Genomic DNA, 61,043 nt, shown 5'->3' with positions numbered 1-61,043 from the left:
TCCTCGCCAGGATAACCTTTCTGTGAATGAGCAGACTTCTGGAGTATTGGAAAATCTCCTCGCCGGGATAACCTTTCTATGAATGAGCAGACTTCGGGAGTAGTCCAAAGGTACTCCAAGTTTTAATGCAATTGCTATATATTTTTAAATTATTTTTTGCCATTATGATTTCTTACTGCAACTTCATTTATTTCTTTGTATGAGAAATATATTGATGGATGGATGTCTATCTTTTCTGGTTTTCCTTTTTTTTTTTTCCTGTGTGTGTATACAAGCTTGTATAGTCTTAAATTGAAAACTTGTAAATTTTTTTTCTAAGTCTTGCTTCTTCATTATTAGCTTGAGATGTTTAATGAAAAATAAAATAAAACAAAAGGATTAGGGAGTTATAAGAATATATGAGAATTATCCCTTTTGAATTTTGGGGATTTATTTTTAAAAGTATTAATTAATGTTTAGAAATTTGCTGTGCAGTATGGGAAGAAAATTCCATTAATATTTTGCTAGAGGGATTTAATTGAAGCATAGCACATAGTTTGGTACAAAAGTTACAAGCAATCATATAAAACAGTTGTAGTTGCTCTTTAGGGTCTAATATTTGATTATTCAATTTAAGGACACTGGGGATTTAATATATTGACAGAGGAAGGAGAAGCAATTTCTGTCACCAGTGGGCAGCAAGAATGCTATAAGATTCCCTAAAGAAGATGGAAATAGCAAGGAAAAAGGTGTCATACTTGAAAAGCTCAAGCACTCAAAAGGGGAAGAACATGGCGATAGAGGTTGTGGTTCTGATGAAAAGCTATGATTTCTAGCACTGAAGAGAAGAAATGTATTTGAAGGTTAGTCAGTTTCTTTCAAAATTTAATCATTTCCTCAGGTTTGTTCTGAAATGCCATGCTCACATAGTATTTTGGTGTTGTTAATTGGTGAATGCTTCCAATTGTTTCAATGAATTTTGGAAAATTTGTTCGTATGTAAAGTCTGTTTTAAAATGCTATAGTATTGAATCATTTGAATTTATATCTCTTGTTGTAGTACTTTGCACATTTATGTCGGCAAGTTTGTTGTAACATATAGGGGTAGTTTGCAAATCTGCAAAAGTTGAAATTTCTTGGAAATGCCATGTTTTCTAATTCCTATAACACCTGTTAATGATTTATTCTATTTGCGTTGGCTGGCTTTGGATGAATTCACAGTAATTGTTCTTAAATTTTCAGGGATTTAGTATGAAAACTGTAGTTGCTTATGCCAAGTTACTAGACACTAAATTGATAATTAATACGGAGTATAATATTTTATAGACACAAATGCCTATTCTAAGGATGTGAAATCGATGAGATACGGAGGTTAGATTATTTTGTAAATGTTGCATATAAATGTTTATTATGTGTTTTAGATGGAATTACATTTATATATTATGATAGGTTAATGTTGGTACTGGAATTTCTATTGAGCAGTACAGGATATTATTGAACTAAATTAAATTAAATAGTAAAAATATATAACTATAGGCGTGAAGACGCCTATTGTTATTTTTTTTATTTTTTTTAAAAGAATACGCGTCTTTACTTGGAAAGTAAAGACGCCTATAGTCCACCTTTACGCGGCAACAAGTAAAGACGCGTAAAGTAGTCAGTTTTCAGCGTCTGCACCATACGCGTCTTTACTTTTAAAGACGCATATTGTAAATTAGTAAAGACGCGCATGGCTCTTTTTGTACTAGTGATATGATATAGCAAGGAAAATAGGTTTTGTAAGACATGAGTTACCTCTTAGCCTTAATTAATCCTCCCTTGGCTACTAAGGTTCTTCTCAAGATTTTACTCCGATTGATCTCCCTAAGCTTGGTGATGGGAAATTCCCTGGCTAGGTTTCATGGGTATAGTTTTGTGTGATATAATTATGGGTGGTAAAGGATTTTAATTGCTTTCTAATCCCTTATTTATAGAGTCAAGAATCATAATTAGAGTCTGAATAGTAAATGCCTACTTCCTTTATTCCTATTAGATGTATAGGTCTAGGACTCCCACATATAATCTAAGTAGTAAAAGGTCTACTTTCTTTATTCCTATCGGGTTTGGAGTCTTTAATATGGGCAAGGGTCCACAATCCATGGTGGACCACACTAATTACTTTAGGGACCCTGACAGGATAATAGGGCTGGCACCCGACCCGGCGCTATATTTGACCCGGCACCACGTGGAAACCAACGGGCAGAACCTCAACGGACAGAACTCCAACGGACAGAATTCCAACAGGTGCCTCCTTTACTGCCATTGAAGCCACCATTAATGAGAATAAATTAAAGGCTTAGGCTCCCCATTTATGTCCCATGTTGTTACCGTTAGGACTTTAGTATAAATGGGGCTCTCCTCAGCTAGCAAAGGGGACACTGTATTTTCTATACTGAAACTAAGACAATACAACTATTGTTACAATCCGTTATTCTAATATTATTATTACCGGTAACATATTTACCGTCATTGGTGCTTTCATTGAGAGCCTGAGTCCCACACTCAAGTAGGCGACGACACACACAACTCATTCCTCTTTTAACAGCAAGCTTGAAAGAATGGTGTCCCACAGCTCCCACGGTTCCCGCAACGTGAACAATGGATATGCCTCAGGTGACCTCCGAGACCAACTCACCGACAATCGCGGAGGGGACCTTCGAGAACAGCTCAACAACGGGAGGCCCGAGGACCTTCGAGACCAACTCAACAATGGAGGGGCAAACCAAGCCGTGAACCTCCAGGCGACCGCCGATGTCATTCAGCAAGCAGTGACGGCGGCGCTAAATCAGGTGGCGGTGGGACTGCAAGGCCAAGTGCCCCCGCCGCGGCCCTAGGAAATAGGGGTAAAGACCCAAAGAAGTGGACCGGCCAGACGACAACTAGGCCCTTCCCAATCTGCACCAGAACGATTGGGACAGAGGACGCCCGTGCGGCAAAGATTAGGATCACGGGCCGAGGGGTCCTCTACCAGAGGCCCTCGCCAACACGAAAACAGAGAAGCAGAGAGATCACCCACAGAGGAGGTGGGCGAGTCTCGGGAGCCGACCCCACGCCGACGCGTTGATGAGTCGGCCATACATCGACACTTGGAGGAGCGACGTGCTGATGAGCGGGTTCCACATCGACACTTGGATGGACGGAACGTCGAGGAACAAGCTCCGCGTCGACACTCAGATGGACGGCACGTCAATGAACTAGCTCTACGCCGACACATGGAGGAGCGGCAGCCGAGTCGGCCCTGGTCGAGAGGATGCAGAGAAGAATCGAGGAGTTAGCAAGAAGGGTGGAGGCACGGGAGCAGTCGCCGGAACCCGAGGTACGGATGGCAGCACCATTCTCCCCGAGCATCATGGACGTACCTTTGCCGAGGGACTTTAGGTTGCCCGCCATCAAGGAGTACACGGGGGCTACTGACCCACGTGTCCACATGACGAGGTACAAGGCTGTTATGGTAATGATCAGGGCAGGGGACGCCATCATGTGCCGAGCGTTCTTGTCCATCCTGGATGGAGCGGCCAAAGATTGGTTCAACACCATCCCGGATGGGTCGATCCAAAACTTTGGGGAGTTGTCCAAGAGCTTCCTGACATACTTCTCCGGCAGCATACAGCGTAAGAAACCCTTCTCTCACCTCTGTGTAGTGAAGCAAGATAGAGGCGAGAGCCTTAAAGACTTCCTGATCAAATGGAAAAAGGAAGTCAATAATGTCTACGACTTCGACTCCAAGGCGGCGATCCCGATATTTATCCATGCCTTAAGATCAGGGTATTTCCACAAGCAGCTGAACACCCACCACCCCCGTTATTACGAAGATCTGATGAGGACGGCTAGCTGCTATGCCGAAGTAGAGGACGTCGACAGGAAGAAGAAGGATGAAGAGGATGGTAGGAAAGGTGGGAAGCCTGGGAAAGCTGGTCCGCCCAGACAGGCACCACTTTCGAACTACTCGACCGCAGGGAAAGGCCGAGACCACGAACGACCTCGCCTGGTCCCCTTGCGTAATTTAACTTCTCTTACCCATCCCGTAAGTGTCATTCTAAAGCAAGCTGAGGAGATAGGAATGGTAGAATTCCTCGAGGAGTGCATGATGGTGTCCCCAAAGGCAGACCAAACAAAGTATTGCAGGTTTCATAGGCAAGCCGGCCACGATACGGATGAGTGTCACGTTTTGAAGAGACAAATAGAAGAACTCATCCAGCAGGGCTACTTCCGACATTTCGTTAAGCGATCCAAGCAGCAGCAACAGCCGCAACACAATCTACCAAAAAATGTCTGGAGGAATGAGGATGGCACCGAGTCGTCCACCTTGAACGCCAAAAAAAGAGAACACGACCAAATATCTTAGCAGAATGATAGCGAGAAAGAAACCGAGGTGGCGCCCAGACGACAAAAGAAGCACACCATACACTTTATCTGTGGTGGACCCGCAGGGGACGACACGCCCGCAGAAAGAAAGAAGTGGAGTCGGCAGCTATACATGGGAGAAGTGGTGAGTCTTCCCAGAGAAAAGAAACAGAGACAGGAGGCCATCGCCTTCTCTGATGATGACCTCCCAGAGGGCCCGTTACCCCATCGTGACACCTTGGTGATTAAGATGGACGTCAACGATGTCATGGTCCTCCGCATCTTAGTCGACACGGGAAGCTCAGTCAATGTGATGTATTACGATGCCTTCACCAAGTTAGGGATACCTAGGAACCAGCTCAAAGAAGTACGTACCCCGCTCTCTGGATTTACGGGTGATTCAGTGGAGACGGAGGGGTCAGTGGTCTTACCAGTGGAGATAGGCATGAGCCCTAACATTCGCAAACTTGACGTGAAATTCATCGTGGTAAGACTCACTTATGCGCACAACATCATATTGGGGAGGCCGGCACTGGAGGACCTCAAGGCCATAGTGTCGGTGGAACACTTGTGTATGAAGTTCCCTACTCCGAATGGGATAGGAGTCGTCAGAGGAGACCAGCGAGCAGCCCGCAGTTGTTACGTAAAAGCATGCAAAAAGATTGGTAGAAAGGATCTACAAGACCACACCATCTGCAAGGATGATCGATCGGGTATGGAGCTTAGAACATTTAGTTAGATATTATCAGTAATACGTTGTAGTCGTAGCCCGCCCAGACCTGTAAACAGTATTTAGTAATCTTGGTCCGCCCAGGTTACTTCACTCAAAGTCATAATATTTTGTAATCATGGTCTGCCCAGGTTACTTTGCTCAAATAAAAGGTTCTCAATACCACCTTCGATCAACCACGGTCGTCACTACACTCTAAAGGAGATTTAAAAAAAAATAAAAAAATAAAAAAAAATAAAAGGTCGAGGTGCTGCGCCTCGGCCACAAAAAAAAAAAAAAAAAAAGGTCGAGGCACATGCCTCGGCCAAATAGCTGAGGTGACGCCTCAGCCACAAGACGAGGCACACGCCTGGCCCCGATGGCTGAGGCAATGCCTCAGCAACGCCTCAGCCATTTGGCCGAGGCACAGCGCCTCAGCCGGATGGCCGAGTCACACGCCTCGGCCCGTCAGCCAGGCCGAGGCGCTGCGCCTCGGCCGTAAAAAAAAAAAAAAAAAAAAAAAAAAGAACATGTATATATATACATATATATTAATAAAAAAAATGGTAAAGATAAACCGCAGAAACTGACAGAGGGTGACAAGAGCTGATAGAGAGGTGCTCAAACTGCTCAGGCAGAAAATGATTTGGAAAGCACAAATCATGAGGGATTTGGAAAACAAAATCACATATCCTAAATCACTCAGGATTCTGCACAGGATCAAGATAGATTCAGCCTTACTCCCAAGTCAACTCAAACACATTCGTTGACTCAAGAGTAGGTGGGACTGTTGACAGGATAATAGGGCTGGCACCCGACCCGGATCATAAGTGGGCATCCGACCCGGCGCTATATTTGACCTGGCACCACGTGGAAACCAACGGGCAGAACCTCAACGGACAGAACTCCAACGGACAGAATTCCAACAGGTGCTTCCTTTACTGCCATTGAAGCCACCATTGAAGTCACCATTGAAGCCACCATTGATGAGAATGAATTAAAGGCTTAGGCTCCCCATTTATGTCCCATGTTGTTACCGTTAGGACTTTAGTATAAATGGGGCTCTCCTCAGCTAGCAAAGGGGACACTGTATTTTCTATACTGAAACTAAGGCAATACAACTATTGTTACAATCCGTTATTCTAATATTATTATTACCGGTAACATATTTACCGTCAGACCCTATCCAAATTAAATCCTTTTTAATTATTATTAACGAGATTAATTCAATAATTAATCCCGGGTTTGAATGCCGTAACACAGGGTGTTACACTCTCCCCCTCTTACAAGAATCTTCGTCCTCGAAGCTTGGACGAACACGTTTAGACAAGACAAGTAATTCGGAAAACAAGTTGCATGGTAAGACTCAAAGTATGTGTTGACAACCCACGGTTGCTCTTCATGGGTCTAATACTGTGCCAAACCAATCAAACTCGTCCCCGAGCTAGATAGCTTACGCAACCTTACTCAAAATAGAGCACAAGGCTAAAAGAATCTAGCCACCGGGTTAGATCACACTTACGATTCTTATTAAGTACGAGCTAGGGTCAACCAGACTAAGAGAAATTCTAAGGCTTGCAACCGATTACCCTGGTTCGAGGAACAAGGATTGCGTCTTTCAACGTAGCGACATGTTCCTCATATTGAACAACCTGGTCTCAGTGGTCACTCAAACCCGATCCGTTACTTCCAAGGCATACTTTGCGGTTCTTCACATACTTCACGGTTTAAACCTCAGGTGGTCCTCATGGCAAAGGATCGCCAAGACATAGTTTTTGGCAAGCTCGAATCAAATTTCTGAGTGAGGATTTAGGTCTACTCCTATGATCCCAATGAGTCTTGTACTGAACCTCATGCTCATGATGGTTCCATGTCCTTCAGGCAAAATCCACTGTTGCCAGCTCCAAATTATGAGTAGGATGTTCTCCCTCATAACTCTTGGGCTTATCTTGACGTAAGGGTGTCTATCTTAAGACCTATATTTAACACACAACCCACACCTTTCTTTGAAGCACACTTGACGATCTCGAGAAATTTGGCCTTGGATGGAGAGATCCAAAACAGGAATGGTAGTAAAAGGGAAGGTTAGAATGAAAGGCTTAGGTTCTCCACTTGAAGACAACGTTAATTAGAGACGGGGCAACGTTAATTCAGGAATAGGGTCAAAAGTTTTCAAAGCCGCAACTTAAGAAGTGAGGTTGCTACCTTGTATGGAATCATTAAAATGGGGAATCAAGAATGAGGTTTGAAAGGTAGAAAGGGTTTTGTAATAAGACGGTGTTCGATTGTCAAAGGGAAGGAAAGGAATCTGGCTAGGATGGGGTTAAGGATTCTCGATCTTAAGTGACTACTCTGGTTCGATGCTTTGATCACAATGTATCGACAAACTGATGATCCCTTTTCTTTGGTGTTGGCACCGCTTGACTTTAAGATCCTTGTCAGGCCTTGTTTCCCAAGTTAAAGTCTTATCCTTCTTTTCTATCTTGAGGGAATCTCCTGCGATGATTCAACACATACTTCTCTAATGCACCCAAGGTCTTGACCGAATTTGGTCAACAAAGCCAATCTTCTAGGTCACACTTCCAAATTCTTCCCAAAGTCTCTTGGGAGTCAATAAACTTCGGGTTGACTTTCTCTCCTTATTGAATTTCATCTCTTCTTTAGTGAATTAAATTCTTAGCAAGACTTCATGTCCTCCCTGGAGTTCGGCTTGCTGTATCTTTTTGTGTTACTTTTAACGGTGAAGGCGCCTTTGCATGCTCCTCTTCGTCTTGAAGTGCAATTGGTTACCTAATCTTGTTGCAGAATGACTCAATGACTTTACAAGTCATCTTACTTCCTTGTTGGTCGTTAAACCCCTTGAGGCCTTGGCACCAATATGCTCTTTACTCTTTCCTTAGCACCACAAACTTCAGCACTCTTGATTTTACGCAAAAGCTATGCAAGGCACTATGCATCCTACACTTCATATCTTTTCCGGAAGAACTACAATTGTCAATTAGAATAAGACTTATATCAATAAACTCTTGTAAATACTAATGGATCATTATAGGCACTACTAATTAAAGTTGTTTTCCCAATGCCGGCCATCCCAAAAATTGAGACCACTTTTAGCATCATAGACCACTTCGACATGACTTCGTCCATTATCAGTGCACGATCACGATCACGACGACGGCCGGCCATAACATTGTTGGGTTCCGAAGCCGAAGCATGTTTTAACCAAGGAATCATCAGTGCTCCTTCACATTCATTCACCACTTCAGTTTCCTTGCTTTTTTCCAGCAACCCCGCTGCGTTTTCTGCTGCTTCTCGCAAGGTTTGATGGAGTTTCTATGCAGATTTTTGTTGATCCTCTCCGTTGTTGGTCAGAAGAAAGTTGCTTAGTTGTATTTCGATGCGGTCTTCGGCATCCAGAGCAAAGTCTCTGATCTCTATCTCCAAACCTCTGATTGCAGTGCCACCCCGTGCCCCGGATTTCTCCTGCACAAAAGCTTGCAAAGATGAAAGCTTTTCATACAAAGATTCCATTGATATAAACCCTTCATCATCAAGAGGAACCCTGCTTGGATTATTTGGTTGCAGAAACTCAAGCTTAATTGTTGCCATCAGAGAAGTCAAAGCAACACAAGCCATCTCGATAGATCAAATCTCTCTTAGCTTTCAATTCTAAGTATTCAGATAACAAGTTTTTCTCTCAATCAATGAGCTGAGTGGATATGTGTACCAAAAAGAAAATGAGTGGATGTGCCAATAACCCATTACACTATCTTTTATATATTCTACTAGTATAACCCTGGGCAAGGGCAGAGGCTGGCCTCTTGCCCAGGCCAACCACCCTATCCTATTATCTTTTATATATTCTACTAGTATTTTGTAGGCGTGATGAGCGAAAATTTATGCCCAATATTAAAACATTAATAAATACAAATAATTAAAAATTATAATTTGAATTATATATACACAAATAATATATGTATTTTGTACACACACATATATAATTTATCATTCATAGAAATTTAATTAAAATATAATTAATTATTAAATTAATATATAATGATTTTAATAAAATGATAATTAAGAAATATTTAAAGATATGATAGATATAGGTGTATGGTAATAAGGGTGTGGAACCGTGTCCACCTTGCAAGGTGGACACGATTTTCAAAATTATTCATAATTATGAATATATAATTCAAAAATTATGAATATATATAATTCTATAATTATGAACATAGAGTTGTGAACATAATTATGAACATATAGTTCTGTAATTATGAATGTAGAGAATCAATAATTGTGAATATGAATTCAAAAATTATGAATATATAGCTTCATAATTATAAACATATAGTTCAGTAATTATGAACATAAAGTTCTGTAATTGTCAATATAGAGTTCAATAATTATGAATAAAAAGTTAAAAAAAATTATGAATATATAGTTTTATAATTATGAACATATAGTTCAGTAATTATGAACATAGAATTGTGTTCACCTTACAAGATGGATACGGTTCCACAGCATAACGATTGCACCAGAGTGGCCAATAATTGCGCAAATTATGCTGTGCAACCGAATGCACCTTGCAAGGTGCATACGGTTGCAAAACGGCGCCGTTTTGGTTTAAAAAAAAAACGCGCGTCCTATTTAAAGAAGAAATCAGGTTCGATTCCCGGCAATAGCATTTTTATATATCCAGAAATTCATAACTATATATCCAGAAATTCATAACTATATATCCACAGTGAATGAATGAAGTAAAAATCCACAATGAATGAATGAATGAAGTAAAAGTCCACAATGAATGAATGAATGAATGAATGAAGTAAAAATCCACAATGAATGAACTAAATATCCACAATGAATGGACTAAATATCCACAATGATTGAACTAAATATTCACAATGAATGAACTAAATATCCATAAATTCATAACTACATATCCATAAATTCATAACTATATATCCACAGTGAATGAATGAAGTAAATATCTACAATGAATTAACTAAATATCCACAATGAATGAACTAAATATCCATAAATTCATAACTATATATCCACAAATTTATAACTATATATCCAGAAATTCATAACTATATATCCACAATAATGCTATTGCCGAGAATCGAACCTGAATTTTTTTTTAAAGTGGGACGCACGTTTTTAGTCAAAACGATGTCGTTTTGCATCGTATGCACCATGCGCATGGTACATTCGGTTGCACAATATAACTATTGCAATAATTGAGTTATCGGAATCTTATCCTTCGCGGGATCGTGGCCCAATCGTTTTCTATTTCCGCTTTATTTGTTTGGTCACTGCTTAATCATTCTACATTTGTTTTTTAGTATTATTTTTCTCATTTTATGTATTAGATTCTGTGTATATATATATATATATATATATATATATATATATATATATGCTTCGTTCAGACGCGAAATATGAATGAATTCTGTCCTTCTTGCACCTACTTTCACCTATAAGTGCATGTAATTTTGCCTTGTTAACATTCACTTCCCGCAAACATTCATGCGCCTGGGTGCACCTACTTATAACTATAAGTGCAACTATTTATAACTATAGGTGCAACTACTTATAACTATAGGTGAATCTACTTTCACCTATAAGTGCATGTAATTTTGCCTTGTTAACATTCACTTCCCGCAAACATTCATGCACCTGGGTGCACCTACTTATAACTATAAGTGCAACTATTTATAACTATAGGTGCAACTACTTATAAATATATGTGCACCTACTTTCACCTATAAGTGCATGTAATTTTGCTTTATTAACATTCATTGATATGAGTTCAGCGGGTAGTAATACCTCTGAAAACCACCCGCAAACATTCATGCACCTAGGTGCAACTACTTATAACTATTTGTGCAACTACTTAGAACTATAGGTGCAACTGCTTATACTTGTACATTTTACATGCACTTGTAATATATTTTACTTGCACAACATCAATACTAAGTGCACCTATAGTTATAATCAGTTGCACCTATAGTTCTAAGTAGTTGCACAGATAGTTATAAGTAGTTGCACCTAGGTGCATGAATGTTTGCGGGTGGTTTTCAGGGGTATTACTACCCGCTGAACTCAGATCAATGAATGTTAACAAACCAAAATTACATGCACTTATAGGTGAAAGTAGGTGCACATATTGTTATAAGTAGTTGCACCTATAGTTATAAATAGTTGCACCTATAGTTATAAGTAGGTGCACTCAGGTACATGAATGTTTGCGGGAAGTGAATGTTAACAAGGCAAAATTACATGCACTTATAGGTGAAAGTAGGTTCACTTATAGTTATAAGTAGTTGCACCTATAATTATAAATAGTTGCACCTATAGTTATAAGTAGGTGCACCCAGGTGCATGAATGTTTGCGGGAAGTGAATGTTAACAAGGCAAAATTACATGCACTTATAGGTGAAAGTAGGTGCACATGTAAGTGATTTTACTTGCACTTCGATGTTCAATTATTTATGAAAATGCTACCGCGTTTTTTTTATAAAAAAAAATCAGTGTTTCTCATTCATTAGATCTGGACACGTGGACGGATAGAATCCATTCCTATTTCGCGCCTGAGCGAAGCATTCGCATGTGAGTGCGATATATATATATATATATATATATATATATATATATATATATATATATATATATATATATATATATATATATATATATATATATATATATATATATACACACACACACACACTGGATCCAATACATAAAGGGCCAAATTCAACACTATGTGGCTAGGGAGACTGTTGGGTGAGGGCTTGAAGGGCCAAGTCCAACACGGCCTCACGAAAATGTGCCAGTAAAGTGCTCGATCCTAACAACACATCTTTAGTCCCAAATCTTGTTCATCTCTAAGTAATTTGCTTTCTGAGACATATGTACAGACAAAAGGCAATATTGGATTTTTCACTCCAATAAAAGTATGAGTTAAATGTTGCATAAAGATTGAGAGAAACAGAAGAACACCACAAAACTTATTATCTAAACTTTGCACATGAAGCAAAAACTCTAGGGAGGGAGGGGTCAGTTCAACTGGTTGATGTTCATCCTCCTCTCTTCTATCAATGTATTCTTCTTCTTTTTGATATGTTCTATATCATTGGCGATGTGCCAATGTGTAACTACATTGTATATATTATGTACAATTGGCATATAAATCCGTAAAAAGCCTTATGGGAACATTATTAGATGCCCTATCCAACTCTCCCATACAACACACAAAAGAATGTGACAAAAAAAAAAAAAAAAAAAAAAAAAAACTCTAGACACTGTATTAGGCTAGTATGTTGAGAATGGATGCATACCATCTTATTAGATCTTTGGAAAATACTAGGATGCTCCATTGCATTCTAGATTGTGGTATTTGCGACCAGATCTTCATGGCCTCATTGTAAAAACTCGGGTCGTAATGACTGTAATTCAACGGAAAACTGACTTTAAAAAAATCTACACGTATGAAATTTTGGACGAAAAGTCATGGTGGTTGAGCCCCGAAATTTGGTCACCAATGTGAGTTAATTGTAATCCCGATTCAATATCCTTATGCAATGCACATAGCACATCTTCGCTAGCGCATACACAAGCGACTGGGAGGAATATCTCAAATTCTCCAGTCTAATGGTGAATTTCATTCTATTTACAAGCTAAGGAAGATCAAGTTGAAGATAGTGACTTTTCTTTTAAGGGTACTTTTCAGTTGGGAATATATGTTATCATGTAATGTGTTGACATTGCACTTTTTGCTTAATTGTGAAAATATTTTAAATGTTTGTATAGAATGGAGTCTTATTTATGCGAGTTATTCATCACATCTGCTAGTAGATTTGTTCTTTTGGGAGGATGTGTCATAATTGACTTAAATAGTTCTTTCGATTACAATGAATATCAGAAGATAAGACATCAACAAAATGGTCTCAACACTTGAATTCCAAGGTCTATGTTGATAGATTTGTTGAATGACATGCCGATAAGATTTATTGTTTATATCTGCTAAAAATATCAGTAAAGCGATCCATCAGTATTTGTTGGAACCAATTATGATAAGATTTGCATTGATATGTCAAATGTTTTTTTTTTAACAAAGATGAATTCTGATACTCAATGATCATGGCATGACCCAGAGATCCAACGGAACAAAGGAAATGAACAAAAGTGCATTTTGGAGTGAAGATCAGGACTCAACGTGACAAATTCTATTATGTTTTCCTCTAATCTTTCGGGTGACATCTCGGTATTTTAATAATATCCTGATGTAAGAATAGAATGACCAATTCAAGCTATTCAACCGAAATTGAAAAGTTATTTGAAAGAGCTACAATTTTTATGAAGACCACAAAGTCTAATTCAGATGTCTACAAGGTTAAAAATGACTTAGAAATTAGAATTACTACGCAGAGTAAAATCGTCACGACTTTGACGTACATTGTGAGTTTTGGAACTTGCAACTTCACGATTGAAGCCATGGCATGAGGTTGATTGTGAGCGGACATTCTAGAATGAATAAAATATATTGTTTTTGGCGCATTCTGGGAGTATAAATAGTGCTTGATGGTTATTTTTAAAGGATTACCCATTTCTTTTTCCACTCTCTCCAAGATATTCTTAGGGAGAAACTCAAACCACATTACCTTCTAAGGTTGTCTTCACCCATGCAATCTTCTCTCACTTTCAAAATGTCATATCACTAAATTTACAATTCTCTCTTATCTTTCAAAAGTGGTCTCACCTCCGCATTACTTTAATAAAAAAATTATTTTTTATCAATAAAGTATTAATAATAATTAAAATAATAAAAAAGAAAAATGTTTCAAACAATGGTGTTGCAAGTCTGACACAAAACTTGCAATATTTGCAAGTCTGACAGTGTCAGGCTGTCAGCCTTGCAACACATCAAAAAAAATAATAATAATAATAATGATTTACAATTGGCCAAATTTCACGGATGCAGATAGCCTAATAGATTCAGGATTTAATGAAGATTTTCTGAGATTTCTATATTGTAATTCTGTTGTAGATAATGAACCAAATCGATTTAATATCCCGTAATAATATTAATATATATACACACGAAATATATATAATATTATTGGATATATGTCCGAAATATATATATATATATATATATATATATATATATATATACACACACAAATATATATAAATCAGATCTCACGATTATATATATATATATATATATATATACGGAAAAAGATATACATATATCTATATCAACCGAAATGGAATTTGTAATCCTCCAAATTACAATTTCAATCAACAAGAAATCAACAAGAAAGTAGAAAGGATTTTTGCTTAGAGCATAATCCAAAACAAGAAAGAAGAGGAAGAAAGGAAGAAGGTTTGTACGAGTTAGGCGAAGTGTATTTTTCCTTAAAACCTTATTTGTCACCTCCCAAAAGTGCTAGGAGCGTTAGGCCGAAACCATGATGCCATGCCATGTTTCGGCCTTCTGTTACTTCGGCCCAAGGCCGAACCAGGGAAAAAATGATACCGGAAGTTGGCATAACTTAGCCCGCAAGACATGTTTACTCTACTGGTTGTATGGTAGAACGCGATATCTTTGAACCGACTGCCGTTTGTGTAGACGATGACATATCTCACACAGGAACCTCCCAACCATGCTCTGTTCTCATGAGTGTGCCCGTTTTGGTCGTGGGTCACCGTCCTGGTTCTGCAAGAGTTTGTGAAGAATTGAGCCCTATTCAATTCTCCTTCGAAGCGACCCTCACTTCTCTCTCACATAGGTGATTCTTTTCCGAGTATCCCACATACTCACACATGTCAACCGACATTCGAATCATTAAAGCATCAACATGCTAGCCTCGTGCGGGAGTCACTGTTTTAGCGAAGAGTGGAAGGGAGTCTGAGACCCCCACAATGACACGCTCCATTCCATAATTTAGTTGTCCCATTGAACCTAGGTGCCAACTAGGTTGGGTATCCACTATAGAACTTTTAGTCCAAGGGCTTTACATTTCAAGTTTGACTTCTTATGAGAATGTCTCTAGACCTTCTAGCGGAATCACTAATAGACAACCTAAACTGGTTTACTTCTTTGATTTATTTCCTGATTAGGGATATAAACTCCTCTTTGTTTGAACTGATTAGCTATGACATACATGCAATCTAGGCTGGGTTATCTCCTTATGGTCTTTTGCCTATTAGGTTTACAAGGAATCTTCACACAAAGTGCACTTTCGAATTGTGGCTAGGATCATAAGGCAGCTTTCACTATATATTTGTTAAGTTTTTAGTAGCTTGGCACTTCAAAAACTATATACTAAACACATCCTTCAATTTTACTTGTTTATGGGCCGGGGTAGGTCAACAAAGAGATATGGTCCGAACAAGAAGAGGTTTGAGCACTTGGCTTTCTTGAACCTGGCACCAAATTAAAAGTGGTCTGTTTGATATGGTCATTTCTGAGTAAGCTTCTTATGATCTATAGCTGTAGTGTTTCAGGCTGATACACCAACTTAATAGGTTGAGTAGTTCAGTGTGATTTCAATATTTCATGAAGCGATAAAGGTTTGGTCTAATGGAAACGGCGGCACTCTCTGGTTCAATCCCCAACCCTGAGGGCCCCTTACGCCCCGACACGTAGAACAGGTGGGAGGAGATAAATCACGGTAACTCAGTGACTCAGCAAATAGGGCAAAATGTCGTGCACAACTCAATTCTTAAAATGCCCAACAAAAGCTGCAGACATGGCATATCTTTCCAATTTCCCTCTTATAGCTTAAGATCTGTTGGCCATAACTTTATCTTTCTAACCATTAGTCGATTTGGTCCCTTGACCAACACAACCATTACAACAAGAAACTGTGAAGAGGAAGTACACATGATTTTTATAAACCACTAATGCATTTCAAAGCATTTCTTGCATCTAATTACTCATGAATTGTGAAGATTAGAATCAAATATTTGGTTTAATGTCAACTGATTTATGTTCTGAAACGGTTGTTACAGTCAAAACTCAAAAGTTCAAATTTGAGAGATGGACCCAAACTGCAATCCTTGTGTTATGTTAAAGTTTGCTTTTCTGCTTTCAATGATGAGATCTCAACTTTGGGCCCTTGTTGGAGAACCATTAGCATGTACATATACCATAATACTCCCTTCTGACTCAAGACGTGAGAATGGGAATGAGGGTCAATTCAGTCTTTTCACTTAAGTGACTGCCACTATACTCCACACTTTAATTTGCAAAGAGTTCCCTCCCCTACTTTCTGCATTCTGCCATTGATCACACTTTGCCCTCTGACCAACTTAAATAACAGAGAGAGTTTCTCAGACCCCTTAGCTTCTTCCCCACAACACTTACCCCATTCCAGATCTCCAGTAGGTGCTGTCAAGGAAGCTTCTGAATTCAAGGCCACAGAAAAACTACAAAACAGTGTAAGAAACTCTATCTCCACTCTTCTCCTATTCTATTATCCAAGAACATGTCGTTTTATAATTCTTTCGTTGTTTATGGGCATGCATATGTGCATCTGGTTGGGCAAAAGCCGGTAAAGGACCAAGTCCAACACTATGTAGCTAAAGTAAGTGTTGGGAGGAGGCCTGAAGGGCCAAGTCCAACACTATGTAGCTAAAGCGCTCGATCCTAACAACACATCTTTAGTCCAAATCTTGTTCAGCTCTAAGTAATTTGCTTTCTGAGACATATATATACACACAAAAGGCAATATTGGATTTTCCACTCCAATAAAAGTATGAGATAAATGTTACATAAAGATGAGAGAAACAGAAGAACACCACAAAACTTATTATCTAAACTCTGCACACGAAGCAAAAACGCTAGGGAAGGGGGGTCAGTTCAACTGGTTGATGTTGATCCTCCTCTCTTCTATCAATGTATTCTTCTTCTTTTTGATATGTTCTATATCAATGGCGATGTGCCAATCTGTAACTACATTCTATATATTCTGTACAATTGGCAAATAAATACTGTAAAAAAGCCTTATGGGAACATTATTGGATGCCCTATCCAACTCTCCCATACAACACACAAAAGAATGTGACACAACAAAAAAAAAAAAAAAAGAAAAACACAACACTCTAGACACTGTATTAGGCTGGTAAGTTGAGAAAGGATGCAGACCATCTTATCAGATCTTCGGAAAATACTAGGATGCTCCTTAGCATTCTAGATTGTGGTCTTTGGGACCAGATCTTCATGGCCTCTTTGTAAAAACTCAGGTCATAATGACTGCAATCCAACGGAAAACTGGCTTAAAATATAATCTACACATGCCTGTAATTTTTGGACGAAAAGTCATGGTGGTTGAGCCCCGCAGAATATGCATGAGATTGGTTGGTAAGTTTTGTCATAAACTATGGAGGAGGGCCCTCTTGCACGATGGAGGATGAGAAGGATTGATGCTTGGATTCAGAGACGTAGATTCCATTCCAAGTGTTTTTAGTAGGAATTGTCTCTCCTGAAAACGAATGAAAAAAAAGGTGTCAGCATTGAATCGAGTTTTTAGGTCAGATAGTGAAACAATGAAGGGTGTTACTTACACTTTCTGAAAATTTCGGGCTGGGAATAGCTGCTGCTAGTGATCTGAACATCGGGGTTACTTGAATAGGGGAACAGCATTCTTCATTTGAATAATCACATATAGTCTCATTAACGGGATTAACTTTGTCACAAGCTGGGAACGTATCAACTGGAACCATACAAATTTTATAAGCTTGAAGTATTAATCCGATTAAAAATGCCTTGCATAAAGTACAAGTCTTTCACACCTTGAGAATTCGAGGCATTGCCAGAAATTCCTTTTGCAAATTCATCATCAATGTGGGTTGATTGTAATCCCGATTCAATATCCTGATGCAAAGCACATAGCTCAGCTTCGCTCTTTTCTCTATTATCACCAACCCCGTGGGCTAGTAATGTTGATCCAGTGCTATACTCCGAGCTGCCTGCAGACTCTTCAGATAAAGCAGGTTGCCTGCACAAATCATATATTAGGCACTTCCGTTATTGTGGACAAACATTCCCGAGTAACATATTTAGCTTGCATGTGACAATACCTCCAAGATGGTTGACTGCATTCATTAATGTTTTTTAATTCATTTGCAGATTGCTTAAAATTCTCGAGCTGAATCTCCATCTCAGAAATTTGGCATTTCGTCACATCACCATCTTTTGTATGATTGAGAAAATATTCAAGTACCTGAAAAGATTCCTTTCGTATCAGAAGATCCACTGATTGAGCCGCCATCATGTGAACAAACAACAACATAATATTGATACAATCATAATCAACTTTGAAGGGCCTTTAAGTTGTTGCAATCAGAAATTTTTTGGGTTATCGAGAAAGAAACTATGTATGCACTGCAATGTTGATAATGTCATTTTAGAAAGGTGGATAACACTGAATTCCTCCATACAAGAACGCTCGTTTTTCCTGACCTTGCAAGCATTTTCAAGACTCTGGTTTGTGTTTTCGGAATTGACTTTGAGTGCCAGTGAGCTCAGTAGTTCCGCTTGTTGCATCAATGCAAGTATCTTCGGATCATCCTTCGGATCATCCTTCTTAAGAAATGTTCCTTCGGTTTCATTGCTAGAGCCTGCTTGATCCAAAACCGGTGTTAATTATAAAAGATAAAGAACTTATAAAATAGTTGATAATCTAAATGACTTTTCTGATTTATATAACCATTGCTTCAGATTATTTACCATTGGCGTGTGAATCTTTGGTGTCCTCATCATTTTGATGACTCGATACATTGCTCCCGGGACTGTAGAGATTTTGACCTATTACTGCAAATGGAGACCTTAGCATCTGATTCGTTGCATCACAACTCACTAGTGATTTTTCCCCGTTGCTAAAACTTTCAGGGGGGTCTGGAATGTGACTCCTCCTAAACGCCAAAAACCAAACGTTATTTACTCGAGTGTAATCATATAGAGTTGAAGCACACTAAACGGATTTTACCTATTAATGGATGAATTACTGTTTTCTTTTGCTAATGCCTCGCTCTTCGCTCTCTTTTTGCAGAGCCGCAGAGGGTCGTGAACCGATTCTTGACAGCATTATCAGTTCTTCACGAACAGACAAGCTTGGATTTAAAGCGCCATTAAAACCATCGCAATTTCTGTCCATCTGTTGCCAAATATCCTCTGTGCCTGCAGACAATAGGGGACTGCAAACTAATAAAAACAAAGGAAAAGAAATGACATATATAATTAATACTCCGTAATAAATAAATGTTAAGAATTTGTAGTTAGTTGGTAACCAAGAATTTTTGTGATTGGATGAATTCTAGCATGCATGCATCCATACATTAGCTTGTCATCGTCATTCATCATCTGAAGCTATAAACTCTTCTGTTTGTGTACACTCTGATTCATCATCATCATATTCAGATCCCACGATTTTGATCTATATATATGAAAAACAGAATGCAAAGAATAAATTGAAGAAACTGAAATGAGATATTAATGAAGCCAAGGATGACAAGGCTAAACACATGTAAAGAAAATTATATTGAATAGAAAAATATATATAAATTGAAGTAAGAATGAATCATGTATGTTACGTTATACTACGCAGCTTAATTCTAACCTCAAAATTTTCATTTCCAAGACTAAGAAATGAGATCAGAGCGAGGGAGAAAATTGCAATAGATTTTCTGCGTTATATTGAATAGAAAAATAAATGCATAACTAATATAAGAATGAAATGAGATCAGAATTCGAAATAGCAGCAGTAAGCTAGCATTGAATAGAAAAATAAATGGAAATGTAAGAATGAATCATATATGTTGTACTGTACTAGCTAGTATAGGTAGTTTCTAACCTCTAAACTTTCCATTCCAATCTTGCGTTGACATTCTTGAATCCACTTTGCAGAATCGCAAACGGACCGACAACACCACTGAACCTCAATTGACTCCAAGGTAACAATAAATTTCATAACCTCGGGGATTTGTTCCAAACAATAACAAAATCTTAAGACTAGATGCTTAAGACTTGGGAAGGATTCATCACTGACGACTATCCATTGCTTGAGCATTTTATCTTCAAGAAGCAAAAATTTTAATCGCAAAAATCCTTCTTCTACTTTCCATACTTTTCCACGAAAGGCATTTTCCAATTTGAGAACCTCAAGCTGAGGCAACATTTCAATTACCTTTAAATCCTTCTCTGAAAGGTAAGTACCGTTCAACCTCAACTTCTTTAGTTGTAAAGGATACATAGATGGCTTTGGAATGTTTACAATGTAATCAAACGAAAATGAAATAATTGATAGTCTCTCAAGACGTTCGAAATATTCAAAATTATCAAAACGAATAGGATTGCTGCAAACTAGAAAGATTTTCAATTTTTCAATATTTGGAAACCTGCAATGTCCTCTTGGCCCTTCTCTATAATGAGTTGATGTGCACACCCAAGATAATGTTCGAATATTATCTTTATCCATGCATGGAGGATCAATCACATAAGATTTGTCAAGTTCAAGATGTTGTAATTTTGGTGACTCCCAAATTGTTGAAGGCAAATGAATACTAGGTGTTCCAAGTTGGGATTCTTTACTAGAAACAACAAGTGTCTGCAAGTTTCGATTGGTTGACACTATATACTCAAGACCCTCAAACCATCCAGATACAGATAGGTATCTCAAAAAAACTAAATCATATAAGCGCGTTGGCACTCTTTGAAGAAATGAAGATGGAACATAAGCCAAAACTCTTAGAAACTTGAAAGATACATATATTTCATCAGCATCTTCTTGAAAGAAGAAAATGGAACGAGGGTTGTTTGTTCTTAACAACACATAATAGTCAAATTTATGTGTGTATAAGCTTAACCAGCGGCATGAATTTGCAAACATGCCAAATGACCCTCGTGGAAGTTGTTGAGTATTTAAAGCACAAAAAATGCCCTCTTTCTGAGCTTCACTTACACAAAAGCTATGTAAGGCACTATGCATCCTACAATTCTTATTTTTTCTATAAAAACTCCAATTGTCAATTAGAATAAGACTTCTATCAATGAACTCTTGCAAATACTCATAGGCTTGATTTTCTAACTCCTTGCCCTCCAATGGATTAACAAATCCTTCAGCAATCCATAGCCTAATAAGTTGTTTCACTTTGATTGCACTGCGTTTTGGGAAGACTCCAAAATATAGAAAACAAACTTTTAAGTGTTGTGGCAATTGTTTGTAAGTGTGGGTCAGTGCCCTCCTATCTAAAACTCCAAGCAACTCTATTTCCTTTTCAACCTTCTTCCATTCTTGTCTTATGTTGTCACACTTAGATAGACGTTTTGCAACTACAAGAATTGAGTGTGGCAATCCTTCGCATATCTTTACAACTTGGCTCCTAATTTCTTGAAATTTAGTTGGTTCCATATGGTTTTTCAATTTCAGAAAAGGGTTATTACAAAATAAAGCCCAACTTTCTTCTGAATTTAGCAAAGTCATGTTATGAACATAGCTAAGGTAACCATATGTACCCCCCGTGAAATGCGTAGTTGTTATCACTATGCAACTTCCATTTGTATCATTAGGTAAACAACGCCGGATATCATACAAAGCTTGATTGTTCCATAAGTTATCCAAAACAATTAGATATCTCATACCTTTCAAGCATTTGTATACCTGCTTAGCTACTGCTAGATCATCATCATCATCATCTGCCTCTGGTAGTAGTGTCCAAAGAAGGGTGTGTAGCAGTTGGCTAATTCCCTTTTCATTGTATCCCCCACCCACAGGCATAGAAACCCATCTTCGTACATCGAAATGGGATGCAACTAATGGATCATTATAGACACTAGTAATTAAAGTTGTTTTCCCAATGCCGGCCATCCCAACAATTGAGACCACTTCTAGTTCACTCGAGGGCCACATGATGAGTCTGTCCCTTATCAGCTTATGATCACGGCGACGACCGACCATAACGACATTGCTGGGCTCCGAAGCCGAAGCGTGTTTTAACCAAGGAATCAGTGGTCCTTCACTTTCATTCACCACTTCTTCTTCTTCTTCATCAGTTTCCAATTCCTTGCTTTTTTCCAGCAACTCCACTGCGTTTTCTGCTGCTTCTCCCAAGGTTTGATGGAGTTGTTGATAAGCTTTTTGTTGATCCTCTCCGTTTTTGGCCAGAAGAAAGTTGCTTAGTTGTATTTCAATGCGATCTTCGGCATCCAGTGCAAAGTCTCTGATTTGTATCTCCAGTTCTCTGATTGCAGTGCCACCCTGTGCCCCGGATTTCTCCTTCACAAAACCTTGCAAAGATGAAACCTTTTCATACAAAGATTCCATTGATATAAACCCTTCAGCATCAAGAGGAACCCTGCTTGGATTTGGTTGCAGAAACTCTAGCTCAATTGTTGCCATCAGAGAAGTCAATGCAACACAAGCCATCTCGATAGATCTCTCTTTCAAATTATTCAGATCTGCTAGCTTGTTTAGTTTTCTCAATGAATGAGTATTGAGTGGGTGTAGCCACAACCCTCCAAACATTGCATAAAAAGAAGATGAAGGTGGTCTGATCTGCTTGTTAAAAAAATGTTTTAATTTCTCGCTCATCTGTAAAACTTTGTCTCTATCAATGGTGCACATTCAATTGTCTCCACCACCTAGCTTGCATAATATTAATCACCATTGCCGGACTGTTAGAAAAAAGTCTGTTAATATTATCAACCACCAACAACAATTGTTGATAATTTTGATCGGATAGATTAATTATCGAACGATTATCTAATTGAGTCCTCCGACTGTTATAATCAACCTCTAAATAGAAAAAGGTCACTATAATCAATAGCTGAATTGAGTAAACCTTTTATAGTGGAGGACTAAATTCTGTATTAATAAAGGAGATCGAAATTATCAAATTATCCTATCATAGGATTCAATTAGGCAAAATCATTAAAGTCAAGAATTCAATTGTCCGGATCAGATTAAGAACGAATAGTTATGCTGTGCATCTGTATGCACCATGCATGGTGCATACAGATGCAAAAACGACGTCGTTTTATTAAAAACGCGCGTCTCCCCTTTTAAAAAAAATTCAGGTTCGATTCCTAGTAACAACATTATTTTGTTCATTCATTATGGAATTTTAGTTCATGGATTATGGAATTATAGTTCATCGATTATGGAATTATAGTTCATCGATTCTGGAATTATAGTTCATCGATTCTGAAATTTTAGTTCATAGATTCTGGAATTTTAGTTCATTCATTCTGAAAATTTTAGTTCATAGATTAGATTATGGAATTATAGTTCATCAATTATGGAATTATAGTTCATCGATTATGGAATTATAGTTCATCGATTATGGAATTATAGTTCATCGATTATGGAATTATAGTTTCGAACCTAATTTTTTTTTTTAAGGGGAGACGCGCATTTTTATAAAACGACGTCGTTTTTGCATCCGTATGCACCATGCTTGGTGCATACGGATGCACAGCATAATTTGCCATTGAGAACTTACCGCCTTCACAAAAGCATAAACTACAAGAATATTCACTGGCCCCCAAACGTGCTTTACTACCATATTCCCAATAGTAGTAATGATATCTAGCTAGTCAATCGTTCATAATGATACCAAACATAAGAAAAATTGTAGATAACTGTATGAATATTATGACAAAGATTTAAATAGAATGTTTAATTTAATTTAGACCATACTAAAGAAAATTGAAGCATGTGCTCCATCTCAACTACAAGTCTAAGATGGTAATTAGATTTCTTTTTTTTTTTTTGAATGCTGGTAATTAGATTTCATATTTATGTTTATATATTATATGCTGAACATATAAGAAGTCATTAAGGCACTGACCTAAGAGGCTAAGACTAGCTGAATGGGGGACCAACGAAACTTTATATATGCAATTTGTTTTTTTTAAATTTTCATGGTGCTTTTATTAGAAAAATGCTGCAATAATGTCAGGTGGGCATAGATCCCAATACAAAATAGTAGGTTGCTGGAACGCAGCAGATGCTAACGCATGAGCTAAATAATTATCTGTTCTAGGAATGAAATTAAAAGAACAAGAATTAAACGAAGCTGCAGTGGACTTACAGCTATCAAGGGCATAACCAACATACGAACGAACTGAAGATGAGGGTGCAATAAGATATCGTTGCAACGATAGGCAATCTGTGTATAGATGTACTGATGTCTCACCCCGGTTTTTAAGCCATGATAACGCTTCTTTGCACGCAAGCGCCTCTGCCATGAGTGGTGAAAAACAAGTTGGAAGGGGGGCACTGAATGCTGCCACGTATCTGCCATCTGCATCGAGTAAGATTGCCCCCACCGTTGCCACACCGGAGTCGTGGAGGTAGCCGGCATCCATGTGGCATGTCCTGCCCAGTTGTGCCGCCGTGTTGTGGGGTTGTGCCACCGTGTGAGTATGCTGTTGCGGCTGTGTTACGGGCTGGGGCGGCAGCCGTGCGTTGCGCCAAGCTTCAATGGTTGCCGTGACCGTGGCGAGGAGTTTCGTGGGCCGTGGCATAACGGCATCCCATACCGCTCCATTCCGTGCTCTCCAAATATGATATAAGATTGCTGTTGCATATAACATTCTATTAGAGTCTAGAATATTTAGGAGCTCAGAGAACCAAATATGAAAAACATTCGTCACAATATTAGAGATTGGAAGGCTAGATCGTTCCCAAATGGCTTTCGCAAAATCACACAACACCAAGGCATGCATAGTATCTTCTTGAACATTTCCACACATAGCACAAATTGGGTCCACTTCCACTCTCTTTATAATCAAATTTGTAGTGGTCGGGAGGATATCAGTAATTGCTCTCCATAGAAAGGTTTTCCATTTGGGTGGGATTTTTAGGCTCCATAGGGCGAGCCATTTATCAAAAGATCCATTGTTTGGCTCATAATTTCCCACAATGCGTCTGTACCATTCTTGACCGAATAGATCCCTTTTGGGTCCCCATGCCAATACCATGAATCGTCATATTCTGGGGAAATAGGTATTTTCTTTATATTCTCCACAGCTATAGGTTGGAACAAATCAGTAAGAATTGAGTGATCCCACGTACCAGTATCCTGATCAATCAACCCCACAACTTTCGCATCTGCTAATTGCACAGGCATGTCCGTTTGTATTATAGGTTCCTGTTCATCCTGTATCCATGGATGTGCCCATATTGATGTGTCGTTACCATTCTCAATCCTGCGCCTGACACCACTACAAATCAGGCTCTTTGCTGCCATAATACTTCGCCAGCAAAAACTAGGATTATTTCCCATTTCTGCCTCATAAAACGAATTCCTGGGTAATACCTGGCTTTATAAACAGCTGCCACCAAAGATTCTGGCTTGGTAAGTAGGCGCCATGCTTGTTTCCCTAGCATGGCTAAATTGAACGCCCGCAGGTCTTTAAAGCCCAGTCCGCCATGTTTTTTTGGGATACACAATTTGTCCCATGCTTTCCAATGTATTCCTTGACTATTGTCAGTTCCCCACCAATAGCGGTTCATAACTCTCTCAATTGCCGTACACATAGTTGCAGGTAATAAAAAAACACTCATTGAAAAAGTAGGCATAGATTGTGCTACACTTTTCAACAAGATTTCTTTACCAGCCTGTGATAGCAGCTTCTTATTCCATGACCCAATCCTGTGTCTGATTTTGTCCTCAATATATGCAAAGGCTGCTTTTTTATTCCTCCCTACAAATGATGGGAGTCCCAAATATTTTCCAAAATTAGGAGCCTGAACCACACCCAAAATTTGTGCCACCTCATTCCTATCAATTTCGTCAGTATTCTTGCTATAGCATATATTTGACTTGTGATAGTTAACCACCTGTCCAGATAAATTCTCATATATAGATAAACAATTTTTAATTTCACTGGCTTCCTGGCCATTGGCTTTGAAAATGAGCAGACTATCATCAGCAAAAAACAAATGAGATATTGGGGGGCACCCCTTGCAACTCTGCAACCATGAATAGAACCCCTAGCCTGTGCCTGTTGTAATAACAAAGAGAGCCCTTCTGCACATATAATAAAAAGATAAGGAGACAAAGGATCCCCTGTCTTAATCCACGAGTAGGCATAATTGTGTCCCTACGCGAACCATTAATCAAAAAATTATAGGACACCGAGGTTACACATAACATAATCAACTCCACCCATCTATTGTCAAATCCCAGCGCTACAAGCATGTTGTGTAGGAAAGACCATTCCACTCTGTCATAAGCCTTGGCCATATCTAGCTTGAGAGCACCCCACCCCACCTTTCCACACTGCTTCCGGTTCAAGTAATGACCTATCTCCGCAGCTATTAATATATTATCTGTAATGAGCCTATCGGGTATAAAAGCACTCTGCGAAACCGATATCAATTCATCCATTATGGGTTTCATTCTGTTTGCTATTACTTTCGCCATTATCCTATACACCACATTGCTGAGGGCTATGGGCCTGAGATCAGTGACTAATTCAGGAGCACTCTTCTTTGGGATCAAAACCACATCTGTATCATTCAATCCAGGCGGGAATTCCCGAGACTGCAGACATCCAACTACAAAACTCGAGACATCCCCCCCCCCCCCCTCTCACTACATCCCAAAATTGTTGATAAAACCCCGGATTCATTCCATCCGGTCCCGGTGCCTTATCCGGGAACATTGCAAATAGCGCTGTTTTCACTTCCTCGCATTCAAAAGGTCTAAGCAGCCAGTCATTATGCTCTTGAGTTACTCGTGGGTTCACCCCCTCAAAAAAATTCACATCTTCTCCCGGATGTTCAGTGCAGAAAATATGGTCAAAATAGCTCATAATAATCCCCTTCATATCATCTCCTTCCACCCAATCCCCAATATCATTCTTTAATCTAGACAAAGTATTTTTCTTTTTACGGTGAGAGGCATACCTGTGGAAAAATTTAGTGTTGGCATCTGCTCCTCTGAGCCAGTGTTGTTTGGCTCTCTGTCTCCAGTACGCATCTTCCTGAGTCTCAAGGCGGGTTAGTAGGCTTTCTATCCTTTGGAACTCAGCTAAAGAAACCGGGTCAGTGTTCCCCCTTATACGTTGCTGCTCCTCTCGTAGGGACACAATCTGCTCCCCATACTTGTGATATTGATCGCCACCCCACTTTGACAAACGAGCACCACAGAACTCAATACAGTCCTGCAGCCCTCTCATTCTCGCTTCCCCCCAAGCCTGCTCCACCACACCTCTACACCCCTCATCGTGCAACCATGCCATCTCAAACCGGAAGCCCCTCCTAGTAGTTCCACCCCTCCCAACGGAGTCATGGATCCCTAGAAATAGAGCCGTATGATCCGATTTTCTAGTGATAAGATTTGTCACCCTGGCTCCCACCACTGTACTACGCCAGCTCTCAGTGACAAGCACTTTGTCTAGTCTTTCCTCGATCCAGTTGGGCGTTCCCTTACTCTTTTCTCAGGTAAACTGATACCCATTCATTGGCATTTGGGCTAAACCACAGTCCTCCAGTGCCTCCCCAAAACCACGTAATAGACTATTCGGATGCGGGCGTCCTCCTCTTTTCTCATGCTGATAGAGTAAGTCATTAAAATCCCCCACAACAATCCACGGGAGATGTGACTTACCCGACAGGGATCTCAGTAAATCCCACGACTCCACACGCCTATCACGCTGCGAGAAGCCATAGTAACATGTCATACGCCAATCTGGGAAACCAGCCATAGTAACTACTATATCAACATAATTCTTCGAGTAACTCAATAACCTTGCCGTATTGTTTTTCCGCCACAACAAAGCTAGCCCACCACTCGTACCTCTGCTATCAACATAGAACAAACCTTCAAAACCAAGTTTCACACGAATACGCTCAGCATGTGCTCTCTCCACCATTGTTTCCATCAAGAAAATAAAATCGGGCTTCTTACGGGACGCAAGGTCCACAACTTCACGAACTGTCCGTGGATTACCCAAGCCACAACAGTTCCAGCTTAATGTACTCATTGGATCGGGCGGGCCTGGGAAGCTAGACCCGCCATAAACAAGTTTTTTGAACCACTATCTTCCCCCATATCATTCGGCCTACTATCCTCATCAACATCACCATTCGTGGCCGCACGATGTCGTTTTAACGAGGCTTCCACACCCTCCTCCGGCTCACACTGCGCCCCCATCATCCGAACATCTCCCTGGGAGTCATCCGACGACGCGGAACCTTCCACCACCGTAGGCAGTCGATTCGGTCGTGGTGGTACCGGCGGGAGTAGCCAGGCAGCGCCTACTTGCCTCAGTCCCCTGGTTTGGCACGCCCTCATCCAATCGCCATACGAATAATGCTCCCGGTTGATTCCTAAAACCCTGGCCTTCGCACAAAATTTTTCAAGATGTCCCAATATGCCACAATAGAAGCAGAAATTATGTAGGCGTTCATACTTCAAATTAACCCAACCCCATGTCCTATCACGCCGTATGAGTTTCATACGCCGCTTTAACGGCTAGTCAACCGGAACTGCGACCCATACCCGGTAGAAAGTCTTGACCGGTCCCCCAACACGGCGGTCATCACAACGAATAAACGTTCCCACGAAGTTCCTGACTTGTTCAAGCACCACATTAGATGTATAACCCAACGGCAAATCATACACTTGTATCCACATATCCAGAGTATCCAATTTAACCTCCCCCGGGAGATAACCATCAGGGACGCGGCGGCACACCAACGTATGATTATCGAAGGACCACGGCCCCTCCTCCAATACTCGCACCATATCAGTTTCGTGATAAAAAGCAAATAAGAACAAATTCGAGTGCAATTCTGTTACCCGCATTCCAAACACCGGCTGCCATACCGATGCTAAAACCTGCCGCATATACTCCACTTTGATCAGTTTCTTGGTAAAAAAACGGCCAACTACCGAATAAACCACCCCCCCCCCCATCTCCCGGCGCCGGCTCATACGCACCGCCCGCATCAACCCCATCCTCCTCGTCTTCCAGAACCATGTCTCCCCAGCGCTCTGCAATCGCCTGTACGCCATCATCTTGTTGTTGTCGCTCCATCGAAGCCATGCAGGTGCACTGTGTCGACGTCGCATGGCTAGCTGCCGTACGGAAACAAGCTGTCGGAGAATAAAAAACGCCGGAAACCCTAAAGGGAGAAAGAGAATAAAAACCCTAATAGGGAGAGAAAAAAAGAAGAATATATGCAATTTGTTTAATATTACATATATAATAGAATCACTGTGTGAATCACTTGAAAGGCTAATGAATAGAATGTGTGTTCTAAAGAAGTATGAGTTAGATGTTACATAAAGATGAGAGAAACAAAAGAACACTACAAAACTTATTATCTAAACTTTGCACATGAAGCAAAAACGCTAGGGAGGGGGGTCAGTTCAACTGGTTGATATTGATCCTCCTCTCTTCTATCAATGTATCCTTCTTCTTTTTGATATGTTCAATATCATTGGCGATGTGCCAATCTATAACTACATTGTATATATTCTGTACAATTGGCATATAAATACCGTAAAAAGCCTTATGGGGACATTATTGGATGCCCTATCCAACTCTCCCATACATGATACAGCACACAGAAGAATGTGACACAACACAAAAAATCACAACACTACTCTAGACACTGTATTAGGCTAGTAAGTTGAGAAAGGATGCAGACCATCTTATCAGATCTTCGGAAAATACTAGGATGCTCCATTGCATTCTAGATTGTGGTCTTTGGGACCAGATCTTCATGGCCTGCCTCTTTGTAAAAACTCAGGTCATAATGATTGCAATCCAACGGAAAACTGGCTTAAAAAAAATCTACACATGGCCAAAATTTTTGGACGAAAAGTCATGGTGATTGAGCTCCGCATGAGATTGATTGGTAAGTTTTGTCATAAACTATGGAGGGCCCTCTTGCACGATGGAGGATGAGAAGGATTCGGAGACGTAGATTCCTTTCCAAGCGTTTTTAGTAGGAATTGTCTCTCCTAAAAACGAACGAAAAAACAGTGTCAGCATTTAATGGAGTTCAGGTCAGATAGTGAAACAATGAAGGGTACGGTGTTACTTACACTCAATGTTGCAAAATATGTTAGGCGTCCCTTAGGGCTGTAGTTGATGGTCTAAATGACTTAAAGACTTATATAACCTAATGAACACCCAAACATTGCTTCAGATTACTTACCATTGGCATGCGAATCTTTGGTGTCCTCATTTTGATGACTCGATACATTGCTGTACATATTTTGACATATTACTGCAAATGGAGACCTTAGCATCTGATTCGTTGCATCACAACTCACGAGTGGTTTTCCCCGTTGCTAAAACTTTCAGGGGGATCTGGAATTTGACTCTTCCTAAACGCCAAAAACCAAACGTTATTTACTGGAGCATGACCATATAGAGTTGAAGCACACTAAACGAATTTTGACCTTTGCTTCTTAAGGAGCACTGCAGATTCTGAAATGCTAAGATGGCAACGGGGCGGGGTGGGGGCGAGGAGTATAGTCCCCGTCCCCGTCCCCATCTCCGGCAGGGATTTGAAAAAAAATTCTCCGTCCCCGTCCCTGTGGGGTATTTGGCGGGGACGGGGACAATTCATAGTCAAAGTGTTATACTAGTATAATTTTTTAAAAAAAAAATGAAAAATCATAAATCCTAATGAGCTTATTTTATAAAATATAATTCTTCAATAATTAACATTCAACTATTTTTTTAAAAACATACGAGTTAATGAAGTTCAAATTCGAATCCAAGAGATTCCTTATCTTTGGTGGTAATTTCAAATTTAGTCCCAGACTATCGTTTTTGTCATTTAACATCACAAAATATTATCTTTTGGACACTTTTAGTCATTTTCATGATGTTTCCTATTTTTAGTATGTGCGCAACGTGTTCCAAATTTAGATTAGTTTTATAGTAGTCATCAACTTCAGCTCTTCAACTCTTCCTCGTATTTGATGATTCAACTTGAGATATTTTCCCCAAAATCCTCTTGGAAGCAGAACATATATAAGGAGAGAAAAATCAAATTATATTAGATCAAATACATAACATAAAATTCAAGTTTTCAATTGATAATGAAACGCTATAATCTTCTTCATATAAAATTTGTTTAAATAGAAGATTACATGCATACAGAAAATAGGTAGGGGACTGTACTACAAAGTAATAAAAACATAAATGCAATGAGAAAGGACATATAACATGCATAAAGATGGCAAATTATTGTGTGAATCATGTATATCAAGTACACTTTTAATATACTAAAAGTACAACTTTTATAGCATAACGTATAAAAAAACTTAAAGGAAAAAACAGACATAAATCAAGGATATAACATTCATTCACACTTGTTTTTAGATACTATCATAACTCAAATAATGTACTTTCAAAAAACTATACTTTACGTATAAAAATAATGTACTTTTAGGCTCTGTTTGGCAAGGCTAAGCTAGGAGCTTATAGCTTATTTTAAACTATTAATAAGCTATAAGCTCTGTTTGGTAATGTTTACAAAATAAGCTCCTAGCTTAAAATAAGAGCTTATTTTGGAACGCTACTTTAGGTAGCGTTTCAAAATAAACTACTACCTTCCTAACTTTTTTTCCATCTTTACCCTTATTATTTTAAAGTAATGACATATTTTAACCTTATGAATTAAAACCATTTCTCTTCTCCTTATCCCAACTTTCACATCAAACCCTTCATCAAAAATTCTAAATATATAGTTCTAATTATAAACATAGAGTTGTGAACATAATTATGAGCATATAGTTCTGTAATTATTAATATAGAGATTCAATAATTGTGAATATAAATTTCAAAAATTATGAATATATAATTTTATAATTATGAACATATAGTTCAGTATTTATAAACATAGAGTTCTGTAATTGTGAATATAGAGTTTAATAATTATGAATATGAGGTTTTAAAATTATGAATATATAACTTTATAATTATGAACATATATATAGTTCAGTAATTATTAACATAGAACTGTTCCACAACATAACGATTGTACTCTTTGTTCGACTTAATAACTTATATGTCCCTTTATTTTTATTTTTATTATGTTTTGTACATGATTTTTATGTTGTTAAAAAACGTTCAATCATCCTACCAAAAAAAAAAAAAAAAAAAAAAAAACATTCTATCAACCACAAGTAAAAAGTTGATTAAAAATTTATTATATAAATATAATATATATCATAAGACCTTTATACCTGAAAATTTGAATTAGTGATAAGGTTTGTGTGAGATAGTATTTTCACACCGAATATCGTCTCGATGAGTGAATTAAAAAGGTGTCAAACAGTATGTTGGTTAATCACAAAACATATATAGTGTTTGGAGTCTAACTCTGACAATTGGTTTGAGAATTGAACCCACCACCCCCCCCCCCCCCCCCCCCCCCCGAAAAAAAAAAAAGAAAAAAAAAAGAAATAGCAAGTGATGAACAAAGCAAGTAAAAATAATAGGTAAAAGGCCGGAGGGATTTGGACTAGGCGAACTCTTGCATAAATGCTATAGAGTAGAGTGTCTTAGGATTAGGGATTATGTAATGACTTAGCAATGATAAATGAAGATGTTACAAGGTGCAAATCTTATTGAACTACCAATTAGATTGAACATCATTATCGTGGCAATTCAATCCTAATTAGAGCAATTTACGAACACATAACATTCAAGGTCCAATTATGAACACATACACGACGTTGTTACATGTTGCAGCTAACAAATTATGTACTTTCAATCTAGTTATATGTGCATAATCTATTAACTAAATGCACATAATATGTTAAACTACATGTATATAATCTAGACCAAGGTCCACAATGCATATAGTGGACCTGGTCCGATTCATTATGTAATTTGTAATTTTTTTGTATGCAACAAATGCAAGCTCCAAATTTGTTTAGTTTTCATTTATTTAGTTCAAAGTAAGTATTTGAAATAATTTTATACATACTGAATTAATTTTGAAATCTCTAATATAAAGTTTTACACTTGTATCACTTTTGGCAAATATTTAAAATATTTTCACATGCAAAAAGCTAGTGAAATATCTGATCTACCAAGAAAGAATAATTGGTAATTAACATAAAATTCATCAAGACTTCATACAAAATCTTTTTAGATAAAAGATTACAGAAAAGAAAATATGGAACTGCAAAGTAGTAAAGGCATGCAATTGGAAAGAAAATTAAAATAAATAATATTAAGAATAATTGTTAATAACCAAATTAAATTTAATGCAAACCTATAACTTGATGGTTGGCTCTTGTATGTGTTCTTGGCCTGGATTTGAAGCTTGGCTAGCTTGATGACAATAATTTAGGGGAAATCTGATCTTAAGCAATATTTTGATCTATACATTATATGCAATCAAGCCAAGCTTTGTGCTTCAGGTCCCTTGATTTTGACCTATATGAATAAAATAATGCAAAATGAAGAAAACGAAATCAGATCAGAAGGAGAAAATAATAGCAACTTTTGTGAATATATAAGGTTAGAAGTGAAGACAAAATAATTGAAAAATCAAGAAGGAATCATAATTTCTAACCTCAAAATTTATGTCTGAAATAAAGTGTCGAAATTCCTGAATATTCAATGCCCTAACAACAACAAAAGGACCACACTCCTCTAATTCAATTGACTTCAAGGTGATAATATGATACATCATGCTAGGGATATTTTCCAAACAACAACAAAATCTTAAAACTAAGCGTTCAAGACATTGGAACGAATATTTATTAATCATCCATTTTTTGAGCTTTTTATCTTCAAGAAGCAAGAATCTTAATTGATTGAATCTTCGGCCTTCTGCTAATTCCCATACTTCCCCATGAAAAGCATTTTTCAACTTCAACACCTCAAATCGGGGCAACATGCCAATTATCATTAAATCCTTCTCAGAAAGGCAAGTACCATTCAAAGACAACTTTTTTAGTCGTGAAGGAAACATAGAAGGTTTTGGAAGGGTTACAATGCAACCAAATGAAACTGAAATTGTTAACCTCTCAAGCCGCACCAAACAGTTTAAATCATCCAAAATAATAGGGCTGCCGCAAAATCCAAAATTTTTCAACCTTTTAATGTTTGGAAACTTGCGATACACTTCCGTTCTACAATGAGTTGGACACACCCAAGATAATGTTTGCATATTATCTTTAACCATGCTTGGAGGATCAATCACATATGAATTGTCAAGTTTAAGATGTTGTAACTGTGGTGACTCCCAAATTGTAGAAGGCAAATGAAGAGTAGGTCCTCTTGGTTGGGATTCATTACTACGGGAAACAACAAGTGTCTGCAAGTTTCTATTAGCTGACACAATATAATCTAGACCCTTAAACCATTCTTTTACGGATAGGTATCTCAAAAAAATTAAGTCTTGTAATTGTGTTGGCACTCTTTGGAAAAATGAAGATGGAGCAGAAGCCAAAACTCTTAACAACTTGAAAGGTACAGATATTTCATCATCTTTTTGAAAGAAGAAAATGGAGCGAGGGGTGTTTATTCTAAACAACACATAATAGTCAAAACTATGTTTGTATAAACTTAACCAGCGGCATGAATTTGCAAACATGTTAAATGACCCTTGTGGATATTGCTGAGTATTTACCGCACAAAAAATGTTATTCTTCTGAGCTTCTCTTACACAAAAGCTATGCAAGGCACTATGCATCTTACAACTCTTAAGTTTCCCATCAGAACTCCATTTTTCAATTAAGACAAGACTTCTATCAATAAGCTCCCGTAAGTACTCATAAGCTTGACTTTCAAGACCTTCATTTCCAAATGGATTTAAAATTCCCTCGGCGATCCATAACCTAACAAGCTGTTTGACACGGATTACATTACCTTTTGGGAACACACCAAAATAGAGAAAGCAGACTTTCAAATGTTGTGGCAATTGATTGTACCTAATAGTAAGTGCCCAACTATCTAAAAATCCTAACAACTCTAGTTCCTTCTCAACCTTCTTCCATTCTTGTTGTATGTTGTTGCCTTTAGACAAACGTTGTGCCACTGTAACAATTGACAATGGTAATCCTTCACATTTCTCCAAAATGTGGCTCCTAATTTTTTCAAATTTAGGTGCCATATGTTTTTCAATAAAAGGATTACTACAAAATAAATCCCAACTTTCCTTTGAATCTAGCAAAGCCATGTTATGGATACAATCAAGTGAAGTGTAGGAACCCTGATCAAAGTGCGTAGTGGTTAGCACTATACGACTTCCATTACTATCATTTGGAAAATATCCTTGGATATCTTCCCAAACTCGATTGTTCCATAGGTTATCCAAAACAATAAAATATCTCTTACCTTTCAAGCATTTGGATACCTGCTTAGCTAGTAGATCATCATCATCAACAGGAGGAGTTCTTCTCATTTTAGTTTCATTCGGCTCTGCTGCTAGTGTCGAAAGAAGGTCGTGTAGCGCTTGCCTCATGTTGTATTCCCCAGACATAGTAATCCAAGCTCGTACATCAAAGTGCGATGCAACTGATGAATCTTCATAGACGCTTGCAGCTAAAGTTGTCTTTCCAATACCATTCATCCCCACAATTAGGATTACTCTTCGTTGATCGCTATAGAGGAGTTGGTTCTTCACCAGTAAGTAATCATGGCGACGACCCACCATTCTGCCCTCCAGCTTTGGAGGCTGCCGCCGCAAGGATCCATCCGACAACCAAGGAATCAGTGATTGACATTCATTGGCCTCATCATCATCAGATTCGTTGCTGATTTTCAGCAAGTCAGCTGCGTTTTCTGCTGCTTCTAGCAAGGTTTGATGGAGTTGTTGTGCAGCTGTTTCTTGATCATCTCCGTTCTTGGCCAGAATGAAGTTGCTGAGTTGTATTTCGATGTGATCTTCGGCATCCAGTGCGAAGTCTCTGATCTTGATTTCCAACTCTTGGATCGCAGCACCACTACCCATGGATTTCTGCTGCAGAAAAGCTTGCAAAGATAAAAGCTTTTCAAAGAATTTCATTGGTAATTCATCATCTAGGGATACCCTCGGAATGGATTGCAGAAAATCGAGCTCAATTGTCGCCATGAGAGAAGTCAAAGCAACACAACCCATCTCTCTCTCTCTCTCTAAATTACTCTGAAGTTTTCTCAACCAAACCCAGGAAAGGGTCGTTATTGTTAGCGTTCGGCAGGGCCCATTTTTAAATATTTGTGGATATGTTCTTGTAAATAAATGGGGTCCTACTAAAAACATAATCTTTAAAATGAATATCATAATTTTTTCTAATAATAATAATGTGGTAAAATGTTACTGTAAGTAAAGAAAAAGTCAAAAGACATTATAAAATAAATTACAATTATAATAATAATAATAATAGTGTGTGCAAACTCCCAATGCAAAAATATTAAAAAATAGAGAGATGTTCAAAGCTATAGCAAGACGCAAGGCTTAACCTTAGCCTTTTAAGTTTAATTGAAAATTTTTAGATTTTATTTCTATACTTAATCGTTATACCCTGCACCATGGTGCACGTAGCACTGTGCGTCCCGCGCCTTCCAAAACGACGTCGTTTTGGTAAGTTATGTAGGGAGTTGATGTGATTATGCGTATTTGTTTATACAATTATGTGTAATATACAATTATGTACATTTTTTATACAATTATGTACATCCAAAATGTGTATTATGTTAAAAGTTTATGTATATTATGTATTATGTTAGATTATATGTATTATCTTTTAAAAAAAAAGGTATGTGTATTTTGTTATACAATTATGTACATTCATGTATACAATTATGTGTATTCTAGTATAAAATTATATACATTTTTGAACATGAGATTTTTTTAAAAGAAAATTAACCGCCAACACATGGTAGCGAAATTTCAAAAAATAAAAAATAAATATCTGAAACGACGTCGTTTTGCATCAGGGCGCAAAATGCAATGCGCGCCTTGGTGCGGGATATTAATCCATACTAGCTAGGTAAAATTAAATATTGGACCTCTAAAATTTAGGACCCCTATAAAATTTTGGACCTTGTACGGTAGCCCAGCTTGCACAGCCCAAAATCCGGCCCTAGCGTTCAGTTCACGTCAAGCATCCATTGACATAGTCCAATGATTTAATAAGCAATATTTGGAAGAAGATGGTAGCTTAAGCTCACAAATCCAATGAAATCTCTCCACTTTTTAAATTTGACTTCGAAGTGTCTATAGTTCTTCTTGATTTAAAAGGATGGAGTCACATATGGACAGCCAAAGTTAGTTTATTTCGTTGTGATCTTTTCTTGACTAGGATTACAAACTCCTCATAGGAACTGTCAATTGGTCTTCTTGGTTTGAACCGATTAGCTATGACATATGGGCAATCTAGGATGAGTTACCTCCTTATGGTCCTTTGCTGGTTAGGGTCACAAGGCAGTTTTGGCTATTAGTTAAGTTTTTAGTAGCTTGGCACTTCAAATACTATATATAGAACACATCCGATCCTTCAATTTTACTTGTTTATGGGGTAGGTCAACAAAGAGAAATGGTCCAAACAAGAAGAGGTTTGAGCACTTGGCTTTCTTGAACCTGGCACCAAAAGTGGTCTGTTTGATATGGTCATTTCTGAGTAATCTTCTTATGATCTATAGTTGCAGTGTCTTCTTATCTGAGTGCAACCCTGATCTATAGATGGTGCAAAAGAAGATCAGAGGAAGTCCACATGATTTTTATATACCAATAATGCATTTCAAACCATTTCTTGCATCTAATTACTCATGAACTACTGTGAAGATTAGAATCAAATATGTATTTGGTTTAAGGTCAACTGATATGTTCTGAAACTGTTGTTACAGTCAAAACTCAAAACTCAAAAGTTCAAATTTGAGAGATGGACCCAAACTGTAATCCTTGTGTTATGTTAAAGTTTTGCTTTAAATGATGGGATTCTCAACTAACATGTAGATATACCATAATACCCCCTTCTGACTCAAGACTTGAGAATGGGAATGAGGGACAATTTAGTCTTTTCACTAAGTGACTGCCACTATACTCCACACTTTAATTTGCAAAGAGTTCCCTCCCTCCCCTACTTTATGCATTCTGCCATTGATCATACTTTTTGCCCTCTGACCAACTTAAATAACAGAGAGAGTTCCTCACAACACTTACCCCATTGCAGATCTCCAGTAGGTGCTGTGCTGTCAAGGAAGTTTCTGAATTCATGGCCACAGATAAGCTACAAAACAGTGTAAGAAACTCTATCTCAACTCTTCTCCTATTCTATGTATCCAAGATCGAGTCGTTTTCTATTCTTTCGTGGTTTTTGGGCATGCATATGTGCATTTGGTTGGGCAGAAGTCGGTAAAGGACCAAGTCCAGCACTATGTGGCTAGGGAGAGTGTTGGCCAAAGGCCTAAATGGCCAAGTCTAACACTCTGCCTCATGAAAATTTGCCAGTAAAGCGTTCGATCCTAACAACACATCTTTAGTCCAAATCTTGTTCAGCTCTAAGTAATTTGCTTTTTGAGACATATATACACACAAAAGGCAATATTGGATTTTCCACTCCAATAAGTATGAGTTAAATGTTACATAAAGATGAGAGAAACAGAAGAACACCACAAAACTTATTATCTAAACTCTGCACACGAAGCAAAAACGCTAGAGAGCGGGGGTCAGTTCAACTGGTTGATGTTGATCCTCCTCTCTTCTATCAATGTATTCTTCTTCTTTTTGATATGTTCTATATCAATGGCGATGTGCCAATCTGTAACTACATTCTATATATTCTGTACAATTGGCAAATAAATACCGTAAAAAAGCCTTATGGGAACATTATTGGATGCCCTATCCAACTCTCCCATACAACACACAAAAGAATGTGACACAACCAAAAAAAAACACAACACTCTAGACACTGTATTAGGCTGGTAAGTTCAGAAAGGATGCAGACCATCTTATCAGATCTTCTGAAAATACTAGGATGCTCCATTGCATTCTAGATTGTGGTCTTTGGGACCAGATCTTCATGGCCTCTTTGTAAAAACTCAGGTCATAATGACTGCAATCCAACGGAAAACTGGCTTAAAAAATAATCTACACATGCCTGAAATTTTTAGACGAAAAGTCATGGTGGTTGAGCCCCACAGAATATGCATGAGATTGGTTGGTAAGTTTTGTCATAAACTATGGAGGAGGGCCCTCTTGCACGATGGAGGATGAGAAGGATTGATGCTTGGATTCGGAGACGTAGATTCCATTCCAAGCGTTTTTAGTAGGAATTGTCTCTCCTGAAAACGAATGAAAAAAAAAAAAAAAAAAAAAAAGTGTCAGCATTGAATCGAGTTTTAGGTCAGATAGTGAAACAATGAAGGTTGTTACTTACACTTTCTGAAAATTTCGGGCTGGGAATAGCTGCTGCTAGTGATCTGAACATCGGGGTTACTTGAATAGGGGAACAGCATTCTTCATTTGAATAATCACATATAGTCTCATTAACGGGATTAACTTTGTCACAAGCTGGGAACGTATCAACTGGAAACATACAAATTTTATAAGCTTGAAGTATTAATCCGATTTAAAATGCCTTGCATAAAGTACAAGTCTTTCACACCTTGAGAATTCGAGGCATTGCCAGAAATTCCTTTTGCAAATTCATCATCAATGTGGGTTGATTGTAATCCCGATTCAATATCCTGATGCAAAGCACATAGCTCAGCTTCGCTCTTTTCTCTATTATCACCAACCCCGTGGGCTAGTAATGTTGATCCAGTGCTATACTCCGAGCTGCCTGCAGACTCTTCAGATAAAGCAGGTTGCCTGCACAAACCATATATTAGGCACTTCCGTTATTGTGGACAAACATTCCCGAGTAACATATTTAGCTTGCATGTGACAATACCTCCAAGATGGTTGACTGCATTCATTAATGCTTTTTAATTCATTTGCAGATTGCTTAAAATTCTCGAGCTGAATCTCCATCTCAGAAATTTGGCATTTCGTCACATCACCATCTTTTGTATGATTGAGAAAATCTTCAAGTACCTGAAAAGATTCCTTTCGTATCAGAAGATCCACTGATTGAGCCACCATCATGTGAACAAACAACAACATATATACAACATAATATTGATACAATCATAATCAACTTTGAAGGGCCTTTAAGTTGTTGCAATCAGAAATTTTTTGGGTTATCGAGAAAGAAACTATGTATGCACTGCAATGTTGATAATGTCATTTTAGAAAGGTGGATAACACTGAATTCCTCCATACAAGAACGCTAGTTTTTTCCTGACCTTGCAAGCGTTTTCAAGACTCTGGTTTGTGTTTTCGGAATTGACTTTGAGTGCCAGCGAGCTCAGTAGTTCCGCTTGTTGCATCAATGCAAGTATCTTCGGATCATCCTTCTTAAGAAATGTTCCTTCGGTTTCATTGCTAGAGCCTGCTTGATCCAAAACCGGTGTTAATTATAAAAGATAAAGAACTTATAAAATAGTTGATAATCTAAATGACTTTTCTGACTTATATAACCATTGCTTCAGATTATTTACCATTGGCGTGCGAATCTTTGGTGTCCTCATCATTTTGATGACTCGATACATTGCTCCCGGGACTGTAGAGATTTTGACCTATTACTGCAAATGGAGACCTTAGCATCTGATTTGTCGCATCACAACTCACGAGTGATTTTTCCCCGTTGCTAAAACTTTCAGGGGGGTCTGGAATGTGACTCCTCCTAAACCCCAAAAACCAAACGTTATTTACTGGAGATTGATCATATAGAGTTGAAGCACACTAAACGAATTTTACCTTTGCTTCTTAAGGGGCACTGCAGATTCTGAAATGCTATCACTACTGTTGAGCCAACTTGGAAAGACAACCCTCCTATTAACGGATGAATTACTGTTTTCTTTTGCTAATGCCTCGTTCTTCGCTCTCTTTTTGCAGAGGGTCGTGAACCGATTCTTCACAGCATTATCAGTTCTGCACAAACAGACAAGCTTGGATTTAAAGCACCATTAAAAGCATCTAACTCAATGACAAAACAGAGAATCCATTACATTTCATTACCTGCCTGAAACCACCTTCGCGATTTCTGTCCATCTGTTACCAAATATCCTCTGTGCCTGCAGACAATGCTTATTTATAAGATCACCAAAACGATAACAGATTGGTATGGAAACTCCACACCATCAGAAAGGTGACAACAGGGCATATCGTTCATATGCAAGACCAAGAAAGCATGAAAAACTAATGTACGAGAAACAGAAAAACTAGCTCAAGTTCAAACATAAAACTAAATACACAACATAAATCTCGGGCTAAACCTTTTTTTATTTTCGGGTGCTAACTCAAAATCTGGGGAGTTCAAAAGATGATGCTATTCAGTATCGATTTTTACCTCACATAAGAGCATATCTTCTTCAGGAGACCATCCCCCCCTTTTGAAATCGGAGTTCAGATATGTAAACCATCTGGAGAAACATTGTCACAACATCCATCCAAATGAGACTACACTCAATATTGGGATAAAATGGAGAAAAAAAAAACAAAAACAAAAATAAAAACAGAAGAATCAAACCATAAATAAAGCTAGGACAAACCTTCTTCTGCATTGCCTGGTGGTTTTATCCTTAAACTTTGATGCAATGATAGTCCAACTACATAAAAACAGTATCAAACAAAACCTTAATTTCACCATCCCATCATTATCCATTACAAAAGCTACTTATCAATCCAAAAAAGTAATCAAACATCTAAAGACTCTCACTTGTCAGTTCCATGGACTCTAATCTGCTCTCTCAGTATATCATCTTCCTGCAACCACAAATCAAACAGAACCAAACTTTTCAAGAACAAGCAAAAACAGAAAACCAGAACAGTAAACCCAATGAAATGAAGCAGTAAAACAGCAGACCTCCTGAGACCAAGAAACAATGTGTCTCTCTTTGGGTTTTGTGGATTCACTGCTATTAGTACTGCTTGATTTCTTCTTCATATTCTGATGCATTGTTTATCCTCCCCCGCTCCAGCATGCTATATAAAAAACATAAAAGAGACCCTTTTTAAGGAAGAATATATATATATATATATAAGAAAAGAGAAAAGAGGGCACAAAAAAGGGGAAGCTGTTTCACCCTCTTTTCCACACTTTACAAACACTGCTTATCTTTCCCCGCAACGGAACAGCTTACAATCCCATTAAGCCATTAAACCCACTGTGCTGTTGAGCTTTTTACCCCCCAAAAAATACCCAATTAAGCCTTGGCCTCGGATTCGGACCTTTCCACCCCCAAGAACAGAGAGAATCCAACCCAACCCGTATTCGGATGATCAAGAAGAGAATTCGGTGTCGAAAGTCGAAACTACTCACCTCGGGAATCGAGAAATACTCCGTATTACTACGAAATGAGATTCAAGATTTGGTTTTTTTTTTTTTTTTTTTCCCCTTCTTCTTCTTCAAAAAGATTCAGTCTTTGAAGATGATTGGGTAAAATTAATTAATGGGTTACACGTCGGGGGTGAGAACTGAGAAGAGTTAAAATAATCAACGGATTCTTGCTTGCGAGCGCGGGCATGGAGGCTAGTTTGAATTATAACGCTGAAACCCACGAGACTTGTCAAAATGATGGCGTACAAGCCTATCTCTAGTCTCTAGATTCACTGTTCTTGAAATTCCCCTTTCAAATTATTTTAGTTAATGCAATACAACGTATATCGCTAATAAAAAAATTCTATAATGGTGCATGATACATTGACATCTTAGAAAAAATAGTGATGGCATTAAATAATTATCTCATTTAAAGTAGATCGCGTCTTGATCTTTCTCGTGTAAAAGTTAAATTCAGTTGATTGAGTCTCGCAATAGTAAGATTATTGGATGTGTGCCTAGACTTTTTTGAGTAAAAATTTAAGACGGGCCAACTTTGAATTAGTCCTGCAATAATGAGATTATCATGTGCACCGAGACCTTTATTGAGTAAGAGTTAAACTCCGTCGGTCAAGTTCAAATTAAAGTCACAGTATCTTTCTCGTGTAATAGTTAAACTCAGTTGATCGAGATTGAATTTCTTTTATAGTAGTAGGATTATCGGATGTGTGTTTAGACCTTTCTCAGGTCAAGTTAAACTCGGGCCAAGTTCGAGTTAGGCGCAATAATAGTGGGATTATCAGATGTGCGACTGAATCTTTATTGAGTAAGAGTTAAACTATGTGGATCAAGTTCAAATTAAAGTCATAATATTGGGATTATCATATATACGTCTAGACTCTAGACCTTTCCCAAGTAAAAGTTAAACTCGCGCCAAATTCGAATTAGTCTCATAATAATGAATTTTTTTAACGTCTGTCTAGATCTTTCTCGAGTAAGAGTCAAACTCTGACCCAAAGTTTATTTCAATTAAACTCATAGTAGTCAAATTATCAAATGTGCACCTAACCTTTCTAAGTAAGAGTTAAACATTGTAAGACGTGTTTAAATTAGTCTCAAAATAGTGAAATTATCATATGTGCATCAACCTTTTCCTAAATAAGAGTCAAATTAAACTCTACAAATTGGATTCAAATTACTCTTACACTTGTAAAATTATTGAAGGTTATATTAAAAAATCGTCTAATTAGTAATTACATAATGAGTAAATCAAGAAATATCACGTCATACCAAAATTATTGGATTTGAAATACCTCAATGATTTATAAATTAAATCTGATAAAATTAGGTTGGTGTTGGGTCGTTTGAATTTAAAATGGAAATAATAAGGATTTTAAAAAAAATATGTACAAAACCTTTTTTGTATGAATGTTTGTGGTGGTTTATGATTGTCTGAAGGTTGTCGTGTCTATTCTCATTCAATTTTTGTGAATGGGAGTACTTGAGGTGTTGGGGCATGTTCCTGACTCATGACCCAACTACATTCACCTTACACTGTCACATACCTAGGTTTTAATTTTGAATTTAATTTTAGTATTTTCAAAAAAAAAAATAGCTATCATCTCGTTGGCATGGACAACTCAATTAATCACATAGATAAGGTTTGAGAACAATGACTTAAGATTGAGTCTCACCAGTCACAGTGTGGATCTCATTATCCTGATCTCTCTCTCTCTCTCTCTCTCTCTCTCTCTCTTTTTATCAAATATGTTTTTGTTTTTGATAAATGACTCAGGATTGACGAGGAAAACACCCATCATTATCTTAGAGTGTGCACGGGATTAATTTATCCTCATGCTAAGATCGTCCAGGCTGGTAACAAATTATTCACTGCAATGTGATGACTAATATTGAGTAGATGGATATGAAATATAATTTTGATTTGGAAGTTGAAGATTTGGTTTAGATTTTTGGTGGGGTAGAAATGTGCAAGTATACCAACATAGTCAAAATTTTGAACTTTCTTTTCTTTGTTTGTATAGATTCAAATTTTTACCATGTTCACATAATATGAATTAAATAAATGTCTAAATTGTAGTTGAAAACAAATAGTGTATAAGCATCCACTTGTAGCTCGCAAAATTTAAGATTTCTAATCATAGAGAAGAAATTAAAAAAAAAATATTACAATTTGTGATTGAAAACCAGGTTTTTAATTAACTTTTTTTACTACTGTAAAGATCTTGAAAAATCCTGTGAATATTACTTACTAGATACCAATTAAAGTGATCAATAACTTCGAGCACCACCAACACATATCTTTAAAAAATTTGGATGATAAGATTGCTAAACAAATAGTCAGATTTCTTTTTACCTGTGTTTAAAAATAAAAATAAAAAAATTAGCAATGGTTGTTGGAAGATTTCTAATATTTTGACAAGCCAATGATCGAAAAAATTAAATAACTCAAAAATTTTTGTCCACTTTTCTAGTTACCATAAAAAAAGTAGTTGAAAATAAATAATTTTTCATCAATGAGTTTATTCAACGATGTTATGCGTGCTTGTTTAGAATAAATGTTAGGCGCTAAATATACCTTTTGTATTCCATACTATTTATTTAATTATCTTTTGATTTAGGAGAAAATTTGCAATTGTTATTAGACAATTTATTTACCCGTCTAAAATACAATAAAAAATAAAAATAAAAAACACCGAAAAAAAACAATGTCAGGCGTTAACTATGGGTACCTTGTATGCTACATTGGACTAATGCAATACCAACTTACACTTTTAAGTTTTAAGTACATACTAACTAACGAATCAACTTTAACAACCTATTGAACTAACATCAACCAAACACTCTGACACACAGACCATACTCTTATGTATGTCCAAATTGAATCTATCATTCCAAAAAAAAAAAAAAAAAAAAAAACAACAATTTGTTTCATACAAATAATGTAAAAAGGAGATTTGAAGCCCCAAAGATGTGGTGGAGAGTAACTGAAGCATGATTTTTACATCAGAATGTCACAAGTTTGATACTTATCAACATATTTTTTGTCGACGCGAATTTATTACACATGATCTTTTTAGTGTGATTTGGTAAATTATTTCATGGATCATAGACTATCTTGCATTATGAACTATGATTCAAAATAACCTTCAGATTATGTACTTGCAATGTTAATCGTTTATGTACTTATAAATAAATTGAAGGCACATGGCATGTTAACTACAGATACATAAAATGGTAATTACAGGCACATAATATATTAAATATTTTATATGTGTTTGTAGTTAATATGTTATGTGTCTTCAATTTATTTGTAGGTACATAAATGGTTAACTGCATGTACAGCATATATCAATTGCAGATATATTATTTTTGGATTAGGGTCCACAATGCTAGATAGCCCCTCCTAGTCTATGGTATAACAATTGATGCGGTTTACCTCTATCTCAAATGTGATTTGTGGACTAATACATAGAAATGAGCTTTACCTAATGTACACATTATTTGAACAGTAGTGACGAGTTTCTCTTTTGTGTGTGTGTGCGTGTGCGTGTGTGTATATATATATTTGAGATTTTGAAAATTTGGTAAGGTCAACATTTGTGTCTATCAGCTCTATAGCCGCACCGCGTAAGTAGATAAGGGAAATTGGACCTACAAGATGTTAATTTAACAATGAGATTAGCCTTTTTGGATCTTTAGTGGATATTAAATAATGATTAATTACTTTTTATATGACTCCAAATAACATTATAATATGAGCATTTGTTTTTTTCTAGATAGTATAATAATATAATGGGTGGTTTGATTTGGCAATTAGCTATCAATAGAGAGATGGTAGTTAAAATATAGTTGATTATGTTAATGGATAGTTGATAGTTGATAAGTGATTGTATTAACTGTTTTAACTCGTTGATAGTATTAAAAATTTGATAAATTATATCTTTATTATTGCATTTTTTTAAATTTTTTTTAGTTCAGAATTTATGAGGTTTAGCCTCTTGATTATTGATAATGTCTCACTTTAAATCATCAAACTATTGAAAATGTGTCTTTTATTCCACACATATCATAGGACTAAAAGTTGCACATTTTCAATAATCAAATGATCAAATTAGGTCAATTTAAATTGAGAATAAAAAAGATTTTAAAAAAAAGTCAATAATTGATGGATTGAAATTAGAATTAACTATATATTCTGATGATTGTTTTTGTTCGAAATAATGAAAAAAACTTTTAATGAATATTATAATAAAGAAAAATGACACTTTTTGTCCCTAAATTATAAGGAAATAACATTTTTGATTCCTAAATTATATTATTATCACTTTTCATCATTTGATTGTATGCAAAATAATTAAATTTTTTGGTTCATCAATTATCTATGAAATGATTTTTTTAAACCCAACTGTAATAGAATTAATGGACAAAAAAAGTCACTTCGCAAACAATTAAAGGACGGAAAGTGAAAACCTGTATGATGGAGAAAAAAAAAAAAAAAAAAAAGTTATTTTCTTATAATTCATAGATGAAAATGTCATTTTCTTTAAGTTAATTTCATTTTTAGTCCTATATTTATATGTGACAGTTTACTTTTAGTCTTTTTTTTTTATTAGAACATCCTCATTTAGTTCTAGTATTATTGTGACATTTTCATTTTTAATCCTGTTTCAATAAAATCATTGAAAAATCGTTAAATACAAAGACATTTCGATCTTTTTTATACAACATAGGTTGAACCGCTATATTTTTTGTGTTTATTTTTTTGAAAAAAATTCATAATTAAAGATCGAAATGTCCTTGTATTTAACGATATTTAAACTTTTTTGTTGATAAAGGACCAAAAATATTCATGCCACAATAATATCAGGACCAAAAGTGAATGTTCTAATAAAAAAAATACTTAAAGTAGATTGTCACCTATAAATCTGATCTATGACCCAAATATGAAATTAACTCTTTTCTTTATAATCAATTAATACATGAACATTTTTTTTTTAATGCTACTGACTCTATCACATTGTAGTATCTGTTCAAACATACGTTCTCAACCTATTAAAACACAAAGAGTCAACAACGCTTCTACTGATGTTTGATCTCATGACCTCCCGTATGAAAAAGATCATATTATATGTACGATAATAATAACTTAGAATATCTCATTTGAAATTGATAAGCTACTCGATAGGTATCGACTCCTAACCTCAAGTCAAGAAATCTCAAGCATACACAAAACCAACATGAGCAAATAAAAATGTAAAGTATATCATCATCATCATCATTATTATTATTATTATTATTATTATTATTATTATTATTATTATTATTATTATTATTATTATTATTATTATTATTATTATTTAGCATCCCCACATACCTTAGTAAAATGTCTCCATTTCCTAGCTCTAAGACTTGTTCAAACCAATACAATTTTTTTGTCAACACTAAACATAATCGAACGTTAAAATTAAAGGGGATTTGATAGGCATTGTGTGCAAAGAATTTTCAAAGTTAATTAATGAAATACTCTTTGATTTATGAAAAATTTCACTGCCACTCTTGGAATATGCACTTTAGGGGGCGTTTGGTTCACGGAATCTTGGATTACCCCAGGTAATAGGATTACCTCCGGGAAGGTAATGTGAGATTTTGGGAATGTAAGATTACCTTGTGTGTTTGGTTTGGATGGTGTAATATAATATTACCTTGTTTGGTTCAGGGTTATATTTTAGATTATATGGATCAATTTACAATAATGCCCTCAATAATATATATATATATATATATATATATATATATATATATATATATATATATATATATTATGTGTGTATTTATTTATATCTATGAGTTTCAAAGCTTAAATATTAAAAAAACTAAATATATAAATATACACATATGTATATTTGATTATATAAACATATATTATTATTATTATTATTATTATTATTATTATTATTATTATTATTATTATTATTATATAAGGATTAGTTAACAAGGGCAAAGTTGAAATAATTCAAGGTAATCTAAGTTTACCTAAAAAAATGGGGGTAATCACATTACCTTGAAACATTACCGCCACATCAGCTTTGAGGTAATATAACATTACCTGGTAATCTCATAACTTGAACCAAACAAGGTAATATAACATTACCAGACTCAGATTACCTAGGTAATCTAAGATGACCTGAACCAAACGCCCCCTTAAGGGCATCCTCAATAGATGAGGATTTTTCTTCAGATTTTTGTGGGCCCCAACATCCACTTTATCATTCACTATCTTACACAATCACAACAACTTTTCTTTCCATTAGTTTTAAGTTTTTTCACAACTTTTCGTGGACCCACCATTTTATTTTATATATTTTATTTATTTATTATTATTATTAAAATTATAATTATAAATTTAATAACAGTATTATTAATAATTATAAATTAAAACAAAAAAGTTAAAAAGTTAAGATAAAATTTTAAAAAATAAAATAAAATAAAAAAGCTCGCCGTTGCAAATGCAACGGCAAGCATAATTTTAAAATAGAAAAATAAAACAAAGAAATTCTGACAGTTTCCACGCGTCTCACTCCCCTTCCTTTTCTTTTTAAAAGACCGACAAAATTTCTATAACTTGCAGGAGAAAAATATGGCTAAAATCCCCAATACCCATTTGTCAAAAACTTAACATTGAAGATTTTATTATTCCAAAAGTTTAGCAAAATCCCCCTATTGGGGTTGCCCTAAGTGAAATTCGTTTTGTAATTCTAGTCAATAAAAAACTACCAGTAAGTGGCATTGAGTCAAACTTGAAAAGTTACAAACCTAACTGATCAACCAACATGGCTGATGTTATCCTAAATTAATGAAATAATTTATCAATTATTTAAATTAATTATTAAAGTGACACATACCTAACATTTGGCAAGTCCCCATCCAAATTTAGTGTAACCATTTCTAGATATTCAATTTGAAACGAGTGTTTGTAGTGGATGCATGGGCCCATCGTTATGTTAAGAATGTCTAAGTTTATACAAGCAATACAAGCTAAATTATTGTGACATTTAATATATATGTCGAAATTAATATTTGTGTTGACAAACTGGTTATGCATTATAAATATTTCCTTTGTGATGTAGAGGGAAATCCACAATTATTATTTAAAAGTATGCACAGGATAAGTCTCACTAGAAAGACCATGTGCGACAGGCTCAACCAAGAAAGTGATGACAAGAATTGAACTCGTGATCTTCAAGTACGAAAATCATATATGCTTTATCCACTTGGTCAATCTTTTCATGGCTACATTATAATATTTAGAGTTTGGACTATAGTCTTGATGTCTTTGACACCCTATCAAGTGGAATTAGTACCATATTTTTGTCATGTCTTTCGATGTGAACAAGTTGAATTCATTGTAGTTCTTTTGTTCATTGTGAACAAGTTGAATTCTCGTAGTTCTTTTGTTTCATTTGTTTTAATAAAAAAAAAAAATCAATATCTTGAAATAGTTATTAACTTTATGCTATGTAAATAAGTTTTTATGCTTAATTTTGAAATAAAATGCTTAATTCATTAAATCAGAAGAAAGAGGATCCACAAGACACAGGGGCGGTACATCAAACCATTCCTCGCAACCTGACACAGAAACGGCTCCCCTCGCAATAGTGTGGGCAGAACGATTCGCAGATCGCTTTACACAGGAGAAATCAACACCATGTATACTGGATGCTAATTCCTTTACATCATCAATAACCAAACCAAAAGCAGAAAAATAAGAGTCTGAAATTAAAGCATAATAAACTAACTGAGAATCAGTCTCAACATCTACATCTCTCATTCCTGTTCCCTTCATCCATGTTAGAGCTTCACGGATACAAATGGCCTCAGCTTCTCTCACCGTGTACTTCCCCATTAGGCGGACTGCTTTCGCACCCAAAAAGACCCCCCCATCATCACAATATATCATAGAGGTCATATATCATAGCGTGAGACATCACAATATATGCAACAAAACATAACCTTAATAGCCTTGAAATGTGTGGTCGAGTGTATGGTTCTTGTACTTGAAGATCAGGTCACGAATTTCATTATCGCCAACACTCTATCAATTAAGTCCTTTGTACACGTCCTCGGATAGTGACTACTTATAATCCGACTATCCAAGCAATTTAATTATTCAATTATTAATTTTTTTAATCAATAAAATAAAATGACCAATTGAGCATCTAGCCATCTACCTCAAGTCCCTTTCTATCTATTTCATATATGCGAAACTCCCGCCAAGAAGGAAGCCATGGAATAAAGTTGTAACACAAACCTACAAAACTATCTCATTCATTCATCAAATCCTACGCAACATGATCATGTCATATATCTCAACATGTATACCATATGTAACATTTGTACAACAATGGATTGTACAAAAAGTTGTTTTTCATATACATCAATCTTTCTAAATATACGTGAAAAAAGACAATGTAACAATTATATAATGAAAGAAAAAAATAAACATGATATGTAAACGGGAATTATTATATAATGGACTTATCAAATTAAAACGTGTGATATTATAGGGTACTATATCATTTTAAATTATTTTTTCATGTCAAAAGACCAAACTATTTTAAAAAAATCAAGTGAAAGAAAGAAGAATCACAAAAAAACTAGAATTTTATTCTTCAAGACTCCGTTCCTGAAACATTAAAAAGAAGATGTCATATGCTTTTTGATTGGTATTCCAGAATAACCCGTCTCCATACTTAAAAGTCATGTACAAACTTTGGTTAAAATTGATTGACTGATTGAATTAAAAGAATTTGATTAATCAATTAGTGATTAAACTTTTTATTCGGTTAATAGTTTTACATTTTTAAAAACTTTAGTTATTTGTTATTTTGGTTCAGAAATGTGTGCGTATATATATATATATATATATATATATATATATATATATATATATATATATATATATATATATAACCCATGAATGCGTTCAGAAATACAACATTGTTGGTTGCATTCCTACCGTGAATAGAACTTCTATAAAAATTGAAAAGATTTGTCATCAATTATAATATAATGGAATAAGTTTTAAATTGGCCATTGAACGTAACCTGAAAGTGCAATTAGGTCACTGAACAAAAAAAAAAAAAAGAAGTACAATTAAGTCATTGAACATCCCAAATGTATGCAATTTTACCTGATAACAGGTTGTCATAAATTTTAACAGGTTGCTTGGTTACGTGGAAGGTGAGTTGGCATTTTAAATAATTTTTAATACTCCAGTAATAACTTTAAAATAAAAATAAAAAATAATTTTAAAAATAGGCCATCCCCTTCCCCCCTCCTTCGTCTCCGCCGGACACGGGGGAGGGGGAGATGGGGGTGGCCGCCAGCCACCCCGAAGTTTTGTATTTTTTTTTAAATTTTATTTTTATTTTTATTTTAAAATTTATTATTAAAAATTATTTAACTCACCTTCCACGTAAGCAGACAACCTGTTGAAATTGATTGTAACCTGCTATCAAGTGAAATTGCATATATTTGGAGTGTTCAGTAGCTTAATTGCACTTTTTTTTTCTTTTCGTTCAGTGGTCTAATTGCACTTTAGGTTACGTTTAGTAGTCAATTTAAACCTTATTCTTCTTTCTTTTCTTTTTTTGAAAGTAAACAGTGCATATATTAATCAAGCAGAGCAGAAACAAAACCCGGGGGCACAGCCTCCCAAGCCAAAGATTCAGCGTGTAAAAAGGCCGCAGAAACCAACGAATGTGCTAAACGATTGGCCGAAATGAGGAATATAAGTAAAAGAGCAAGAAACAAAAGAATTCAATAAATCCCTACAATCAGAAATAGCTAAACCATTATAAGAACGAATAACGGTCGTTGACGAAGAAAGAATCTGACACAGGTTCGAACAATCTGAGCGAAGTGCAATAGCCGTAACCTCCCGCTCCCTCTGCCAAGAAAGAGCCTCCTTACATGACAATGATTCAGCCATAAACGGACTCGAACAAAAGGGAAGAAGCCCTTTTTTGCCACAATGAAACCCCCTGCGGCATTGAAATGATCCCGTACGTAGCTTTCCCGGAGGCAGTAAAAAAACCCGCATCAAAGGCGCATACGAGCGACGATCCCAGGACCTGGCCTTAGGGGTGACCGCGGTTCTAGTTCTGGTTCCGCAAATGGCCAAACCGGAACCAGAACCTTAGCTTATATTAAGGTTCTGGTTCCGGTTCCGGTTTCAACCGGCATTTTTTTTTTTTTTAGTTTGTAAGTGTCTACCTAAGCTTTATTTTTTTTACGGTTTGGAACCGGAACCGGCGGTTCCGGTTCTTTTATTACACAAACCTTAACCGGAACCGGAACCATACGAATGGTTCGGTTCTGGTTTCAGTTGCACAGTGCACAGTTCCGATTTGAACCGAACCGTGGTCACCCCTACCTGGCCTCCTGCTGTGGATGAACTTTTGCGCCTGACTACGCCGTGTTCGCCAGTTGCCATGCCTCCAGCGACGCACGAGCTGCCGACCACACCCGGCTGGGATGCACCAGCTTTGCCTCCCAAATCGCCAAATTTCGCTGCATCTACAACGCATGCATGACTTCCACCATGCGAATGATATGATCCTCCTCCACCGTTTGCAACACAGCTTCCAACCATCCACCAAAGTCATATCCCGTCACAAGCTGCACCAACAAAGTTGACGCTGCCATACACGTTGGGAATACTCACACAACATAAGAGTATGCATGATAGTTTCATTGTGAAAACCACACATAGGGCATGCAAGAGGGGCCTCTACCCTTCTACTATTTAAGTTAGATGTTGTGGGAATCACATTACTCACAACCCTCCACACAAAAGATTTCCACTTAGGAGGGACCTTTAATCTCCAAATATTCTATTCCAAGAAGAAAACCCGGTAGGATGAGGGGCTAAGTCTCCCATAATGTCGTCGCGTGGTAGCCTCTCTTAACTGTATAAGTTCCCTTTGAATCCCCATGCCAATACCACAAGTTCTCATAGGCTGGGCTCACTGGAATACGAATTATGCGTTCAATATCACATTACAAAAACAGTTCATTAAGCAATGGCAAATCCCAAGATAAAGACACAGGATCAATCAAACCAAAAACCATAAAGTTATCCAAATAAGGAGGCATTTTCGTTTGAATTTTAGGGTCTGAGTCACCCAATAACCATGGGTCACCTCAAACCGTTGTAGATGCACCGTTTTCAATTCTGCATCTAATTCCACGACAAATTAGGCCATGAGAAGCCATAATACTCCTCCAACAAAAGTTAAGACAATTGCACATTGTAACGTTTAAAAAGTCCTGTTTAATTGCTATACAACCTTGCCAATTAAATCCACCTTAAATAAAAGGGGAAAAAATGGTAAACCATGACCATTAATTTTTCTTAGATGGACGACTATGATTTGATTACGAACATACTTTCTCAACCTAATGAAGCACAAAGAGTCAACAACACTTCTACTGAGGCTTGATCTCATGACCTTCTATATGGGAGAGGTCACTACATGACATTTGAGTACAAGGTGCTTGGCGTGATATCCTTCTATCATCCAAAAGTTTTTGACAATCAAATAACATAGGGCATACCACACTCCAACTACAACCCACATTCTATACCTTTACATAATTACATCCACAATATTCTATATCTTTTAAATTTGTAATACATAAATGTTATTATATATATTTTTCCAAAATGAAAAAATATATTAGCCAATGAACACCCTGTAACTATCCAGAGAAAAGAGAGTCCAAGGTCGGTGGATTTTGTCCCACAAGCACCTATAGTCTTATCTATTTGCCGAAAGAAAAGACTAATGAGTTGATGGAACCCTAGGCAAAATCCTTTTCTACATCTCATAATGCCATCATTTTTAATTTTCATAAATCAAATTTCTTTCATTGTGCCCAAACCGTGTCATTTTTCAATTCAAAGGCAAAAGACCAAAAATAAATAAATAATTTTTTTTAATTAAGCATTACCCATTGTTAGATGGAGGTTTGAAGATGTGAATCTAGCATAACGTGCTAATTGAATGCAGGTTAAGCAAGTATATATAAGTAAATAAAGTTGTGCATTTGTTACTAGTTATACTAGCTATATTTTTTGGTGTAATGATAAACGTTTGATTTTGATAATTGGTATCTAGAATGTTGGGAAGGAGATTTTTAAGCTGAGGATTAGAGGATCCGAGATTAGTATCCTACCATAAAAATGTAGTGGCACTGACTGCTATGTACGTATTAAGAAATAAAATTACGTTTTCACTACTAATTATTTAAGCTGAGGATTGGAGGATCGAGTTTAGTCTCCTACCATCAAAACGTAATATGTAGCATTGACTGCTATGTACGTATTAAGAAATAAAATTATGTTTTCGCTACTAATATAATTATAGTCATCTCGTGTCCAATGCCCAGCACAAAACAAAGAGTCAATACTCTCACTAGGGACAAAGACCAACTGGGTTGGAAACTGTGACCTCTCATTTGGGAGAGTCACACCTATGTCGCTTGACCATCAAATCTTTAGTTGGCAAAGGGCTACAGGGAAGTAAACCAGGCTAAGTTAATTTAAGAATAATTAACCAGTTTAAACCAAGAAAATCAAGTCAACTAACCAACTTGGTTGGAGTTGACCCGCAAAACCTTTTCTTAGCTATATATAGTATGCACAAAGCAGATATTGGCAAATGGCATGTAGTAAGTGATGATAATGTTGGTGTGAGCTATGCCAAAATTAAGGAATATATTCAACATAGACGCCAATATCCTAATGATTAAATTGAATGTGGTTTTTACAGCGTTGTTGATCTTGGTCTAACATAGTCCAATATGCATCATTAAACCTTACCTAGGCAAACAACCTATAAACAATAAGAATGATTTCCAGGAGCGTTTTCAAAGATGGTAGGGCTGCCCACTTCAAAATTAAAGTAGAATTTTGATATGTATAATCGTTTGTGATGGGTTATTATAGGCAGTTTAATTAGTCTAATAATCTAAATAGTAAAATTTTTGATCGATTGATAAAATAAATATATAATAGCTATTAATTATTAATCTTGATTAATGTGGTGGACATATATTCTGGCAAAAGATAATGTGGATGGCCTAGCTAGCTACATTTTCCCTACCCCCAAAGTTGCGCATGTAATTAAACAAAATCAAAAGCTGATTCAAAAAATTGAGTAAGAGCCCATTTCTTTGCAGCTTTTGTCAATGTTTTATTACCTGTAGTTTTTTTTTTTTTTTTTTTTTTTGTCTTACCATACTTATAGTTTATTACTTCAAGATCAGTAAAAATACGCTCCTTCCTGATCAGTTTTAAGTTAAATACATTCAAAAGATTTGAATCTGTTCTAGTTAAGAGGAAAAAAAACACACATTATCTTATTTACCGTACTTCTAATTAAAATTGGTATTTAATTTATTTCATCCTTCCCCACAAGAATCTTTAATAATTTACATAAAAGCAGCTGCTGATATTATTCACACCATTAATTATGACCAAAACTAAATCATAATATGTTGTCCTAAAGCAACCTATTTATTCATGGGATTGATTGATGATTATTAATAATTCATTGAATATTGTTGTTGGCATGGAAATTGAAGCAAAATTATCATCAATTAAGTTATACAAATGAGACTGCAAATCAGCAAGTGACATGATTATATAGGGAGGAATGAGTGCAGCTGGGAGTGATGGCCCAAGTTCCAAAAGAGATTGATGGCTATGGGGATTAAGGTGGGACTTGATGAAATTTTTATTTTGTGTGCTTTTATTCTTTTGATGATCATGATGATAATAAACTTATTATACCTTGCCCACATAATAAACTTATACCTAATAATAGTAATAATGGATATGTGCCCACAGTCCCACACCCACCCATGGGTGGCAATAGAGTCAAATAAGAGAGCAAAGAAAGGTCATACTATTTGTATATGTGTTTTTTTAATCTTGTAATTGTATTATTAGCATGTAATTCACTTATCAACTGCCTTAAATTCTTGAATTACCTGTTTCATTTTTTATTTTACATATTACGTTTATTATAAAAATGAAATCGATCCGATATTCTATAGTTGATTCTCCATAATATTTTTAAAATATTTTATAAATATAATTTAAATATAATTTTAGATATATAAATTTTATTTACTAATAATAAATCAATTTATATATATATATATATATATATATATATATATATATATATATAAATGATAAAATATCATAGCCAACCTGTTAGTAAACTAAATATATAAAATGAAATGTGGATACTGTGTCTAAGTGAAAGATGCGGTTGAATGATATTCATAGATCTCGCTAAAAAGGACCGTCCAGATTGAACACAGATTAAAAAAATACGGTGACAATTCGGTCATTTTGCATCTAGGTCAAACTTAAGGTACATGATTTTCCTTTTTAAGGTGCGCTGTTTTTGTGTTTAAGGTGCATCAGTTCTTCAATTGAGAACTTAAGGTGCATTTTTTTTGTTGAAACTTAATATGCATCGGTCTAAAATTTTAGGTGTGTGGTTTTCCTTCTTAAGGTGCGTGGTTTTTATGCTTAAGGTGCGTCAGTTCTTCAGTTGAAAACTTAAGGTGCGTTTTTTTTTAAACTTAAGGTGCGTCGGTCTAAATCTTTAGGTGCGACTTTCCATTGCTTAAGGTGCATCATTTTTATAAACTGAAGGTGTGCGATGTTATGACTTAAGATGAGTTGTTCTAACACTTAAGGTGCGCCATTTTTAGCTTGTACTTCTTCCTTCCAAATGCACGTTTGTTTTTAATATTCTTTTATTTGAGTTGTTGATCTAGATTTAATCAACGGTTCAGTTCTAACCATGTTCACACTTGGAATCTCCTTCACACATGATCTCAACCATATATATATATATATATATATATATATATATATATATATATATATATAGGGAAGGGTTTCAGGTGCGGGAATGACTTTCCGTGCGGTTGGACTCACCTTAAGCATAAAAATGGCGCACATTAAGTACTAACTTCGCGCATCTTAGTTTATAACACTAACGCACCTTAAGCATGCGAATCACGCACCTTAAGCACACAAAACATGCACATTAAGCGCAAAACTCACGCTCATTAAGCACAAAACTCACACACCTTAAGTTTCAACAACTACTCACATTAAGCACTAATCCAACGCACCTTAAGCACAAACTCCACGCACCTTAAGCACAAACTCCACGCACCTTAAGCACAAACCTCACGCACCTTAAGTTTCAACAACTACTCACATTAAGCACACAACTCAGGCACCTTATGCACAAACCCCACACACCTTAAGCACAAACCACACGCACCTTAAGCATAAACCACATGCACATTAAGCACAAAACTCACGCACATTAAGCCCAAACCCAAGCACCTTAAATTTACTTAGATGCAAAAATTACCAAATTGTCACCGCATTTTTTTTGTTTTTAAATTTTGGTACTCTTGAACGTTGATTTACGCAAGATCATGACTCAGATTTAAACACACAACCGCACTTGGAGCTGCTAACCGCACCAGAACCTAATTATATATATATATATATATATATATATATATATATATATATATATATATATATATATATAAAGGTGAGCATGCATATGCATATGATGCTTTAATTTCTATGCATTTAAACGTGCACTTCTTTCTTATTTCCAAATAGAGCCTTTAATGGTCCATTTAAGATCTCTTTATGGTTCTTAAATTTGAATTGAGAAAAATTAAGTCAAAAGAAGAAGAAAGAAAAGGTTGAAGGGGAATGAACCTAATGACAAAAATACAAACTACACATAAAAATTTAAAAATTTTGTTTAAAAAGATTAACTTTGTTTATTTGTAAAATATGTTATTTTTCATATTAAATTAGTATTTAATGTTCACGCACTGCATGCGGTGTCATTATATTTTTGTCATTTTCTTTGCTAAAATCACTATCAAATGTTCACTCCTTAATGTGTCATTATTTAAAATCACTATTGAATATTCACTCAATAATGTGATATTATCTAATTGCTATTTTTCATATCAAAATCACTATCAAATGTTCACTTATTAATCTATTTGTCATCATTGTATGGTATTTTAATTCCTTACTAAAAGCACTATCAAAGGTTCACTCCAAAACATGTCATTATTTATATGTTTTGAAAAAACTCTTCTATTTTTCATTATTTATTCATCACTAGCTAATAAAGAGTTTATGTAATAATCAAATAAATAAATAAATAAAATCTTAGGGAGTTAATATTAGGAAGATTTTGGAGGGGCAAAAAATCTTGATCGAGACTAAAATTTTTAGTTAAAGATTCGAATATCGCTAAGAGATCGAGCATTGCTCATTGATGAAGATGATGTCATTAGTGTTGTTTAGCCGATATTTATGTGACGATGTTGTTGTTGTTTTTTTTTTTTTTTTTTTTTTACCACATGCATCACTATTCGTCTTCCTCTTAGAGTTGTTTTCTTGTGCGCTTTGGGTGAATTTTTGCCTCGTAACCCTGACCAGCAAAAGACCATAAAAAGGTAAACAAATTTAGGTTGTCCATAACTAACTGAATCAAATTGAGAAGACCATCCAATATGTAACTCTCACATGAAATAAAACTTGAACCTTGTGATTTATCAAGTCAACTGTCCAATCGACTAGCTAGATAGGGTTGTCCCACGATTATCATAATATACAAAGTCAAGAATTGGTGATGTGAAACAAACTTTAACTAGCGCAAAGCATGCTTAATTAAAGAGTGCTTTAATTTGTTAAGTACATTTGAAATAGATTAGTTTATAGCTTTTTGTGCACACCCTCATCAACATCATTTCCCATTTTTTTTATTTTATAAATTAAAAAACTAAAAGAGAGAGAGGGGGGAGAGAGAGAGAGATGTATATTAGAGTATAGTAGTGATTGTGAAATTGGGGCCTATGAACACAAAAGTGAAACGCTCCATGGCCTAAACCCTATCCTTTTTATTAGTAATTTAGTGAACATCAATTTTGGACTTATAGAAAGGTAGACAAATGTAATTATGGTGTTGTTGAAATAAAGATGACTGCATTTTACCCTACATATAAAGCTTCACTCTTCATTCTTCATGTAGGACACTCCATCCATTATTCAATTAAACCTTGTTATCAAACAAAAACAAAACCATAGCTATCCTTAAAAAATTACTCTAGTGTCAAATGATGTGTTATCGTAATTTAAAAGTAGTAAAAATGAGTTAAATCTGAACAAAATATTACTATTTATTTATGCACCTAAATAGATATTTTGTATACTACAAACTTACATTTAAATGTGTACTAACTAATCAACTAACCGTTAGAAGTGATTGTATCTTTTAAAAAAATGTTTCTCCTACTATTGAACTAGTGATACGATTTAATACGTACTCTCTTCTTCTATTTTATGAAAAGCACAATCATAAAAGGTATTGTAATGTTCTCTCTCTCTCACACACAAACAAATATATATATATATATATATATATATATATATATATATATATATATATTTATTTATTTATTTATTTATTTATTTATTAAGATCACATAAGAACACAACCCAAGAGAAAAGTAAGAACCAATCTCAGTCTTACATATGTAAAAATCGGATGGATCAAATGAAATTAAAAAAAAAAAATGCTTATCGTCAACTTCACTAGCAAATTTGAACACTTAAATATGTAATTAATATGTAGCAATTAAATATGCAAACCTGTATAAATTTTTTTAAAAAAATGATAAAAAGTTTAATTTTTAAATTCAAACCGTAAATGGTAAACCCTAAACAGTAAAAAGTGAACCACTCAACCACATAAAACAAAAAACTCAATCAGAACCTCTAAAATGAAAACCTTGAGCGCAATATAATGCACTTTCGCATTTTTGCAAATGTAATCTTTTAATACTAAATGCGTATGTAATATGTTATACTCCGTACTAAATATGTAAACTTGAAAATTTTTGAGAAATGCATATTTTAGTTTTCAAGTTTACATAGTAAAATTGATGACAATTACGAAAAGTCAAAAATACTAGTGCGTTTTTTTCTAAATTTGATCTAATCGATTCGTTTAATTTTTCAGATGTAAAATTAAAATTAATTCTTAATTTTCTCTTAAACACTTGTTCTCATATAATTCAATACATATATATACCCTCTAGTTATGTGGGGTCATTTGGAGTACAAAATGCATAAAAACATATGTAAATGCATGATGGGTTTAAAATCTCGATGATCAAACATGTAGTAAAAGGCAACAGGGAGCTAGCTCCCAAAAGGCCCCACGTGTGGAATCAATATCAAGCTTATGTGTAATTCCTTTGTCTAATCTATCCATCCCAAAATCTTCACTTTATTATAAATTTATTTTTAAACTTTCTTTATTTTTTTTTAAATATGGGTTGTAAAAGTAGGGTTTTATGTGTTGGTATATAGCACATGTATGGATGGAGGCGGCGGTCGCAATTTACATTACATTATTATAAATCCACATGTCATTACATTATATTTAATT

The 61,043-nt window shown here is 36.1% G+C and overlaps 5 protein-coding genes across 7 annotated transcripts; all 5 read right to left on the bottom strand.

Moving 5' to 3' along the window:
- Window positions 1–16,764: 16,764 nt before the first annotated feature.
- LOC109166113 lies at window positions 16,765–19,247 on the bottom strand. The gene is made up of 8 exons (XM_019315003.1): window positions 19,229–19,247; window positions 19,080–19,167; window positions 18,821–19,005; window positions 18,554–18,711; window positions 18,172–18,314; window positions 17,884–18,089; window positions 17,656–17,804; window positions 16,765–17,573 (listed from the first exon to the last, which is right to left on the bottom strand). Exons 1-8 carry the CDS (start codon window positions 19,245–19,247, stop codon window positions 17,463–17,465), a joined length of 1,059 nt encoding a protein of 352 aa, XP_019170548.1. The 3' UTR covers window positions 16,765–17,462.
- A 181-nt stretch (window positions 19,248–19,428) lies between these two features.
- On the bottom strand, window positions 19,429–22,525 carry LOC109166247 (putative late blight resistance protein homolog R1B-17). Its single transcript, XM_019315170.1, has 2 exons — window positions 19,944–22,525; window positions 19,429–19,526 (listed from the first exon to the last, which is right to left on the bottom strand). Exons 1-2 carry the CDS (start codon window positions 22,512–22,514, stop codon window positions 19,443–19,445), a joined length of 2,655 nt encoding a protein of 884 aa, XP_019170715.1. The 5' UTR covers window positions 22,515–22,525; the 3' UTR covers window positions 19,429–19,442.
- A 1,497-nt stretch (window positions 22,526–24,022) lies between these two features.
- Window positions 24,023–24,844, bottom strand: LOC109166112. Its single transcript, XM_019315002.1, has one exon. The coding sequence runs from the start codon at window positions 24,842–24,844 to the stop codon at window positions 24,023–24,025; it is 822 nt and encodes a 273-aa protein (XP_019170547.1).
- Window positions 24,845–33,258: 8,414 nt separating this feature from the next.
- On the bottom strand, window positions 33,259–36,234 carry LOC109166250 (putative late blight resistance protein homolog R1A-4). Its single transcript, XM_019315173.1, has 2 exons — window positions 33,654–36,234; window positions 33,259–33,514 (listed from the first exon to the last, which is right to left on the bottom strand). The coding sequence occupies exons 1-2, from the start codon at window positions 36,183–36,185 to the stop codon at window positions 33,476–33,478; spliced, it is 2,571 nt and encodes an 856-aa protein (XP_019170718.1). The 5' UTR covers window positions 36,186–36,234; the 3' UTR covers window positions 33,259–33,475.
- Window positions 36,235–38,594: 2,360 nt separating this feature from the next.
- On the bottom strand, window positions 38,595–42,769 carry LOC109166254 (myb-like protein Q). Of its 3 annotated transcripts, none has more exons than XM_019315175.1 (13): window positions 42,433–42,768; window positions 41,977–42,095; window positions 41,830–41,876; window positions 41,663–41,719; window positions 41,461–41,533; window positions 41,130–41,185; window positions 40,869–41,042; window positions 40,610–40,794; window positions 40,355–40,500; window positions 39,961–40,103; window positions 39,673–39,878; window positions 39,445–39,593; window positions 38,595–39,349 (listed from the first exon to the last, which is right to left on the bottom strand). In XM_019315175.1, the coding sequence occupies exons 2-13, from the start codon at window positions 42,067–42,069 to the stop codon at window positions 39,239–39,241; spliced, it is 1,440 nt and encodes a 479-aa protein (XP_019170720.1). In that variant the 5' UTR covers window positions 42,070–42,095; window positions 42,433–42,768; the 3' UTR covers window positions 38,595–39,238. The 3 variants fall into 3 exon arrangements, with proteins under 3 accessions (XP_019170720.1, XP_019170721.1, XP_019170723.1); XM_019315176.1 differs by lacking the exon at window positions 42,433–42,768 and adding an exon at window positions 42,197–42,420; XM_019315178.1 differs by lacking the exons at window positions 41,461–41,533; window positions 41,663–41,719; window positions 41,830–41,876 and having other exon boundaries at window positions 42,433–42,769.
- Between the last annotated feature and the right edge of the window lie 18,274 nt (window positions 42,770–61,043).

This window comes from Ipomoea nil, unplaced genomic scaffold (assembly GCF_001879475.1).
Source record: "Ipomoea nil cultivar Tokyo-kokei standard unplaced genomic scaffold, Asagao_1.1 scaffold3087, whole genome shotgun sequence".
Taxonomy (NCBI): Eukaryota; Viridiplantae; Streptophyta; class Magnoliopsida; order Solanales; family Convolvulaceae; genus Ipomoea; species Ipomoea nil.
The sequence above is the reverse complement of the archived record's forward strand: the minus strand, read 5'-3'. Positions and strand labels throughout refer to the sequence as shown.

Bases quoted from the DNA above. Each gene is read 5' to 3' on its own strand.
- LOC109166113 (XM_019315003.1), bottom strand. The intron at 18,712-18,820 runs GTAAATAATCTG...TGGATCAAGCAG, and splicing joins CAAAGATTCACACGCCAATG to GCTCTAGCAATGAAACCGAA. The intron at 17,805-17,883 runs GTGTGAAAGACT...GTATGGTTCCAG, and splicing joins CAATGCCTCGAATTCTCAAG to TTGATACGTTCCCAGCTTGT.
- LOC109166247 (XM_019315170.1), bottom strand. From the start codon at position 22,514: ATGGCTTGTGTTGCATTGACTTCTCTGATGGCAACAATTGAGCTAGAG. The intron at 19,527-19,943 runs GTTAGAAACTAC...TCATATATATAG, and splicing joins TTGGAATGGAAAGTTTAGAG to ATCAAAATCGTGGGATCTGA.
- LOC109166112 (XM_019315002.1), bottom strand. From the start codon at position 24,844: ATGTGTGGAAATGTTCAAGAAGATACTATGCATGCCTTGGTGTTGTGT.
- LOC109166250 (XM_019315173.1), bottom strand. From the start codon at position 36,185: ATGGGTTGTGTTGCTTTGACTTCTCTCATGGCGACAATTGAGCTCGAT. The intron at 33,515-33,653 runs GTTAGAAATTAT...TTATTCATATAG, and splicing joins TTTCAGACATAAATTTTGAG to GTCAAAATCAAGGGACCTGA.
- LOC109166254 (XM_019315175.1), bottom strand. From the start codon at position 42,069: ATGCATCAGAATATGAAGAAGAAATCAAGCAGTACTAATAGCAGTGAA. The intron at 41,877-41,976 runs GTCTGCTGTTTT...TTGTGGTTGCAG, and splicing joins TTGTTTCTTGGTCTCAGGAG to GAAGATGATATACTGAGAGA. The intron at 40,501-40,609 runs GTAAATAATCTG...TGGATCAAGCAG, and splicing joins CAAAGATTCGCACGCCAATG to GCTCTAGCAATGAAACCGAA.